The following is a 72,089-nucleotide window of genomic DNA, read 5'->3' on the forward strand; positions in this document are numbered from 1 at the left end:
CTCTTTGAAATCAGAATCAAACAACCTATATGCCTTAACATCCTCATAGTAGCCAACAAAAATGAGTGGTCAGCTCTTCTACCCCATGGCTTTCCTCCGAGCATCAGGAATAAAAGCCCATGCCTCACTACCAAACACTCAAAAAAAAGAAACATCAGGCTTGTCATAAGACCAAGCCTCCTCAAGAGTCATATGTCGAATAGCCTTATGAGGCCTCCAATTCTAAATATAGTTGGTACAATTCACTGCCTCAGCCCAAAAAAATGAATCCATGGACCTGGACTAAATCATACAATTCGCCATCTCCCATAAAGTTCTGTTCTTGTGCTCAACAAAACCATTATGTTGAGGGTTTAGGGAATAGTAAACTGATGTTGCAAACCATGCTTAGTGCAAAAATCTCTGAAAGCCTGATTCACATACTCCCCCCCATTATCTGTATGTATCTACTAAATAGAACAACCCCTAATTGCTTCTCAACAAATGTCTTGAAGATTTGAAATGAATCAAAGACATCAGACTTGTACTTAAGAAAGTACACCCATGTGCATCTAGAGAAGTCATCAATAAAGGTGAGCACATACTTGGCCCCAGAAAAAGAAGGAGTGGGAAATGATATGAGATCACTATGAATCAACTCCAAGGGTGCCAAAGCACGAGAGGCTCTTCCCTTCGGAAAGGGATCTCTGTGATGCTTGCCAAGGATACAACCATGACAAACACCATCAGTGCAGGAAATTTGTGGGAGCCCAAGAACAAGTGCCTATGTACTCATCTGCTAAAGATATCTGTAATTGACATGGCCTAAGCGCTCATGCCAAAGCTTACTCACTGAATCCGCATGTGCTATAAGAGATGAACCAACACCCATAGAGGGCTCAAATCCATCAAATTTGTACAGACGAGAAACGGTATCAACACTCCCAGTAGTAACAACTAAATCAAAATCATGGAGGTCCCAAATAACCACATCATGTGGTGAGAACTCAACTGTCTTACCAGAGCCAGAGTGGTAAATTTGATAAATGGACAAGAGGTTCGTTGAGATGGCAGAAACAACCAGAACATCTTGTAGAGTACCCCCATCCAATGAGACAAAACCTAAACCCAAGACTGAAAGCTGAACTAAGTCACCCACTGCAATCTATGAAGTACCACAAGAGGCAAGAGAAGTAACCAACTACTGAGTGTGAGTCATATGGTGAGAAGCACCAGAATCAAGTATCCATGTGGACCCATAGGTCGAAGCTCGAGCAGCGAGAGCATGACCTTTCCCTATGGAAGGAGAAGATGCTTGAGGTGAGGAGATGTGATGCTACTGCATGGCTTCCTCTAAAGCCTCTAAACGTTTCCAACACCTAGAAACTAGATGTCCTTCCTTGACACAAAAACTGCAAGTATCTCCTGATTTCTTCTTAGTCTTGGAGGAAGACTCACCAGACTATGAAGATTTCCCATGCTTGGGAGGAAATGGTGGTTTAGACTCAGACTTAGGAGCAGGCTTGGAGGAATGCTCACTACCTACAGAAGGCTTCTTCTACTTCAGTTTTTTCTTTTGTTTCTCTTTAGAGGACTGAGAAACCAAGTCTTTGTTCTTGGATCCCGAAAGTGTTAGGATTCCCAAAGATACTGAGAGGGGGGGTGAATCAGTATCTAACCGGTTAATAAATTTACTTGACTTAAAACATGAAAAGCATATTAAAACTCAGTACCAGTAAACTAGAAATAATGCAGTAAAAGAGAATAACGACAACCACATGAGGAGCACACTATAACATAGTATTTTAATGAGGAAACCTGGTGTGGGAGAAACCTTGGTGGAATTTGTGACCCACAATATTCACTTACTGGCCAATAAGGGAATATTACTCTTACAATAGGGGCCTACACATGCGGGAAGGCCAAGTGCCTAGAGCTCACTGCTCAATTACAAAAGAAGTCACACTGACTTACAAAAATGGATTATATTAATCCAATGTCTTGTACTACTTTAGATTAGCATCTGCTATGCTAGATCTAGTACTAGTTTGAGGTCTGCTACATACATAAACCCTTAACCTATAATTCACATATTAGGTCTTTATAATTTCACCTATATCCTTCTTTTTAAATGTTCTACAATGATCTCATACATATATGAGTCATTTTACAACCTTCCATGTCAGCTTAAAATGATTTTACAATTAATTATAAAATACATTATAAACAAAATTCTTGTCGGCCAGGGTGCCGGTATCCTTCCTTTCACTGTCGGTGTTATGTGTGTCGGTGTAGAATTTGTTGTTGCCGATGTCAGTATTCTATCTTGCCAGTATCATATGATTGCAAGGCTGCCATCAATGACAAAACCTTCAATCACCTACAATTTCTCATTGGAGTGTGCATTTGCCAACAATCTCCCCCTTTGGCATTGATGGAAACACTCATGAGAAAAATCAAAAGTGTCCAAAATGATATCCAAAAATAGTTTGCTAAAACTGTATGCTCAAAATTATATGCTCCCCCTGAGTAGATGATGTCCTTTTTCTGATCATTTTTCTCATCTCACTACTCCCCCTTTGACATCAATGACAAAGGTTTTCATTCGCTATCAGTGGAGTCTTGCCTTGATTCTTGTAACCGGTGGGCTACAATTTGAAAGATATCTATCAAAACTAAATTTATGCCATTGCTGAATGTTTTGCAATATTTTATTGTCTCTTGTGTTCTCTGTACTATACCAGTGAGCATGTGCATTTTCTCTTCCGGTGTCTTCAGTCTGAGAACTAGAGCCTCAAGTATTTCTTTTCTCAAAGAAATAAGATACTCTAGTCTTGGAATAAGTCTGTATTTTAAGTCCTTTACCTTATCGTTATTCCCTATTTGTCTTTCTCCAATTTCTTGATTTTCTCTTCCTGCTCTGCAATTTTCTTTTCTAATTCCAAAAATGAATTTGATGTTCCAATCAAATTGTCAGCAATATTATTTATCTTCTCTTGAGCTTTGTTGATCTCCTTGTCAAGATCCTCTGTTAAGACATTCATTTTACAAGTGTCCCTATACAGTTTCTTGAAGTCATAGATTATTTTTCCAAGTTCCGGTAAAAGGGTATCCATTTCTTCCTTGTTTTTCTTTACAATATCCTCAAAGAATTTCTCTTTTTCTTTTATTAGTCTTTCCTTTAGTGTATCCTCATTTATTTTATCAATAGTCAATAGGTTGCCAGTGATAAACTTAGACAATGTGTCTAGTTGACCTAAAGAATCTTTATTCTCAATATTGCACTTTGGTGCTATCAATTTAAGAATTGGTATAACATCATCAATAGCCTTATAGGCTTGTGCATTGCATTCCAAGATCTTCTTTATTGAATCTAATAAGACCTCAGTTACATTAGTAGGTCTGAATTCTATCATAGCTGTACCAGATGTTTGTCCAACAGTTTTTACAATAGCCATGCTATTTATTGGTGGTGGTTATTTCCTTGCTTGGTTCAACCTCTGGTAGGTTAGTCTGAGTTTGCATTTCCACAAACAAAGTTTTAGGCTTTTCAGTTTGGGTCGGTGGCACTGTGTCTGTCTGAACCCGTGCTTCAACCTGTACCAGTTTTGGTTTCTCCAATTGTGTCTCAGATGGTTTCTTTGAGTTTTCAGTTGCCGGTTCCTTAGTTTGTGCCTCTAAACTTTCCTTAGTCGGTTCTTCAGATGGTTTGTCTATTACATCTACTGGTTTCTCGGTGGTATCCTCTGTCAGTTGCTCTGCCTGTGAGGGTTTTTCTATGTTTAACTCAACTTCTGCAGCCAAGGACTCAGTAGTCACATCTTTCTTCTTATCCTCAATGGTCTCCCTATCAACCACGACATTAACTTCCTAAGTATCTATATTTACTATATACAAAATTTCTGAGTCAGGGTTTGTATCTTCTATCGGAGTTTCCATACTCTCAGTAGCCGATTGATTTGCAGTAGTGTCTACCGGTGGAGTATCTGAAGGAGGTGGGGGCATATTGTCAGTTATTTTAAAACTTGGTGGTCCACTTACCTTACCTTTACCCTTGTCTTTGTCCTTTTGATATACTTTGATAGTTTTAGGTCTGAGTAATTCTTCCTCTTTTTCTTTTTCCACAAAGAAAATATCCCATCCATTAGCAGTTTCCTTAGATACTTCAGTTACTCTGCCAGCCATTAATGCTACATGCCGGTGAGCAGTAGACAATACTATCTAGTTAGCCTCACTGATTAATTTGTCTATTTCACCAGGCGAGTTAACTAGATGCACTACCAATAATTTTTCAATCTTAATCTTTTTGTCCAGTTCAACAATAGATAAACTTCTAGCTTCTAATCTCCTATACAAGTCATTTGGAATTTCATCAACAATTTGCATAAAAAATTTCTTGTATATATCTAAGTGTAGAATTACATTGTTTCCTATGCTTTCCTTATCATCAGCTGGTAATTTATTGTACATTTTACTAATATTCTTCAGCTTACCATCCTCTATAATTTCTCTAAGAAGTTAGTCAATGGGGGCAATATGTTGTTTCGCCTTTTTCTTCTTAGGAGTCATCTTCTTTGCCAAAGGCCTTACTACCTGTTGCTTCTATCTTGTCCTTTTTGGTGTAGGAGAAGGTGACGGTGAAGGTTTTCTTTTCCTCTCAACTCTCTTGAATACAACATGTATGTCACTTTCTGAAGAAGTTCCAACTGATGAAAGGTGAGTTTCTGATTGAAGTGCTTCCAACTCACTTTCAGTTATACCAGTTTGTTTTAGCACATCTTCCTTGATTGCCTTTGCCTGTTGGGTTCCTTTTCTAACGGTTGCTTCTACCTTCTTAACTCGTTTCCTTGATTGTATAGTGCTCTCAATTGTTTCTGTACTACCAAATACTTTCTCTTCTGGTTCCTTAGGAGCTTCAAGGAGGGCTTTTGCATAAGTTTCTATGATGTTATCATCTGTCTCATAACCCATTTCAGTTACCCAGATGGTTCTAGGGATAACTGCCTCCATCCAAATTTCATCTTTCTTGATCACAAAATAGATTTCCTTTTGATACTTATCCACAATAGCTTGTGTTAGCCTTACTCTAGTTTTTATTCGAGCCTTTAGTGCTTGAAAATGCTCATTTATTTTTTTCTCCCTGATCTCTCCCATATTGTTCAATAGTTCTGATAGTTGTTTTCCTACTAGTATATCAAATCCAAAATCTCTAGCACCAATATCGGGTACTTGTTTGGTTACGTATAGCATCAGACAAACAAGTAAGTTTCCAAATCTAAATGTTCCTTTCTTGTCTCTTTAGATCTTACCCAAATTGTCTATCAACTCATCTTTGAGCCATTCACATATGTCTATTCTTGCATTATCATTTACCATATAATAGGCACTCTTAATACATAGGTTAGAAACTGAGTTTAACCTATTTGCATGTGTAGCCTTATATCCTAAGATCATACTAATAAATATGATATTTGTATCCTTCACATCATTTACCCTTAGAGATCTCTTATCAAATGTTGCACTAGTTAGGTTGTCACTAAGTCATTTGAAACCTTCTTAGTTTTTTTAGGTCTGTTGCCGGTGGAGGGTAACCCTGTTACAGCTTTTCCTACTTCTTTTGTGATTTTGTGAATAGAGTCTAACCAGAAGAATTCACCATGTACTCTGCTTAACACAATCCTTATGATATCCTTGGGGAAATCTGGGATACTAAGTATTTCAGTGAAACCTAAGGTTTCTACTATCTTATGTTCAGGTTTGACATTTTTGGATTCATCACAAATTACAGTCTCATACATATTTTTAATTTCATCATTGCCTAGTTCATCAAGATGACAATGTATATACATTCTAGGGTCTTCAACGTATACTACTCCTTTAGGGATTTAAGAGAATGCACCTATGCTATCATCTTTCTTAGTAATTTCGGGAACTAGCTGAAAAATGGGTCTAGGTCGCTTAACAACTTCAACAAAAGTAGGGTTTGCAATAAATTCAGGAGTGGATGAAGATGACATAGCTATATATACCTCAATCTACCTTAAGGATGAATGATTTGATAGATTGCTTCACTTCTTTGCTTGGAGTACCTTCGCTCGGGAATTTTTGCGCTCTCGCAGATTTGAATGCTCGGTGAATGAAAAAGGAGCCAAAACACTTGCTTTATAATGTTATTTTTGCCAACTACCACATTTAATGCTTTCCGGTTAAGTCACAACTTAAGTCATCTGCCAGTATAGAAGTAATTTCAACTTCTCACCATTAACCAAGGGAATAATAGCATGTTTTTAATTTTGTTGCTAAACCCCCAAAAGAATTTTCTTCAGTTAGATGAAGAGTCTCCTGTCGGTGGAGTGTTACTCTGTTCTGCCAGTGAAGGAATAATCATATCAACATTCTGATCTGACTTTCTGATCCATTGTTTTGAGAATTCTTGCTTTACCTCTTCAACTTTTTCTTTACCTTTCAAACTAGGACCTTTGTTATTTGTCAGTGATGCCTTACTTCTACAAAATTTTGCAATATGTCCAATCTTATTACAGGCATAACAAGTCACATTGTTCTTCTGAATAGCTTTCCCATATCCTATGCCAGTATGTGTTCTGCATTGATTAGATAAGTGCCCAAATCTTCCACAAACATAACATCTCGCATTCATTCTATAATTTTATGAATTATGACCAACTTTATTGCATTTAGAACATTGACCGATGGATGTATTAGTGTTCTGATAATTTCTAGACCTACACTGATTTTCTCTATGACCATACTTGTTACAGTTAAAGCATTTACCATTAAAGTTGTAAGCAATAGGTTGTCTTACCAGTTTGTTATGATCATGATTGTTCATAGTACTAGAGCTTTCACCAACTTCAAAGACAAGGCCATTTGTATCACCATTAGGTTTGTGATTCTTCAACATGTCACCAAGTTCTTCTGAACTTTTCTTGAATTTTTCTTTGTGATGATTTGCAGCAATTAGTTCACTCTCCAAGATTCCTTTCTATCTTATGAGTTCAGTCTCGTCATTTCATGTGTGCATTAGATCTGTCTTCAACATATCATTTTCATGACTGAGTCTTGTGTTTTCATTTCCAACATTATTTAGTCTTCTAACCAAGTCTTCTTCATTCTTCTTTCTATCTTCAATTTCTTTACAAAATCTCAGTCATATCCTGCATCTCATTCTGTGTTGTACTGATCTCTTGTCTTAGCTTGTTTACCAGATCATTAAGAGTTTCCTTTTCATCATTCTCATTCTACATCTTTTCAAAAAGTTCTCTTCTCTTATTTCTTGCAATGGTAATATTTTCTTGGAGTTCTTGAATGATATCCTGAGCAGCCTTTAGATCATCTTCAAGTTTGATATTCTTCACTTTTTCTACATCATAGTCTGAAAGAGTTGTTTCCAATTGTTTTCTCAAGTTTTCCATTTCTACCGGTGACAAGATCTTCCTCAAGCTATTAGGCTTCTGAAAATAGAGGATACGGCTCTGATACCAATTGTTAGGATTCCCAAAGATACTGAGAGGGGGGGGTGAATCAGTATTTAACCGGTTAAAAAATTTACATGACTTAAAACATGAAAAGCATATTAAAACTCTGTACCGGTAAACCAGAAATAATGTAGTAAACAAGAATAACAACAACCACATGAGGAGAACACCATAACACAGTATTTTAATGAGGAAACCCGGTGTGGAAAAAACCTCAATGGGATTTGTGACCCACAATATTCACTTACTGGCCAATAAGGGAATATTACTCTTACAATAGGGGCCTGCACATGTAGGAAGGCCAAGTGCCTAGAGCTCATTGCTCAATTACAAAAGAAGTCACACTGACTTACAAAAATGGATTATATTAATCCAATGTCTTGTACTACTTGAGATTAGCATATGCTATGTCAGATCCAGTATCGGTTTAAGCTCTGCTACATACATAAACCCTTAACCTATAATTCGCATATTAGGTCTGCATAATTTCACCTATATCCTTATTTTTAAATGTTCTATAATGATCTCATACATATATGAGTCATTTTACAACCTTCCATGTCGGGTTACAATGATATAATTAATTTCAAAATACATTTTAAATAAAATTCCTGTCGACCAGGGTGCCGGTATCCTTCTTTTCACTGCGGGTGTTCTGTGTGCCGGTGTAGAATTTGTCATTGCCAGTGCTGGTATTCTATCTTGCTGGTATCATATGATTGCAAGGTTGCCATCAATGAAAAAACCTTCAATCACCTATAATTTCTCATTGGAGTGTGCATTTGCCAACAAAAAGCATATCCAGCTGAGAAAGATGAGACTGCTCATGAGACAAACACTCACAAAAGACGTCAAAGGTAGGCATGTTTAAACGAGCACCCAAGCCATCCATGGTGGAGTAGAAAGCAGAGGCAAAAAACTAAAAAATGACCCCGTAGCTTTGAAAGAATCAAATGAATGCACTCTGTGTCTGTCTTGATCTTGCCACATCCCTGAAGAATAGATTGGGTAGCCTTGAACTTGTTCAAAAAATCCTCAATGGTGGGAAAGGAATCAGGTGACAAGGAAACCAACTCTGCCTCAATCTATAATGCATGAATCTCATTAACCCTCCCAAAGAGAGAATCAAACTTCAACCACATAGCTTGAGGAGTGAGCAACTCATCAAGGTGAAATAGAAGACTATCGAAGACATACAAGGAGAGAAAACCCATGGCCTCATCCATCTTGTTCATGTCCTGAAGAAGCTCATAAGGACACTACAATATAGGCTAAACCTCATCCAAACAAGACCACAAACCCCATGCCCTGAGAAGCCTCATGATGCAGGGCTTCCAAGTGTGATAGTTGTGGGAAGTCAACAACTCAACTAAAGGATCTGCCATGAGAACAAAACTTTGCACCTTCACCTGCTTGTTGGTTTTTTTTTATTATGTGATCTTTCAGAATAGATAGAAGATGTAGAAGGGTTTGTTTGTTTTGAGAGTTTTGGTGTTCTAGATTTCTGATATAAATGACAGAAAGCGAGAAAAAAACACCCCCCACAAGAGATAAACCCAAACCCTAGTACATACTGATGAGAAGGAAGTAGTGCATAAGCAAAAAAACTTCAAACTAATATCTCATGTACCTGATGAAAATTATGATAAAAAACATCACAAAACTGAATAGAGAATGTTGAGAGCTTTCCAACGCCTATTCATTTTTGAAAAACGGAGTCCGTTTGCCCATTCTACGGCCCCAGAAGTGCAGAAAAGAGGCCCGACTTTGACTCGAAAAAAGTATAGTCAAACAAAAGATTTGGAAAAAAATCCAACACCACAACATCCAACTCAGAACTAGCTTTCCAATGCCTATTCATTTTCCAAAAAATGACTCCAGATTCCCAAGATATGACCAAAAAACAAACCCCCCCTCAAAAAGGCTAGAGGGTGGTGGTTCGGTGGAGGAGCCAGGAGGAGGTGGCACTTCAACGATGCTCTGAGGAGGAGCGGTGGGTAGCAGAGGAGGAGGTCGGGCAGAGTGGAGCACTGGTGGCGGTGGTGATTTTTGGGCTGGGTGGAGGTGGTGAACTATGCCGACGGTAGTGACCAGAGAGCTGGCGAGGGGGGGTGGCAGGGCGGAGGCCGGCGGGGGTTGGAAGGCGGTGCCGGCGAAGGGTCAGAGGCCGGTGCCAGTAGGGGCTAAAGGGGATGCCACCGAGGGCTGGGGCCCATAGGGGCTAAGCCAACGGGAGCCTGCAGGCGGGCTGGATTGTTGGTCCTGGTACCCTGCGCAATCCCACAATCCAAAAAACATTTTTTGAAAAAAACTTGCTTTGTTCACCGTTTTTTGATTTTTTGATTTTTTTTTTGGCTTGCATGCCATAAAAAGGCAAAAAAAATTTGAAATTTTTTTCTCCATTTGCGTGCCAGAGTCGTACGACCTGGTTTTGGAGAAAAAATACCCCCAGATGCTCAAGAGTAAAAAATAGACAAATTTTATATGACTATAGGGGTTTTGGGGCCTTGTGTGCATGATGGTGAGGTCCGTTTAGGCCCAAAGTTCTCAGAAAAAGAGGCCTATCCCTAAGCACACAAAAAAACTACCTGAAACCCTAGATCTGCATCCAATGCAAAATTTCTCAACAAACAAGAATAGATAGCTGCAAATCTAAGCTCTAATACCATGTTGGAGTTGAGAAAATACAACACCACAGGAGCCTGGAGATCTTTTGCAAGCTGACTAGTCTGTTACAAGGAGAAACAAGGAAGCAAATAATCTGAAAGACAAAAACACAGAAAAATATGCTCAAAAGATGAGAGCTCAATATTCACCAAAATGTGTAATGTCATAATGATACAAAGAAAATAAAAATAACCTCTAATAGGTCAAGAAACCCTAAAAGGAAAAACCTAGGCTTGCACATAATAATTAATAAAAGAATTAATTATTATGCACCTAATGTTAGCTTAAGTGTAAAAAGATAATAGGGAACTTAAAGAATTAAACAAATATTGTTTAATTAATCAAGTAAATACCCAATTACTCTAATAAAATGTACATTAAGAACAATCTCTAGCAAGTACAGTATGGAAAGGAACTATCTAGTATGGACTGTCACAAGAAAAGAGTGCAAAAACCATTAAAAAGCCATAATTCTTGATATTTCCAATTGAGAATGTCTTCAAATACAAATGCCAACCCTATACAAAGAAGAGAGAGGCATATTTATAGCACCATGGAGTAGTTATGAGGTCCTGTATAGACACATAGCTATAGGAGGTATGCTTTTACAATCTTGTCTTAAAATGACAACTTTTCCAAACAAGAAAACAACTTTTGTAGCTCCAAATGACATTTTTGAGCAACCTAACTTATCTATCCCTCCTAGACACTTAGGCATGATTAAAATTACTCACAAAAAATGTTCCAAAACTTTCCCAACCATTTCTAGGCCTATAAGGCAATTTCTCACTTTCTAGCCCTTTTTGGCCTAGAAGCACAAAATTGACAATTCAAGCTCTAAGAAGCAAAATTTGATCTCTCAAGCACAAAATGAGATCAAACACCTATGAAATGACTAAACTCAACTTATGACAACATATCAAAACTAACAAGACACTTAAGCATGAAAACTATAAAAAATGGAGAGTATAAGCAAAACTAGGTGCTCCTGCACCAATTTCCTTGTCTATATCCTCTGTCATAATGTGTGGTTTGCATGTTTCTTTGTACAACTCTTTGTATTTCAAAATTTTAGTGTTCAATGTCGCTAATAATTTATTCATGTGTTCTATGCACTTCTTTATGGTGTCATCAAAGAATTTGTTCATCTCCTTTTTAACTCTGTCCTTTATTGTATCCTGATTCTCTTTATCAACTATTATTACATTGTCAGCAATAAATTTGGACAATGTGTCCAATTTACCTAAAGAATCCTTAACATGATCTATGTTACATTTTGGTGCAATCAATTTAAGAATTGGTATGGTTTCATCAATTGCTTTGTAAGCCAAAGCATTGCAATCCGTTATTTTCTTGATTGAATCCAAGAGTACCTCTGTTACATTAGTAGGTTTGAATTCACTTGATGATGTGTCAGATGTGTGACCAATTTCTTTTATTAACTCTGTGTTTCCATCATTAGTAAACATTTTTCTTGTGTTTACCTCTGGTGGATCAGTCTGAGTTTGCATTTCAACCAGTAAAGGTTTTTCTTTGATTGTTTAGGTTTCTCAGTGATTGTTGGTTACTCTGCCTCTGTAGGTTTCTCTGTATGCTCAACTGTCAGTATCTCAGTCTTTGGTGGCCATATGCTAGCATCTATACCTTTATTATTCTTCCTAGTATCCAATGGTTGCTCTATTTGTAATGATTGCTTTGTTTGGGTTGGGATCTCAACCTCAACAGTCTCTATCGGTTTGTCAGCAATGTTGCCATTGTCAACATTATCATCCTTAACCTCTATAGTGTCCTTATCCACAACAATATTCACTTCCTGAGTATCCACATTCATGGTAAAAATTATTTTGGATTCAAGATTATTGTCTTCATGTGTGACACCTTCAATGTCAGTAATCGGTGTATCATCAATCTGTACCAGTGTTGTATCCAAAGGTGGCAATAAATTGTTAGTTATATTGATGTTCGGTATTCCACCAACTTTACCTTTTCCTTTATCCTTATCTTTCTGACACACTTTGAATGTTTTCTTTGGCCTGTTCATTTCCTCTTGTTTTTCCTTTTCCACAAAAAAGAGATCTCATTTATCAACAGTCTCCTCTGCAATCTCATTTACTCTACCTGCCATTAAACTTACTTGTCGGTGACCCCTGGCAAAAACAGATCGGTTAGCCTCTGAGATTAGTTCATCAATTTCCTCTTTTGAGTTAACTGGATGTACAACTAGAAGTTTTTCAACTTTTAGTTTCTTATCCAATTCCATTACTGTAATCCTTTTTGCATCCAATCTTCTATATAGTTCATTAGGCAAGTCATCCACAACTTCAATTAAAACTTTCTTATATATGTCCAAGTATAAGATAATACTGTTCTCAATCCTTCCCTTGTCTGAATAATTGAATGTGTTATATAGTTTACTCACATTGGAAAGATTGCCATCATTAGTTATTTCATTCAACAAATCATCCAATGAAGGGGTGACCAGTTTCTATTTCTTCTTGGGAGTTAGTTTCTTAGACAGTTGCCTTATTGCCTGTTGTTTCTTCCTTAAAGTCCTTGGTCTTTTGGGTGAAGGAGAGGGTGCTGGTGAAGGTTTTCTCTTCCTCTCAACTCTCTTGAACTCTGCTTGTTTCTCACCATCAGAAGATGTGCCAACCGGTGAAATGTGTACCTCCAGTTGCAGTCCTTCCAACTCACTAGCCGATATCCCACTGATGTTCATTACATTTTCTTTGATTTCCTGTACCTTCTTCGAAGCATCTCTAATATATTTTTCTCTTCTCTTCCTTTGCTTCATTGTTTTCACATCACTTTCAATAGTTTCTGCACTACCAAAAATTTGTTCAGTTGGTTCTCTTGGTGTATCTAACAAAGCTTTTGCATAAGTCTCAATAATGTTGAGATCTACATCATAGCCCATTTCAGTTACCCATACAATCCTAGGGAGTACAACTTCCATCCATGTCTCATCCTTCTTGATGACAAAACAGATTTCTTTGTCATATTTGTCCACTACACTCTGCGATAGTCTTTCTCTAGTTTTCATTTTAGCTTGAAAAGCTTTAAAGTATTCAGTTATGTTGTTTTCCTTTGCAGTTCCTATTGGCATTTGGCATTATAATAGACAATAAGAGATTGTTGGCATTTCAATAAAGATATTGAGAAGGTTGTTGATGATTATGGATATAACTGATCAAGGATGTTTACTGTCTTAATATTATTATTTTGTCATTGATGTCAAGAAATTGATTTACTAATTCAGTATGATGTTGCCATATCTTGAGAAGTACGATTTGATGAGTATAAAGATGTCGGTAAAAGACACAGAAAGAATATGATGAATAAGGGGAGGAATAAGTTATTCAATGGGCAACTTTTACCGAGTTAGAGAATGATGAGATCATGATGTTTAGATTGTTTTGATATCCTACATATGTTATTGATTGAAAGGTTAATACTATACTATGTTATCGAGCAAAGAACCTAGTCGGTAAACCCTAAGGAACCTAGTCAATAAACCCTAAGGTTATCACTATCGGTTAATAAAGGTAGAATGTCTACCGAGTGAAGTTTAGTATTTACCAAGTTGTAACCGAGTTGTAACCGAGCTGTAACAGAATACATTAAATGATTACAAGCATTATTTAATGAAGGAAGCTGATGAGCTGGCTATGATTAAATGATTGGTATGCCGTGAATGAAGTTTGTTAAAGAATCTATGGCAAAGGAAAATCAGAAGGAAGATCTACAACTTTGATCGAACCACAATACCCTAGCACAAGTTCCAAGAAATGTATACAAGTTCCAAGGCAGGGCAAAATGTTTTCAGATCAAAGGATACATTGAACCTGGTCTAAGTTTGAAGATCTGATGGCTATGATTGATCATGGGAAATGTGATCAAGGAGATTAAGCGGATGGCAAATTGTTTATAAATAGGGAGCTGTTGATAAACAATGTATGCAGGCAAGTGGATGCACAGGGATGCTACATAGTGATTACCGAGCACAGAAGCTTAAAGACCTGTTTTGAATAAAAGAGTATAGAGCCCAGCAGATGGACAAGATTAGTTCTATGTCTATATTGTATTGAGCAAATAAGAATTTGCTTTAGCATTTTAGATGTGAAGTTGCAAATAGATTTTTATTACTGTTATTTTGTGAAGTGACAGAAAATCTCTTAACCGAGTGGACTTAATAGTCTTATTTGTAAAACCCTCTAGCAAGGTGACATTCTGATTGAGTGTTTGAAATCCTTTAACAAGGTCACTTCTAACAAGGTGAAGATCCTAACAAATCTGAGGGAAATCCCTTAACCAGGTCACATCTAGCTATGTGTTTGTAATCTTTAACAAGATTTTCTTTTAACCGAGCATACTCTAGAAGAGTATATTTCTTAGTGGGTCCGAAATCCCATAGTGGTTTTTCCCTATTTGGGTTTCCACATTAAATCTGGTGTTATGAGTGTTATGACGTTCATATGCTTTTGAGTTTGCATGTTTAGCAGTTTTGGTTATATTACTGAAATATATGTTACCGAGGTTGAATCTAATGTTTTCATGGAAGATTAAGTTTATATGATTCACCCCCCCTCTCATCTTATTAGCTTGGCATCTGTACTTATCTTTAAGTATCAAAACTATCAATTGGTATAAGAGATTTGGACTCTGGAAGAAAAGTTTAAAGGTACTTGAGGAGAAGATCCAAAGATGTACAAGAGGGATGCACCGAAGCTGAACAAGTCAAGTTTCTCTACATGGCAGAAAAGGATGAAGCTGCACCTATCAGGAGTTGGAGAATATGTTGTATATTATTTGGAGAATGATTTCATCACACCAAGCACCTATCCATTGACAATGGAAGAAATAAAGGCAAAGCAAGAACATATCCAAGCAATGATTGAAATAACATTTGCATTGATCGATTCAAAGTTTAATGATCTAGAAGGCTACAATGATGCAAAGGCAATGTGGGACAATCTCATATCTGTGTATGGAGGAGATGAACATGTTCAAAGAGAAAAAGTGGATAGTCTAATAGGACAACTTGAATCTATGAGGATGAATGAAGGTGAGAACATAACCCAGTACAGTAAAAGACTAAAGGAGATTGTCAATAAAATCAAAGGAGCAGGTGGAACTATTGAAGAAAAGGATATAACAAGTAAGTTGTTAAGAACCCTTCTACCAGCTTATGCAATCTGAGTCTTTGCAATCAATGAATTGAGGTCTATACCTAATATGCCAGTTTCTTTAGATGCTACTATTGGTAAGCTACATGCATTTGAGTTAAGTAACTTTGATAACAGTGGGTCATCGGTAAATAAAGTTGAATCTGCATTTAGTTCCTTTCATCTTGATGAATCTAATGATTACAATGATAGAATGAGTAAGTACACTAAAGGAGATCATAGTGGAGCAAGTGAAAGATTTCGCAAGAACATGGAGGAAGTACACAAACTGTATGAAGAAATCAGAAAGAAAGAAGAATTTGAAGCACTATTAGCCAGAAGGTTACCGAGAGGAAAAGGTAAGTATAAAGGAAAACTACCTTTGAAATGTTTCAATTGTGATAAGATAGGACATATGGCTTCTAACTGTCCTGACAAAGATTCTACTGAAAAGAGAGATTACCGAGATGATAGACAGAAAGATAATCATTACAGAGGACACCGAGACTTCAGAAGAAAAGATAGAAAGACATGCTTAATAGCCAATGAGGAATCCAATAATGATAAATCAGATGAAACTGATATAGAGGAAGTAGTTTATGTGGCTATCAAAGATGGATCAGATGAAGAAAGGTATGAAGAAAAAGCCCTAATATCTCACATAAATACTAATGATTCTTGGATCATAGATAGTGGATGCTTACATCACATGACAAGTGATAAACACAAGTTTGTTATGTTAGAAGACTATGATGGAGGCTATGTAAGATTTGGTAATGATGTACCATGTCTAGTAAGAGGTAAAGGATCCATAACACTTCTTGAAAATGCAAGATGCAATGATGTTTATTGGGTTGAAGGTTTGAAATACAATTTGTTGAGTGTAGCACAGCTAAACAATACAGGATACCGAATAGAATTTTAGAAAGGAATTGCCAAAGTTCATGACAAGCATGGAAAGTTAGCTTCTACCAGGACACAAACAAAAGGTAACACATTTCACCTTGACTCAACTCGGAATAAGTGTTTGTATGCAAAGATAGATGATACCTAGTTATGGCATAAAAGGTTTTGTCATGTAAATTTTGATAATCTGATCAAAATAAGCAAGAAGCACCGAGTAAAATACCGAGTCTTGAAAAACATAAGAATGCTATGTGCCGAGGATGCCAGATGGGTAAAATGACAAGATCAAGCTCTACAAGTAAGTCTTATACTTCTAAGAGAATTTTAGATCTTGTGTACACTGATCTTTGTGGTCCTATGAAAGTTCAAAGTTATTATGGTGACAAATATTTCATATTATTTGTGGATGATTACTCAAGGATGATGTCAGTAATGTTTTTAAAAGAAAAATTAGAAGCTTTTCAAATGTTTAAATGGTACAAGGCAAGAGTTGAAAATGAAACAAGAAGACAACTGAAATGTCTTAGATCAGATAGAGGAGGAGAGCTCACATCTAATGAGTTCAACTTATTCTGCAATGATCATGGTATTAAAAGACAAGTCTCTGCACCGAGAACTCCACAACAAAATGGAATTGCTGAAAGAAGAAACAGATCTATTGTGGATTGTGCCAGAACCCTAATGATTGAAAAGAAAGTGCCACAAACATTTTTGAGAGAAGCAATAAGCACAACAATTTACACCTTGAACCAAGTACAACTGAAGAAAGGTACTTTGAAGACACCTTATGAAATCTAGTATGACAAGAAACCTAATGTAAGTTATTTCAAAATCTTTGGAAGTAGATGTTATGTACACAAGGGTAATAGAAATGGCAAGTTTGATCAGAAAAGTGAAGAAGGAACATTTATTGGTTATTCTTATAGAAGTAAAGCATTTAAATGTCTGATCAAATCATCTAACAAAATAGTAGAAAGTGCAAATGTGAAAATTGATGAATTTGTAGAAGAAATGATGAAGTAAATTCCAAGGAACTAGAAGATTATGATGAATTTGTCTATGTTCAACCGACAAGTCTTACCGAGAGAACTATTGAAGGAAATGAAGAGAATATCTAGTTACCAAGTGATGAAGAAGATCATACAGAGCCTACCGAGCTTGTATTAGCCAAGTATGTCAGAAGACATCATGCACCAAGTCAGATTATAGGATAAGGGTGATCCAGTGATGACAAGGAACAAACTGAGACAAAACACATGTCTGATATCTAAATTTGAACTGAGAATAGTGAAAGAGGCATTTAACAGTGAAGATTGGATAAATGCTATAACATAAGAGATTGACCAAATCAAGAAGAATGACACATGGACACTAATCCCAAGACCGAAGGACAAAAATGTAATCGGTACAAAGTGGATTTTTAGAAACAAGCTGAATGAAAAAGGAGAGGTCATTCAAAATAAAGCAAGACTAGTTTGCAAAGGTTATGCCCAAGAAGAAGGAATTGATTATGGTGAGACTTTTGCACCTGTGGCTAGACTTGAAGGAGTAAGAATATTGTTGGCATATGCTGCTTACAAGAATTTCAAGGTATATCAAATGGATGTCAAATCTGCATTTCTGAATGGAGTATTAGAAGAAGAAGTTTTTATTGAACAACCTGAATGAGAATAAAGATCAGGTATGTAAATTGAACAAAGCTTTATATGGTCTGAAACAAGCACCTAGAGCATGGTATGAAAGATTGCACTCTTATTTAATCAAGATTGGTTTTATAAGAGCAAGTGAAAACAACAATATTTACATGAAGAAGGATGAAAATGGAATACTGATCTCAGCCATATTTGTTGATGATATTATATTTTGTGGAAATGACTCTTTATGTAAGAACTTTGGAAATGAAATGAGCAGAATTTGAGATGTCATTAATCGGTGAGATAAAGTATTTTATAGGTTTACAGATACTGCAAATGAAAAATGAGATTTTCATTACTCAATCCAAATACATAAAGGAAATCTTGAAGAAATTTGGAATGGAGGATTCAAAACCAGTAAGTACTCCTATGACTACCAACTATAAACTATCAAAGAATGATGAATCTGCATCTGTTGATGAGACACTTTACCGATCCATGATTGGAAAGCTACAATATGTTGTTCACAGTAGGCCAGACATAGCACATGCAGTAGGTATAGTTGCAAGATTCTTTGTAGATCCGAAAGAAACACACATGACAGCAATCAAGAGAATTTTCAGATACTTGAAAGGCACTGAGGATTATGGCTTAGTATATCAGAAAAGAAATGATTTTGATTTAAAAGTTTAAACTGATGCTGATTGGGTAGCTAACATTGATGACAGGAAAAGCACAAGTGGAGGATCTTTCTTTTTAGGAGAAATACTAGTGAGTTGGCTTAGCAAGAAACAAGGATGTGTTTCACAATCAACAACAGAAGCTGAATACGTTGCTGCAGCACTGAATTGTACCAACATAGCATGGATCAAACAAATGTTGGAAGGTATAAATGAGAAAGTTACCGAGCCAGTAACTATATTCTGTGACAATACTAGTGCCATTAACATTTCAAAGAATCCTATTATGCACTCTAAGACAAAGCACATCTCTATCAAATATCATTATCTTAGAGGAGAATCTCAAGAGAAGAAAGTGGTGTTGGAGTATGTTAGCACAAAGGAACAAATAGCTGATATCTTCACCAAGCCATTGCCAAGGGACACGTTTGAGTATCTCAGAAGTAAGTTAGGGGTCCTACCCCTATCTTCTACTCATTGACCGAGTTCGGTGAAAGCATCAATTAGATGACTCTATAGAATATCTTTTAGGAAACTATGTAGGAAACTATGCAAGAAACTATGCAGGAAATTATGCAGGAAACAGAATAGGAATTGAAGACATAAATGCTCTGACTGAGACTAAGTTGACACATAACAATAGGAAATCACTTCATAGACGAAGAAATTATGTTTTATTTCTTTACTTTTTGGCGTTGTTGTCAAAGGGGGAGAAGACTGAAGAAAAGAGGAGAAGACTGAAGAAGAGGAGAAGACTAATGTATGGGGGAGAATTCTGATGACAGAAGGAAAGCATTTCACCATTTCAGAATCTCACAACAATCTGAATCAAATAGCTCAAATCAATTGGTTTTTCCATCAATGCCAAAGGGGGAGATTGTTGGCATTTGGCATTATAACAGACAATAAGAGATTGTCGACATTTCAATAAGGATATTGAGAAGGTTGTTGATGATTATGGATATAGCTGATCAAGGATGTTTACTATCTTAATATTATTATTTTTTCATTGATGTCAAGAAATTGATTTTCTAATTCAGTATGATGTGGCCATATCATGAGAAGTATGATTTGATGAGTATAAAGATGTCGGTAAAAGACACAGAAAGAATATGATGAATAAAGGGAGGAATAAGTTATTCAATGGGCAACTTTTACTGAGTTAGACAATGATGAGAACATGATGTTTAGATTGTTTTGATATCCTACATATGTTATTGATTGAAAGGTTAATACTATACTATGTTACTGAGAAAAGAACCTAGTCGATAAACCCTAAGGTTATCACTATCGGTTAATAAAGGAAGAATGTCTACCGAGTGAAGTTTATTATTTACCGAGTTGTAACTGAGTTGTAACCGAGCTGTAACAGAATGCATTAAATGATTACAAGCGTTATTTAATGAAGGAAGCTGATGAGCTAGCTATGATTAAATAATTGGTATGCCATGAATGAAGTTTGTTAAAGAATCTATGGCAAAGGAAAATCAGCAGGAAGATCTACAGCTTTGATTGAACTGTAATACCTTAGCACAAGTTCCAAGGTGGGGTAAAACATTTTCAGATCAAAGGATACATTGAACTTGGTCTAAGTTTGAAGATCTGATGGCTATGATTGATCATGGGAAATGTGATCAAGGAGATTAAGCGGTTGGCGAATTGTTTATAAATAGGGAACTATTGATAAACAATGTATGTGGGCAAGTGTATGCACAGGGATGCTACATAGTGATTACCAAGCACAGAAGCTTGAAGACCTGTTTTGAATAATAGAGTATAGAGCCGAACAGATGAACAAGATTAGTTCTATGTCTATATTGTATTGAGCAAATAAGAATCTGCTTTAGCATTTTAGATGTGAAGTTGGAGATAGATTTTTATTACTGTTATTTTGTGAAGTGACAGAAAATCTCTTAACTGAGTGGACTTAACAGTCTTATTTGTAGAACCCTCTAGCAAGGTGACATTTTGATTGAGTGTTTGAAATCCTTTAACAAGGTCACTTCTAACAAGGTGAAGATCCTAATAGATCTGAGGGAAATCCCTTCACTGGGTCACATCTAGCAATGTGTTTGTAATCTTTAACAGGATTTGCTTTTAACCAAGCATACTCTAGAAGAGTATATTTCTTAGTGGGTCCGAAATCCCACAGTGGTATTTCCCTATTTGGGTTTCCATGTTAAATCTTGTGTTATGAGTGTTATGATGTTCATATGCTTTTGAGTTTGCATGTTTAGCAGTTTTGGTTATATTACTGAAATATATGTTAGCGAGGTTGAATCTAATGTTTTCATGGAAGATTAAGTTTGTATGATTCACCCCCCCCTCTCAGCTTATTAGCTTGGCATCTGTACTTATCTTTAAGTATCAGAACTATCAGTTCCCATGATGGTAAAATCTTCTTGTAATTATTTTCCTACCAGTTTGTCATATCCAAAGTCTTTTGGTCCTATACCAGGGATTTCCTTAGTGAAATACATCATTAAGCATACTAGAAGATTACAAAAGCAAAATGTCCCTTTCTTTTGTCCTTTAATCTTTTTCAAATTATCTATGAGTTCATCTTTCAGTCATTCACACACATCTATCATTGCATTGTTGTTAACCATCTCATAAGCACTATTAATGCAAAGACTAGAAACTGAATTAAGCCTGTTTGCATGTGTAGTCTTGTAACCATGTATGATACTTATGAATGTCACATTGGTGTATTTGATGTCATTCACTCTTAGTGATCTACTATCTGATTTTGCTCTGGTTAGGTTCATTTCTTTGTTGTTAGGAACTTTCTTTGTTTTCTCTGGTTTGCTGTTGGTTAAGGGTAAACTAGTTACTGCCCTAATTGCTTGCCAGGTAAATTTGCAGACATAATCCAACCATAGAAATTCTCTATGTGCTCTACTTAGCACAATTCTCACTACTTCTTCCAGAAATTTAGGGATATTCAATATCTCAACAAAACCTAAAGTCTCCACAATCTTGTGTTCAAGTTTAACAGTGCCATTTTCATAAAAAATTACCATTCTAAACAGTTTCAACAATTCCTCAGAACCTAATTCTTCAATGTTGCAATGAATATAAATCCTAGGGTCTTCAGCATAAACTACACCTTTAGGAATTTTTGAAAATGCCCCTATGGAATCATCTTGCTTAGCTACTTTAGGACTTATTTTAAACATGGGCCTAGGGCATTTTACATTTTCCACAATAGTAGGGTTCACAATAAATTCGGGAGCAGAAGAAGAAGCCATTGAAAAATACCTTTTGTTGCCTGACAATATCTGAATGCTTGAAAGAAATCGCTTCTCACCTTTGCCTTGAATGCCTTTGCTTATTTTTCGTGCTCTCTGCTAATTTGAATGCTCGGTGAATAAAAAATGAGGGAAATCCAATGATTTATAATGACTTTTCTCTCAACAACCACATTAAATACTCACCGGTTAAGTGAAAACTTAACACATCTGCTAGTAAAGAAGAAATCTATCTTCTCACCATCATTCGAGGGTAATCTGCATGATATTCAATTTTCTGCAATACCCCCAAAGGGTTACTTCTTAGTTGGATGAAGAATCTCCTACCGATGGAGTAATACTCTATTCTATCGGTGCAGTTTCATCAACATTTTGATCTCTCTTCCTAATCCATTGTTTTGAAAATTCTTGCTTTACCTCATCTACCTTTTCTTTGCCTTTCAAACCGGATCCTTTATTATTTGTCGGTGAAGTCTCGCTTCTAGAAATTTTTCCAATATGTCCAATTTTGTTACAAGCATAACAAGTCACATTATTCCTTTGAATAGCTTTTCCATATCCTATGTCAGTTTGTGTTTTGCATTGATTAGATAATTGTTCATATCTTCCACAAACATAACATTTCACATTCATTATGCAGTTTTTTGAATTACGATAAACTTTGTTGCATTTGGAACATTGACCGATGGGTGCATTAATGTTCTAATTGTTTCTAAATCTACATTGATTTTCTTTATGACCAAATTTGTTGCAATTGAAACATTTGCCATTAAACTTGTAAGCATTAGGTTGTCTTACTAGTTTGTTCTGATCTAGATTATTTGTAGTACCGAAACTTTCTCCAACTTAAAATCCAAGTCCATTTGTATCTCCATTAGGTTTATGACTTTTCAGCATGTTATCAAATTCCTCTGAACTTTTCTTGAATTTCTCTTTGTGTTGATTTGTAGTAGCCAACTCATTTTCTAGAATTCCCTTTTGTCTCATAAGCTCATTTTTATCATGTTGCATGTGAATTAGATCTACCTTCAACATATCATTTTCATGACTAAGTCTTAGATTTTCATTTCTAGCATCATTGAGTCTCCTAGTCAAGTCATCTTCATTCTTCTTTCTATCTTCAATGTCTTTACAAAACCTCATAGTCATATCTTCCATTTCATTCTTCATAGTACTATTTTCTTGTCTCAACTTGTTCACAAGTTCATTAAGAGTTTCCTTTTCATTATTATCATTCTGCAACTTCTCATGAAGTTCTTTTCTTTTATTTCAAGCTATAGTAAGATTCTCCTAAAGTCCTTGAATGAATTCCTATGCAGTCCTCAGATCATCTTCAAGTTTGATATTCTTCAACTTCTCTTCATCATAATCTACAAGAGCTCCTTCCAATTGTTTTCTTAAGTTCTCCATCTATACCATTGTCATAATCTTCCTCAAGCTATTAGGCTTTTAAAAATAGAGGACCAGACTCTGATACCAATTGTTAGAATCAATGACAGTCTCAAAGACACTGAGAGGGGGGGTGAATCAGTGTCGAACCGGTTAACAAAAGATTTAAACTTATTAAGTACTTTGCATCCCAAAACATTGTACCGGTAAATAAGAACTAATGCAGTAAATAAGAACAATAGAGACAGCATAGTAAGCATGCCATAACACAATATTTTTAATGAGGAAACCCAGTGTGGGAAAAACCTCAGTGGGATTTGTCACCCACAATATTCACTCACTGGCCAATGAATAAATATTACTTACAATGAGGGGCCTGCACATGCAGGAAGGCCAAATGCCTAGATCTCACTGCTCAATAAGAGTCACACTGACTACAAAAGTGGATTATGAAATCCAATACAATGTACTGCTTCAAATCAGCATCACCTATGCCAGGTTCAGTACCGGTTTAAGCTCAGTTTATTACCAAAACCTTCGCTATCAACTATATCACCTTATACAAAAATATTATCCATATATTCTCTCCATACTCTACTACTCAAAATGACCTATAAGATCTCATACATATATATGAGCCTTTTACAATATGCTATGTCAGCTTTACAAAAGATAATTACAATAAAATGCAATAAACAAAAGTTTATTCCCTATCGGCTGGGGTGCCAGTATGCATTGTTGCCACTACCGATGAAGTGCCTTCCGGTGTATGTAGAATTATGTTGCCGATGGCATACCAAATGAATACCAGTTGGTTGCCAGTTGGTTGCCATCAATGACAACATCAACTATTCTCATAAGAGTGTAGAATGCCAACAATAAGCTCCTAATTGGGCTAGGCTCCTAATAGGGCATATTCAAAAATAGTGCAATAATCTTGTGGGTACTAATTCCCATCATGGTTTTTCCCATTTGGGTTTCCACGTGAAAATCCTATTGTTCATGTGTTGATTGATTTCTTATGTGTTGAGTTGATATCTTTCTATTGCATGCATGTTGATGAACACTTAGAATGAGCAGTTTGATAAATCTGATTAGCAGTATGAATTCAGTTATTACTATTACTATTTATGAGTTTTTTTGAAATAAGTTTTTTGTGGTTGTTAAAGTTTTAAAGTTTATTGTTATTACTAATTCACCCCCCTCTCAGTAATAACCGGTTCCTCACAAATAAAAAATTCTTCTTAGGATTGCAGATTACATAGATTGATAAAGGCATTTTCATTTTTGAATCTAAGTATGTGAAGGAATTATTTAAGAAGTTTAGGTTAGATGATTCTAAACCTATTGGAACCCCTATGGTGACTGGATGCATGTTGTCTAAGCATGATGAATCTCATAAAATTAATCAGACTTTGTATAGATCTATGGTTTGTGGATTGTTGTACTTGACTCAGACTAGGCTAGATATTATGTATGTTGTTTGTATTTGTGCTCTATTTCAAGTTGATCCTAAAGAGAGTCATGTTACTGCTTTGAAGAGGATTTTTTAGATACTTGAAGGGGACAATTGACTATGGTTTATGGTATCTAAAGAATGATGATTTCATGCTATGTTCTTATATTGATGCTAATTGGGTAGGTGATGTTGATGACCAGAAGAGCACTACCAGTGGAGATTTCTTTCTAGGAAAGAAGTTGGTTTCATGGTCCAGTAAGAAACAAGATGCTATATCTATATCTACTATAGAAGCTTAATACATTGTTGTTGCTAGCAACTCTACTCAGGTAGTTTGGATGAAGCAGATGTTGAAGGATATTAGAGTTGTTTATGATGAGCCTACTGTTATATACTATGATAATTCAAGTACCATTAATATTTCCAAGAATCCAATACAGCATTCTAAAATAAAGAATATATCATTTAAGTAGCATTTCTTGAGGGATAAAGTCAATGATGAAGAAGTCAGATTGGAGTATGTATCTACAAAGGATCATATTGTAGATATTTTACTAAACCTTTGCCTACAGATACATTTTTATTTTTGAGAGACAAATTAGGGGTCTCAACCCCTCCTAATGAGAACTAGATGCATTGTGATGCATCAACCCGTTGAACTGCATGGTCTTATCTTCTTATTTGGATTGATGAGTGGCTACTTCTACTCAGCTGGAGTAGTCAGTGAGTGATTCAGGTGTTCATATTTGTGAGTTTATCCTAAGGGGGAAAGATTTTCCTTCTTAGAGGGAGAGCATTATGATTTGTATTATGTCCTTGGCATTTCTATCAAAGGGGGGGAGAAGCATGTGAAAACTACCTTATCTTTGAAGCTTTATGTGCATGATCTTAGGGGGACTTTGTTGGTAATTGTTGGCATTGATTTATTCCTTCGTATTGATATTTTTTCACATTCATATGTTTCCATCAATGCCAAAGGGGGAGATTGTTGGATATTGTTGCTACTAGGATATTTTGTTGTCATTGATGTCAACATATTCATGTGTTTGGTGTTGTAGACAACTATTTGGTATTTCGGTGATTACAGAGAGTTGGTCTGATTGGTTTATCTATTTGGGATTCTTAATCAACTAGAGATACTTCACTCTTTATTGGTTTCAATGATGTGTAAGTTTACTTGTTCATATCATTTGATTCGAATTGAGGTTTGGTTTTGTTATTCAGTGGTTGGTAGAGTCTAGTATTTGATCTGTTGTGCTTTAGTATGATCATATCTTAAGTCATGGAATTGGGAGTGTTTGGGATGTTCATGTGTATCTTCATTTCATATGGTTCGTGATTTGGTGCTCCGCAAGTTATCTTTCTAGTCTGAATTGCTTCTATTAAGTGTTCTTGAGTGTTAGCGTGTTTATCGATGAAGATTTGATTAAGTGGTGTTGATGCAGCTATTGCAGATGGTCCTAACATGCTTGTTGGTGTTTCTTGATCATATCCTATGTGGTATTTTCAGTGGTGTAGCATGTTGCAATTGATCTTGGCAAGATTCCTAGTGGTGTTGTGTGTCTGTGGATTTGATTTGAGTCCATTCTATGTTATCTATGGAATTCTATTAGTCTAATGGTTTATTTATGTATCGTCTGATGTAATTTTGTTACCAGGTGTTGAGGGTTTGAGCCGACCACGTAGTCATGGTTGATGAATTGTATAAATAGGTGTTATATTTATGTAATTCAAGGATGGAAGTTGTGTCTACATTAACAAAGAGTGGTGTATGTGTGAATAAGAGAATTATCTTTCGGTATGATGTATTGATCAGAGATTGTTGTAAGACAAACAAATGACCTTAACTAGAATTGTCATTAAGCATTAGGAGATGATATTCTTTTAGTTCATCTAAACTGGATTGTAGTCCGAATGTTATTGTAAGGTAGTGAACCTTCCCTAAGGGTTGGAGCCTTTTGGGTCATTATAATTTGAGCAATGAGCTCTAGGAAATATGCTTGAATGCATGTGCATTCCCCATTGTAATATTTACACATACTACTGCATAGTATCACCTTATTGTGTGTAGGTTCCCACCATGGTTTTTCCCTTCATCGGGTTTTCCACGTCAAAATCTTGGTGTTATGCATGTTACTACTATTGTGTTTATCTTTATTCTTGTTGCAATTAATTAAATCTAAGATTATTCTTAAATTTTTTAATCTTGTGTAAACTGATTAACCCCCCCTCTCAGTTTTCCTTCATTGTTGTTGCCAACAAAAGTCATAATTCCATGCGGAGGCAAGCAAAACTTCACAAGGAGGTATAAGCATTTCATTTTTAGTCAATTCAACATCCCCTCAAAGAGGAGGATTTCCACTTTAAGTCATTGCAATTACATTATTTCAAGCACTTGGTTAATTCCAAAATTGAGGTTTGACCTAAAGGCAAACCCCTATTCCTAACACATTTCCCTCTCCTTTTGTGTGCACGAAGCAAGTGTGTAGTTTTACTGATGGAATTAAGCTTTATTGTAGAGACAAAAAAACCCTTTTCGATGCACATAATGTTCAGATGATCAAGAGGGTGGGCATCCTGGTCTAGACACATGGTCCCTACTACTTTTTATAGATTTTATAGAGCATCTCTGAATCATCTCAAAATTCTCAAATCTATGTGCACGATGAAATCCCAAATCTGTAGTTCACCGTTTTCTCATATTTGTCTTCATTTCTAGCACTTAGTTTTAATTCAACTAGTCAACTTTCAAAAGAGGGTCAAACATATTCCATTTCAATCAATCTACTTAGTATTCAATCCTAATCCAAATAGTGACTGAATCTAGTGGATTTGCCCCCTCTTTTGAATGTAAAGGCATCATCTCCCCCAAGTGAAAATAGGTGATTTGTTGATTTCTCCTTCATTTTTGCAAATTGCTAAGTCACCGAATTTTCCCCTTTACAAGAAGGAAGTTAGATTGAAATATGTACCTACAAAGGATCAAATTGTAGATATTTTCACCAAGGCACTACCAAATGAAACTCTTGAGTATCTCTAGCAGAAGTTAAGTGTTATTTCCCCTCCTTCAAAGTAGATGCATAGAAGTGGTGCAACTTTCTATGGGGAGATTAAAAATCAATATTTTGTCTCATGGATTGATGTGGTGGCTACTCTCAGGGGTAGCAATAAAGGTTGTGGTTTCCCAATTCAAGGAAATTGTTGCAAAAGAGAGATATCCCTAATAGGGGAGTGTTGTAAATATCAAAGATATACTCGAAAGGTCGATAATTGTAGTTTGAAGTGTTGTGCCCTATGTTCATGATGTCAAAGGGGGAGAGAGTTACATTTGGAGATTTAATTACTTATTGGTGGTACAAGTGTTGCCATCAATGATAAAAGGGGAGATTATTGGTGGTTTGCATTGTGTTGTCATTGAATTCACAATTGTGTGTGTTGATGATAAAGTAGAACAATAAGAGGAAGTTGTGAGTTGTGTTTGTCATTGGTGTTACCATCAGTTACAAAGTGGGAGGTTATTGATAATGCAAGTTTAGTGTTGTCATTAATGTCAACCTGATATGTATGGATTGCTTCCTAATATGTAAATGTCTGAAAAATGAGTGTTCAAATATTGTTATTATGTCTGGTGGTGATATTGAGTGAGTATGTCATGTTTCTGGAAGGTGACAATATTGGAAGCTGAAATATGCAAGAAAGGGTTTTTTAAGTCTTTATGGGAGAATGCTTTGCATTCCTCCACTTTTGAAGATAATGTCTTTCAGTTCTAGATTTAATATCTATGTTCTATAAATGTTTCATTATTACGTTTTTAGGTCCTCAATAGTTTAGTTGTTGAAGTTCGCTAACAATGAGGTTGTTTATCAAGGATAGTTTGGAGAATTCTCTATAATGTTGGTTCAAGTGTTGCAACTTGGAGGACATGTTCATATTATTGATGCAGTGTTTGATTTTAGAATTCAAGTGTTGGTTTAGTCTACAAGTAAAGTTTTGTTGTTCTATTGTTTGGTGTTATCATTTGTGTTAGTCTCTAGCTGACTCGGTTTGTTCATCTTATTTGGATCATACTCTTTTGGTCTATTTATGCATTGCAAAATGTGTTAAGGTGTTGTTATGGGTCTTATTGTGGTGTGTGAAGATCCACATTAATTCATTTGCATGAATAATGTTTTTAGGCAAACTATTTAACATGTTTTACTATTTATCTACATGTTATGTTTGATGTCAACTTTGAAGGATGTGTTGTTGTGTGTGGTTCATTGGAATAAACTTAGGAAGACATATTGTGATGTATTTTGGTCCTCTTTATCTCTTGGAGTGGACTGCATTTAGAGTGGTTTCTCAAGGTGGCCGACTTTGTGTAAATTATGTTTATTCTATTTGTAGCCAACCCAGTTGAGAGCTTCTAAATAGACATGTGGATGTGTGAATTGATTAAAAGTAATTTGTGGAAGTATATGTAGGAAGTAGAAGTTCAAATATTAGTTTGTGATAAGCTTTGATCTGATCATATCTTATGTTTGCCATGATATTGATCCCTTGAATCAAAGGTTCAAGGATAGTTTAATTATTAGGATATCTTATTCATTTCATAAATCATCATATGTGCCTATCAAAAGATAGTGAGTCATTTTGGTGGCTTGTGCATATTTGTATCTTTCCCTGGGATTGTGTGTCTCAACCTATAAGTCTATTGTATTTTTCTCTAAGGCTATGTTCGTTAGCCTACCATTCCAAATTAGGAGTAGTGAGATTCCTTGGACTTGTGGCTAAAACATTACATTTTGTTATTCATATAATGAGTGTGATTCTCACCATGGTTTTTCCCATATTGGGTTTTCCATGTAAATATTCGGTGTTCACGTGTTTGGTATTTATTTCTTCATCTTTCATTAGTGCTTGGATGGCTAAAGATAATTGATAAGTCTTTGTAATTGAATTTTTTTAAGGATTTTCTCAAGATTGATTCACTCCCCACCCTCTCCATCTTGTGGTGTGTTAAACACCTTTGTTCGGTGAGTGTCCCTCCATGAATACATTGAATCCTAGATATTCTTACCCCATGTGTGTGTGCATTGGTTGCATACCATTTTTCAGTTGTAGATATTTTTTTGTGCACGTTCAAATGTTTATTCTCCTTCATGCAATTCACGGTGAGGCACAGTTTCAATGAAATCATCATATCTCTCCCTTGTTAGCATTATGGTGGGTTTCTAATGTTCATGTTGATGCTTCCTTGGTTTGGATTTGGAGTGGATTACATATTCAGTATTTGTTCCTTTGTGTTGAATGGATGTAGTGGTTGTATTTCGGTGAGATGGACTTTTACATAGAGACACTCTTGGAGGAAACTTATCCTCAATTGGTCAATTCTTTAGACTATTGGCAATTGTATTTTTTACTAGTTGTTGGCAGTACATATTAAAAAAAAATTATATTCTATATGTCACCTTATTGAGTCACGTCCCTATCTGGTCCTTTGGTCACGTTGTGTGCTTTGAATTCCCCATGTAATCCAATATTCGTTGTTTTCTTTAAGTTTCACTATGTTGAACTTGAACCTTGAACTTGAACCTTTTTGGTTCAAGGTTCAAAGTTCAATGGTCGTCGTATTAAAATTTTGCCTCCCGCGTGACCTTAAGTCTTCTTTAGTTTTTGTCGGTGTTTAGTATTGGTTGAACCTTGAACTTGAACGTTTAGGTTCAAGGTTCAAAGTTCAATATTTGTCATGTTTTTGTTTTTTTGTTACGAATGTTCCTCAAGGTTCAAAGTTCTATGTTTTGATTTCTTGGAAATCATGTGACTTTTCACGAGGTGGCAGTGCAGATTTTAAGATATGATTGACGGTGGCAGAGAAAGGGAATATTCTTTCTTTAATAATTTGAAAGTTGTCATTTATAGAAAGTATGGCGTGGAAATCCATATTTTCAGATGTGAAGTGACTTTCTATTAAATACATGCTTGATCGCGTTCATTTCAGAGTGATGTCGCATGAGTGAAGAGTAATGATGACAATTTGTGGTAATCATGGTAAGATTTTCTCGGCTTTTTAAATTGAGCAATTGTCTTGTCGAGATTGTCATTTGTGAATAAGTTTTAAGAAGAGTTTTTGGGGCGGGAAGAAAATAGACTATGACAGGGGTTTTGTAGATGACAAAGGAAGGTATGTTCAACGACTTTCCTAATTGTTGTAGTTTTTAGAAAAAGCTCTAGGTATTTTGTTTAGCTATTTGTTTCCATTTTACCTATTTTCTTCTTTGTCTGGGTTGATTGGGGAAAGATAACGAGTTAAGCATGAGGCCTACTTTGCCTAAATTAATGAACTCTTCTTCCCTTGTAAGTTCCTTACCAAAGTTGGGTGATACAGCTTTAGTTCAATTAGATTTAGATGTTTTCTTAGAAAGAGTAAGGAACCCAGCTGCTGATTCTATGATGAAAGACATTGCACAAAGTGGTATATTGGAAGCATCCACATTTCCCACAGCTGCCCCTTGTCCTAAGTTGGTTTTAGAGTGTATGAATCACTATGATAAAGCTAACAGATGCATTAGGAAAAATAATGGTGAGGTTTTGTTGTCCATTGATAGATAGATAGTAATGGCTGCCATGGGTATCCCACATCAGGAACCCTATGAGGATTGGACTATTGGAAAGTCTTATGGAGTTTTTTATGAGAAAAAGTAGTATTACAGAACCATTATTGCATGAAATTGGCTTTTGAAGTTTCAAAAGAGTGGTTCAAGGTTGCCAAGACCGTTAACCCGAGAGCATTTGATTCCTGGAATAAGGGATTTGGTAATAATGTTGAGCAAGGCTAGGGGAAATTCACACTCCTATTGGGAAGACTGGATGTATTTATTCATCCAGATCACTCTCAACAAAAACTGGTTCATTGACTAGGGAACCGTTATTGTAGAAAGGTTGCATGAGGGTTTGAGCAATTACCTTGGAATGTCGAATTTCTCTATGTCTTCATATCTGTTATATATGCTAGCTTGTGTGAGGGAGTGGCTTGGATTGTTCCATGAAAAATGGGTTCAGGGTATTAAAATTTATGAGTATCACCCCCATTTGACCCAAAAAGGACATGTTGATAATTACCTTCGCTAGAATGACATTTTTCCTGGGAGGTTGAATTTTGAGTTACAAGATAACTTGCATACGAGAATGTCTACAAAAATAGTTGAACTAATTAGCATCTATGGTAGTTTCTTTACTCAATTTAATCACTTCACTTACATAAGGGTTGGAAGTTTTAAAGGTGAACCCTCTAGGCTACCTAGATATGTTTCAGACTCCTATGTTTTGATTGAAGTTTCTAGGCAGTTAGCCTATGTTACAAAGGATTATGGTGAAGATTCTAGCACAAGTGAAATTTTTCCTATTGATTTAGGCCATTATAGTTGTAGGTTTATTTTTGATGCACTAAATCTTGAGTTAGAATTTAAGAGATTTAATTTGAAAACCTTTGTGAAAAGAGATAATTTTGATTGTAACATGTGCCCAGTATGTGAAAAAGATAATGCCTGATCAACATGTGCCCCAGTTGGAGGATTATTGGGAAGACTATCCAGATGAGTTTATTGCCTAGTATGTGAAAAAGATGAGTTTTATTGCCCAGTATGTGAAAAAGATAATGCCTGATCAACATGTACCCCAGTTAAAGGATTATTGGGAAGACTATCCAGATGAGTTTGAAGATAGAAAAAGGAGTTGGTCCAGGTTAACTCTAAAATAGATTCTTGACATGAAATTGCAAATGGATGCCTCTGGTGTCACTATTGATCATGAAGATGTACTGGATCTAGAATTCATGAGATAGGTACATAATGAACCCCTTCCAGAAGTTGACTGGAGTAGGAAGATGGAAGATAGCATACAGGAACGCACTTTCAGTATAATTTGCAGAACAAAGAATTGGCTTAGGAGTTGCAGATTTCATCCGACGAAGGCAACCAGTTCAAGAGACAAAAATGGAAAAGGAAGATTGTAAGCAAAACCACTATTTTAACTAACATCCCTATTTCTGTTGCAGGAAAGAAGTAGGCTAAGATTAAAGAAGAAAAACTTGACTCTAAAGCTGCACGTTCCATTGGTGGCTGAGTGACCAGGTCAAGACATAAGAAGAATTTTCAGCCACCTGCCACTCATCTCATTCTTGATTTGGACATCGAGGAAGTACTAGGAAATATGGCAACCCCTGTTTCTAATGCTAACAAGGTCTTAACCGATTCAAATGCTACTATCCAGGATTCACACGTGCTTGATATCCGGTCTAACGCAGACAATGCCACACTATCGCCTTCAGGAGGGCCTTCCCCCATGCAATCTAAGGAACTGATTGTGGCTCCTAAATGGTTAAGTGATTTAATTACTAGGAAAAGAAATGTGGTGCCTATTTTGATGTCGATGGAAGATGCTATGAGCAAATCTTTGGGAAGATCCATGAAGCCTAAGCGGATAAAAATGGAGACCATGATTGGTTTTGATGAAGGCACAAAACATTGGATCGCCGACATTGCCAAACCTACATTTGATAAGGATGTTGCCACACCTTAGAGGCTAATTATACTATTGAGCGAGTTGATTTGGGGGTGGGAACCAGAGCAGTTGATGTGAAACATTTGGAGACTTCAACCAAAAGGATTATCTCCTGCACTTGGAAGGATGAAAAGGATAAAGCAGAGTTGAAGCAGAATTTAATGCAAATGGCTCAATATATTCATGCTCTGCAGAACAGTCCGCTGCCATTGTCCCAAAGCTCTGTTCCCTTTAATTCAAAATCCCCTGGTAATCAGAAGTTATTTGATGAGGTTCAATGAAACAAGATGATTGCAGAGATTTTCTCTGAGTGGCGCACATCAATTGTGCATCAAGGAACTAATTATATATCTAATTTAGTTCAAATTTTTAAAGATGCTAGTGAAGTAACCAAGGAATTAGATGCTGACTTAATCTCATGGCATAAAGAAAAGACTAAATGGGTGGTGATTTCAAAGCAAATGATTGACATTTAGCGCTATGGCTTGATGAATTTTCTTGCCGAAAGACAAGTGCCAGGGTTAAATGAAGATATAATGTTTATATGTAAAGAAAGCATAGAGTGGCATAACCAAATCATCGAACAAGGTCATAGCGAATCTGCCAATCTACGAGGCGAACTAACTACCCTGAGAACAACCATGCAAAAGGATTTGCGCTGCGTAGATGTCCAGTTGCTTAAGGAGTATAGCCTAACTTTGGAAGATACAACAAAAATGATCAATCAATTCAGCAGCCACATTAAACAAATTAAAGTGGAGAAATCCCTAGCTGTGGAAGATTTTACAAAGATTTCCAAAGTGGAGTCAATGCTCACAGTTTGCCTAGATCACTTGGACTCGCATAGGGACAAAGTACAGATGGTGAAGAGGAAGAAAGAACTCTAGAAGCAAAGGGTAATACACATCAGCCTACTGCATGTAATAGTAATTCAAGAGTTCTCGAATGTTCATCAAGAGTGGAATGCGGCACAAGTGGTTATGGTGTCTGTCCAAAATAACAACCTGGATAATCCAACTGAGATGGAATCGATGACATGACTAGCACTGCTGGCAGTTGTTTGCCAGTGAGTCTAGTTGTTTCTTATTTTCAGTTATATAGTTAGGGTAGTCTCTTATTAACTCTTTCGAGTTAATTTTACCTTTGGTTAAAACTATTGGTCTGGTGACCTATTTATAAGTTTTGTAATGACTTTGATGGGGTTCACTAAGTTTTTGAAAAACTATCTCTTTAATTTCAGCTGAAAGACTTTGTGTATGTGGAAGGTTGATGATAATCTATGAATGAAAATCAAATGACAGTTATCTTTGACTTCGAATCTATTTGTTTGATATCTAAAATTTGATTTCTATGAGAATCTATTTCAAGTAAGGACCTATTATAACTTTCTATGTGCGCAAAAAATTATCAGTGGAATTCATCTTTTAAGCTTTTCATTTTGTTTTAGTGTACATGTAAAGTCTATTAGCTTTATACAAAGAGTTATATATGAATCAATGCTTGTGTTCATTTGATGTTGACTCGTGAATGCAATTACCTTTCTATGCTTTCTGGTGAAAAGTATAATATTGGTTGTGTGTAATTTGGAGCTGATTGAATATCTATTAGAGGGAGTTGTACCTTAATTCAGAGGTTAATCAATATAATGATTTTCCAAATATTTGGTGAAATTTTTCTTTCATTTCTTAGGCTAAAGAGTATCACAATTAGATAAATTGTGATAGACAAATCTGTTTACTAACACTAGCAATTCACTATTGCATGGTTGAGTAGTATCTTTGGGGTCATTCATGCAGATTCATGTCTGATTGCTAGATGTTTTTCCTTTGCTTTCCATTTGTTTTATTGAGTAGTTTCATTGGGGGAACTCATGCAAATTCTTGACTTCTTGATCTTGTAATATTTTATTTTGAGTAATATGGCATATTTATCTTGCTACTCTCATTTATGGAAGGTGTTCTAGTTTATCGTTTGATCTTGCAAGCCTATGTTACAAAATTCAACATGGTATTAGAGCTATCAAAATTCAACAACTTTAGCACTCCTTAGTCCTATTATGTTGCTCCTCACCATGTGACACTAATATCTTACCATTTTAGAGGCTCGTTATAATTCATGGTGGTACAATTTTATGTGTAATCATACTTGGTTAGCAACATAATAGCTCAATTATTCTTGTCTTTATATTGGGGGGAAAAAATAGTTTTCAAAACATTTCTCCTTTCTAAGGATCCACTTTCCCTTTGTTGAGTAGTATCTTTTATAATGATATCCTTTCTTGCATAGAATTATTTGATCTTTATAAGGATCTTATCCTTTCTTGGAGATGTATATCCTTGATTAGGACCTCTTCATTACTTGAAAGCATATATCTTTAAATGATCTCTCCTTTGTGTTGAAATTGTGCAATTATTGATCAAGAATATGCTCTCCTAGAGATAGGGAAGGTCTATATTCTTGATATCCTTCCCTTTTTATTAGCATTTGAGATGTCATCTTTATTAAATATCTCCTCTCTTTTATGAAGGTAGATATCTTTAGGAAAATATCTATTCCTCACCCTATGATAGTCATATATCCTATCTCTTTACACTTGTTGCAAGATATATCTATTCCTCACTTGAAAATTGTATTCTTTAGAAGGATCATTTCTTATCTTGGAACTCATATTTTTCTTGAGGATATCTCCTTGGTATTGAAGGTGTTGTTTTTTAAACTATAGGAATCAGGTACAATACCCCATATAAACTGTATTTCACCTAGTAAAATTTTTAACATGACCAGTGATGTTGGCATACCATGTCTTCTAGTACCACATGGATTGGGGAGACTAGACCTTGTGACCTCATGCTTTACCATATGAAGCTCTTGCCAATCAAGCCAGGACACAACCCTAACAAAATGGTGTTGAAGGTGTCTTATCCCTAATATCAATCTCTATTTTCCTTAATATATAAACATGATAATACATTAACATCTTAAGGGGTAGCATATAAAGACCTCTCATTTCTTGTACTTGGTGCCACTACAACGCCCATTTTGCAATTGTGTTTTCAAATTAACTTTCAAAAAAAGGTTTTGTTTTGTAATATTTGTGTTTGGTGTATGCCAGAACAACCATTTTGTTGATATTATCTAGAAAATAGATGTTTTGTTTTGTAATCTTTGTGCTTGGTGCACACTACAACACCCATTTTGTACTCATATTTTCAAATTATTTAGCAAACAAGTATTTTTCTTTCTAATCTTTCTTAGTGTGAATCAAATAGCATAACACACCTTTCTAGACCTATTTGACTCTCATTTCTCTAACAAAAATCACACAACATAACATACCTTGTTGACTAGTATAATTCATATCTTTATCTCTCTTTTCCATGGACCCATGGCATAATGTACCTTGCTAGGTGTTGGATCATGGGTTCTTGTCTTATCAATTGGTGTATGATCTTTCTCTTTCTATAAGTTCACTTGCACTCTTGCAGTAACATTATAAGAATGATATTAGTGGTTAATACATTTTGTTTATTGAGGTTTCTTCAACTAGTTGACTTGGACCCTTTCTTTTTAGTACTAACCACTTTGTGTGTCTTTTTGTTTTCCTTCATTTTCCTTTAACCCTTTTTTTTTTCTTTGTTTTGTCTTGTGTTTTGTTTGTCCTTCCTTGGATTTTTTTGTGTGAGCTAAGATCCTAATCTTGGGGGTTTGTTCTCTCGAAGTTAGCGACATCTCTCTCTCTCTCTCTCTCTCTCTCTCTCTCTCTCTCTCTCTCTCTCTCTCTCTCTCTCTCTCTCTCTCTCTCTCACCGCGAGTATGAGTATAAGTTTATTCTCCCATTAAAGTGCGGGCTAAATGTGGTGTCATAAATTATAACTTTACAATTTCACACTACATTTTGTGTCCTTACTTTAGTGTGCCCTCTCATAGCTCATTTAAGCCTATTTTTGGCCTTGTCACAACCAAATTATAGTCATATGCTCATAAGTTGATGAAATCCTATGTTTTGGGACCTTCTACTCTGCAACCATCCTTCTCTACTCCACTTTTGGGTGGACTAGGGTTCCTAATAGAATAGTCTTATTGGACTAGGACACCTAGTGCCACAATCCCCCCCAAAAAGGACCCAAAATCAAACATGTCAAAGTGTTGATTCCTACCATTTGCTCTTTGGTCTTGATATTTTAATATGGCCATTATAAGTTTGCCTAAAATAGTAATTAAATTATGAACCCTCTATAAAGGCATAATTTCTAATTCATTTTGATCCCATCACAATCCTAGCAACTCATTGAGAAAGAATTATTAAATATCTTCAAATCTGAGTATTATGTAGCAACAAGATACAACAACCTAGATGCAATTATGTTTTCATGATTGATCCTTTTATCTCTTGTCATGTCATTCTCTTCTCACTAGTAGTCCTAATGACCACACGGGAAGACAGGCCCTCTAAAGATTAAACAAAAAGAGCCTATTGCTCAAGACACAAAAGACAATGATTCAATTTTAGTGCACCAATTGAAGTGTTTGATAGTCTATGAAAACAAAGAACACAATAAAAATCCAAAAACCCTTGCCAAGGACCTGCAACAAAGATTTATTAGTAATTTGGATTGTTTCAAATGATCACCCCTTCCTGCAAGCACACAAGTTAGGTAAATTTTAGATCCAAAAGACTTTGTGAAATAGGGGCCTTCAACAATGCGTTTTGTTGACCAATTCAAAGATCTGATTCATCATAAAAAAAGAGACCACCTGTAAAATTTCAAGAGATTTCCAGAAATGTAAGAAAATCCAAAAAATTTGCTAATTTGCTCCAAAAATTAATTTGTTATGAAAAATCATAAAAAAATTCATATAAAATGCAAAATCGATCCAAAAAATCTGAAATTTTTACTGGAGAGTTTTGATGGTCTTCCAAACTTGCATAAAAAAATTTCTGCAACAAATCCAAGCAGTTTGTGAGATATGAGTAAACTAATGCAAAACCCTAATTTTCAAAGATCTGATTTTTGAGGAATGATTTTGCATCAAATTTAAAATAAAAAAGAGAAGATCCTATGTATAATTATGATATATTTCCAAAAATGTAAGAAAATCCAAAAAATTCGCTAATTTGCTCTCAAAATTAATTTTTTATGAAAAATCATAAAAAATTCATATAAAATGCAAAATCGATCCAAAAAATCTGAAATTTTTACTGAATCTTTCTGATACTTTTCCTGACCTGCACAAAACATTTGATGTCAAAATTTGAAGCTGTTTGTGAGATCTGATGAAAATAAGGAAAAACCCTAATTTTTAAAGATCCAATTTTTAGGGAAATATTTTGCATCAAAATTAAAATCACAAAGAACAGATCCTATGTATAATTATGAGGGATTTCCAAAAAAGTAAGAAAATCTAAAAAATTCTCTCATTTACTCTCAAAATAAATTTTTTATGAAAAATCATAAACAATTCATAGAAAATGAAAATGTACTCAAAAAATTTTGAATTTTGGATTGAGAGCTCCTGATACTTTCTTCAACTTGCAAAAAAAAATTGGTGCAAAATTTCTTAGCCATTTGTGAGATATGATCGACTCTCTCCAAGATCTTGATTTTGTGTCCAAAACCCTAGTTGCACAAGATTATTCTCCAAATTGTTTTACAAAATAGCAATATAGGGTTAGAAAAATCTGCAAAAAACATAGATCTAACAAAAATCCATGTCCCACTGGGTGTGCCAAAATGTATATGGTGAAAATGGATAACAATAATAACGATATTGAAAGGCTAAATGAATTCAACCACAAAACCCTAGCCTAACAACAACAAAGATCCACCATAACATATGAAGATTACCTAAGACAATGCAAATCAAATGAAATCACAAAGATTATACCATCACATGTCCAATAGGGTTTGGATCTCCATTCTTCCTATCTCCATTGATCTTGCTTGATATATTTGCTCTCAGATTTTATGTGTGCACAAGAGCTCAACAAAGAATGGAAATGTGGTTGCAAGTAGGATCGCATAGGCCAAGTAGTCAATTGATCAAGTAGTTAGAATGATTGATTAGGGTTTGATAATGAAGGAAGCATCTCCTTATATAGAAGACACTATATGAAATGGAGGGATAAGATTGAGAGGTGTAAAAGGAGGTCGGCTATGATTAGAGGGTAGGTAGAGGAAATAATAAAATAATGAAAGGGGTAGGTAGTGTATGAATTAAGAGATGAATGACATGTGTCATAGGTAGAAAAGGTTAATGAATTAATTAAATAAATAAAGATTTATTTAATTAATAGAAGAAGTGGGTGGGATCAATTAAATAAATAAAATATTTATTTAATTTAGGAAAATGATAATTTAAATAAATAAATGTATTTATTTAAATGATAAATAAGACTAGAAGAGGATAAATGAATTAATTAAATAAATAAAGATTTATTTAATTAATAGAAGAATTAAGCTAAGATAATTAAATAAATAAAATATTTATTTAATTAGACTGGACAATTTTGGGTGTCTACAATTATAATTTAAGATTCTGCTTGGAACAACCTGTTAAGTTGTCACATCTAATTAAGCATAGGTTGCATTTAATTAAGTGTTTCAAAAAAAATTGTTGTTTGGGTTCTTACCCAAAAGTTTGGGCATGACACAGACCATTGAGAGGTATAAACAGTTGGATTTCAGTGGGATAGTTGGATATCCAAATCACATTGCAAATGATTTAAGGTCAGTTATTCCTAAATTCATAGGAAATGGAATTGATTCTACAGAACAACATGTAATAAATGTAAAAAATACCATTGAAGAGTTTGAAATCCCTCATGAATATGTTTTTATGAAATTATTTGTTCAATCTCTAATAGAGGATGCAAGAGAATGGTATAGGAATCTTCCTGACAGGTGCATTGGTAGTTGGCAGGAATCTGTAACAATATTCTTGGAGGAATTTGGAGAACATAATGATACTTCATTCACATCTCATGTGTTGACTAGCATAAAGAAAAAATAGAATGAACCAGTCTATGAATTTAATAAGAGGTTTAATAAATTACTTAATAGGATACCAAGAGATATTAGACCTGTTGATTCATTTTTTATTGATTTTTACTTGAGTGCATTTGACAGCAAGACTCATTATGAGATCTTATCTCATAAACCTACTACCTTGTAGCAAGCTTTTAAAATAGCTACTACCATTGAAAATAATAGTAAGGCTGCTGGGAGAATTTGCAAGAGAGATGATCCAAAATTACATAATCCTAGAGAAACAAAAAAGGATGAGTTTGGTCAAATCATGGACATGCTAAAGGACATGAAGGGTAAGAAAAATCACAATGAGAAACCACCCCCATATAGAAATAACAAGCCTATAAGTTACAATAGACCAAGATTGCATGACATACCATATAATGCAAACTGGAAGGATGGTAAATCAGTGAGTGCAAATATAAGTAAATAAAATCCTGATCCATTGAAGAAGGTAAACAATTTTGTGGAAGAATATCTATGGTGTGAAGTCTACAATTTACCCCATGTTGCAAAATAATGTATGATTGCTCAGGGTTTGGTAGAAGAAAAGGACCATGAAAATGAATATGAGCCCATAGTATATGTACTTTTATCAGATCCATTTTGGGGTAGGGATGAGGATTCATCTAAGGGTGAGCAAGCATCAGATGTACAATGGAGAAGAGAGAACCAACAACATAGTGTACAAGAAGTTTTTACTGATGATGAAGCAGACAACCCATCCTTAAGGAGATTGTTCCATAATGAAGAGCCAGTGCATTCCTTGAGGAACTTAATAGATGAAGAAAAGAAAGCCTATACAATGGCAACAATAGCTTAGGCGAAAAGCAATTATCAGTTAAGAAACAAAATAGTGAACCCAGAACAAGGTAAGCCATTCGGGATATTTACAAAGGTTCCTAAAGCTAGTGGAAACAAAGACACCATCACTAACAAGGAAAAGGAAGTTGCAGTAGAAAAGGACAAACAAACAGAACCTCTTAAATTAACAAAGCCAATTGAAAAGAAATAGATTAGTAAGCCACTCTCATTTTGTGGATCATTTATGTCTCAGGCTTTATCATAGATGAAAATATTTGTGCCCTTGCTTGAGGTAATGAAATTTCCTAATTACAAACATGAAACAATCAAGATTTTGGCTAACATTGGTGAAGTAAATAAAGAGGATCATAAGCCAAAAGATGAAGATCCACCTATTGTCTATTTGGGAACTTCTATCACTAAGAATCTTACCTAGGTTGATCCTTTTTATCTGACTTTGATGATTAACAATAAAATGGTTAAGAATTATATGATAGATTCAGGTGCAGCCATGAACATAATGCCAAAAGATGTCATGAATAACTTGGGATGCATGTGGACACTCCCTATGGGAAATGCTATGCTATGGATAACAAATCAATCCTAGTTGTTGTAATTATGAAGGATGTTGAGTTTCGATTCCCAGCATGCCCTGATATGTCATATAAAATAGACATCACTGTTGTGCAAGTTTCGCCAAATTATGGGATGTTATTATCAAGGTAATGGTCAAATTTGGTGGGTGGACATGTCTAGCTAGATCTTTCATATGCAACCATCCTAGTGAAAGGGGTGAATGTAAGGATCGATAGGGAGCCAAGATCATTCTATCTGATAGAGGAAGTTGATCCAAATGAGACAATATGTTTTCTCCAAATAGATATAGATAAATTTCAAGTAAGTATTTCTAAACCCATTCAATGCAAAACTAATAAGTTTGAAAATACTATTGAATCACATGAAGATAATATTTGGAAAATGTACTTGATGGTGCTTGCAATAAGGAAGGAAATGGAGCTGCTGTGGTTTTATTTCTCCTAATGGAAAATCATTCAAATGTTCTTTTTTCTTAGACTTTGAATGTACAAACAATGTTGCTGAATATGAAGCACTCTTGTTAGGTCTTAGAATGGCAAGTAAATATGGCATTAAATTACTAACATTTTATGGTGATTTAGAGTTAGTCATATCTCAAGTGAGGGAAAGATTTGCCACTAAAAATGTAAGGCTTCGAAATTACAGAAATGAGGTGTGGGATTCAATTGAGTTTTTTGATGCATTTTCTATAACATGGATTGAAAGGTCTAACAATGTTTTAGCTAATTTTATGGCTAATTTAGCAATTAAACATAATGATATTCCTTTTGATGACATCACCCAAGTTGAAATAAAAACTAGACCTGCAGTACCAGATAACATAAAAAATTGGCAGGTATTTGATGATAACAGGGATCTTTTGAAGTTTTTGTTTTGTGAAGATTAGTATGAAGGCCAACATATGGATTGGAATGAAAATGTGGAAGAGGAGAGTGGTAAGGAATCTCTATTTGGAAAAAATATCCTACAGCTTAAAACAAACAAGATTCCCAAAGGGTTGGTGGAACTAGAGAGGGTGTTTGACAATAAGGATATGACAAATTTCAAGCCCAACACTGGAAGTTGTGAGGAAGTAGAAAAAATAAACCTGGGAAGTGAGAACAATCCTAGAGAGGTTTAAATTGAGAGGAAGATTACACCAAAAATTAGGACTGCATTGATAAATCTGTTGAGAAAATACAGACATGTTTTTGCTTGGTCATATGATGATCTCAAGGCATATAGAGAGGATTTATTCCAACATGAAATCCCACTAAAACTAGATGCAAAACCATTTAGGAAAAAGAAAAGGCCTATAAATCCCACATTGGCTCCCAAGATGAAGGAAGAATTGATGAAGATGAGGAATGCAGGGATTATAGAGCCTATAAGGCATTCCACATGAGTGTCAAACTTGGTGCCTGTTAGAAATAAAAATGGTGATATCAGATTGTGTGTGGATTTTAGAAATTTAAATATATCATCCCTGAAAGATAATTATGCCCTGCCAAATATGGAAGCATTGCTGAAGAAAGTAATAGGGAATGAATTACTTTCTATGATGGATGGGTTCTTTGGTTACAACCAGGTGAATGTTAAGGAATTAGAAAAATATAAAACAACTTTCACCACACCATGGGGCACATATGTGTAGGCCAAGATGCCATTCGGGCCTACTAATGTTGGAGCTACTTTTCAAAGGGCCACAAATGTGGCTTTTGAAGGCCTCATTGATTACATTTTGGTTGTATACCAGGATGATTTGACTGCATACTCCAAGAAAGAAGAAAACCATTGTATTGACTTAGAGAAAAATTTCATCAAAGCACTAGAATATGGTATTCTCTAAATCCAAAAAAGTGTCACTTTGGAGTCACTGAAGGTAAATTGCTAGGTCATATTGTATCTAAAGACAGAGTAAGGATTGAACCTAAGAGAATTGCAACTATTGACAAAATTTAGATCCCTAAAATAGTTAAAGCTATTCAATCATTTTTTGGACAAATTAATTTTGTTAGAAGATTTGTATCAAATTTTTCTGAACTTGTCAAACCTATTACAAAGATGTTAAAAAAGGGTGCAGAGATAAAATAGACCAATGAAGCAATTGAGGCCTACATGAACATTAAAAGTGCCATCAAGGAGGCACCTGTACTTAAGTCTCCTGACTTCTCTAAACCTTTTCAAGTATTTTCTTTTGCTTCATTTCATACCATTGTTGCAGTTATGTTACAAAAGAATGATGAAGGTCATGAACAACCAGTGGCATTTTTTAGCAAGACACTACAAGCCTCTGAGTTAAATTATGATATAAATGAGAAACAAGCATATGCTCTAGTAAAAGCTATAAAATATTTTAGACCATATTTAGCATGAGCTAATGTCATTGCATATGTCCCTAATGCAGCAGTCAAAGATATTTTCAGATAGACTGAAACTATTGGGAGAAGATGTAGATGGATCAATCAAATTCAGGAATTCAACATTGATATCCAAATTACTAAATTGGTAAGATGTCAAGGATTGGCTAAAAAAATGACATAATCAAATTTGGAAGCAACACAGATACATCAGATAGTGTTAGAGGAGGCTCAAATAAGCATTGAGATGTGTCCTTGGTATAAGAATGTTGTCTATTAATTAAAACACATGGAATGTCCGGAGGAGTTGAATGAAAGTCAAAAAAGAACACTTAAGATTTAGGCATCTAGGTATGTATTGCTTAAAGGTGATTTGTATTGAAAAAATAGGGATGGTATCCTCTTATTTTGTTTGGATGTTTATCAAGCTCAATCTGTTTTAAAAGAATTGCATGAAGGTGTATATGGGGGGCATTTTTCAGCAAAAACTACTACCCATAAAATACTCAATGTTGGTTATTATTGGCCACAAGTTTTTAAGGACTGTCATACTTATATTAGAAGATGTGAGGCTTGCCAGAAATTTATTAGGAAACTTAAATATGATGGATCTCTTCCACTCAGACCCATGCAAACTAAAGAACCTTTTCAGATGTGGGGTGCTGACTTCATAGGAGAAATTGCAAACAAATCTTGTGGAGGACACAAATGGATTTTGGTAGCCACTAATTACTTTACCAAGTGGGTAGAGGCAATTCCTACAAGGCAAGCAACAAGTAAGGTGGTAACAAAGTTTCTTTTGGAAAATATTTTGACAAGATTTGGGGTACCCCATAAAATTGTTGTAGATAATGGGATGTGTTTCAGATCCAAAGAATTTACTGACTTTTGTGAAAATTATGGAATTACATTGTTATATTCATCACCTTATCAACCCCAGGGGAATGTACAAGCAGAATCTAGCAACAAAAACTTATTAAAAATTATTAAAAGGATGTTAGGTGACAACAAAAGGGCATGGGATTCAAAGTTAAATTTGGTAGTTTGGGAAGATAGAGTAACAATCAACAAATCCATACGGTTTTCTCCTTATTATCTTGTTTATGGTAAAGAGACATGATTACCCTTGAACAACTTGCTCCCAGTGTATAAATTTGTTTTAGAGGAATATTTAGAGGATGTTGATTTCATGGAAGATAGGCTGATCCAGTTGGCTAAATTGGGTGAATACAGAAGAGAGGCTCAGGAACAAAATATACAGAGGCAGAAAATGGTAAAGGCATTGCATGACAAGAAATCCTGTGACAGAACTTTTAAAGAAGGAGAGTGGGTGCTCAATTGGAATGCAAAATACCAAGACAAGGGAAAGCATAGAAATTTTGAGGCACTTTGGCTAGGACCATACATCATCATGGATAAAGGAGGAGAAAATTCATACTTTTTGCAAAACACTGATGGTGAAATTCAGGAATTTTCAGTCCATGCACAGTATCTCAAGCATTTCTTCTCTTAAGGAGCTGGGAGTATCTTTGTACTTTAGTAGTGTAGCCTTCATTTTCTATTTTTTCATTTGTGTTCATTAGTCTGCTTTCAAGAGATAGCTAAGATCTTGCTATGTCCCTAAAAGGAACATATATCCCCAGAAAGAGCCATTGTTAGCACATATTTTTGCAAAATATTTTGTGCTATTTATTGATGTTTTATATGTATATTTTCATCATAAGAGCATTTACTATTGGATTGCATGTGTAGGAGATATGTTGTTGTGTCACAGAAAATTCAATTGTAGATTGAATCTATATGAACAAGTATCACCTGGGCATATTAAGGGATGGCATTAAGTATGGTGACATTTTGATAACCTTCATCATGACAGTCTTTGCATTGCAAGAGTACATTTTAGGGGTTCATCACAGAAGCAGGGTCATGAGTGCATTCAGAGATTTTTTAGTGCCCTAGAAGTCCATTATCATGGTTATGGAAAGTTACATTTATGAAAGAAAGCCTTCTCTTCATAAAATATAAAATTGTGTTTATCGGCGTAAGTCACCCTGATAATATTGCCTAGGGAGAAAAAGGTGCGTGTCCATTGGCAAAACTCACACCGATGAGTCCGATGGTGTTTTCTCAAGGTGCAATCAGTAGGAAGAATTTTGGTGAGTTAGTAATCCATCGTGAAGAGCTACACTGATAGCATAACAAGGAGGTACAGTCATCGAAATAGCATTCACTATCGGAAGCACGGAGAAAAGGTTACCCCGATACCCGATGAGGTTATCGGTATAAATTATGCTGATGTCGAATGGAGTGGAACACTTGTTGGCAATGTCATTAGGACATTAGAAAGTGTCATCTTACGCTACCCCAATACCCAATGGACTAGGTAGCGAAGGCGGTGTTATCGGCCTAACCTACTCTAATGAGGCGATACCAAAAAGGAGGAGAATACTGAGTCATCGGGGTAACTTAAACCATCAGGGAGAGGCATCATAGTTTATTCTAATACCTGATAAGGAAGAAAAACCAGGCACAGAGAAGGAGACTTGATTCGAATAAGTTACACCAATCAAAGTCGAAGTCATCGGGATATCATCGTCTCATCGAGAGGAGACATATTTTGTTACACCGATACCCGATGAGAAAGCAGAGATGGGTGTGAGCAAGGAGATCTCATCAGAGAAACATATGTCAATAGAATGGAGAAGTAAAAAGATACACAAGTATAAGGTTGATGTCATCGGATCATCGAAGAAACATAAAATGAGTTGTTCTGATACCGGATAAGGTGACCCGATGTAACAAATGAGATGTAGACTTGAAGGTTGAATATGATGATTTTCAAGAAATTGTACAACACGGTATTCCAAAATTGATAGATGAAACAGGGAATATTAAGGACAAGAATGTGTGGATTACAGAATGGCAATCATTACTTAATGTTTCCCTAGGTATTGCACGGGCTAACACCTTGGACATGGCAGAGATAGTGGACCAGTTGGAAAAATTTGTGACTATAGAGATGGCAGTGTAGGGTATCATCTTCAACTCCAACACTTACAAGGATGATGGCTACCTTTAGCATATTCAGCAATGTGGCTTGGTCCTGGATGGCCAAAGTTAATTTGTGTCAATTGTAATATGTTTGGTAATATTATTAGTTGTTCTAGCAGTTAGGGAGTTATTAGTTAGGTTTTTGTCAGTTTTTAATCTATACTAATGAAAGGGTGTGTCCTTTCATTTGTGTCTTTTGAGTTGCATATGTATAGGGAGGCATTTTTGTATACAAGGGGTACAATGGAAAAAACTCCTATCTTTCAAATTATTTGTTGGGACTAGTAGTGTTATGTAAAGCAAGTCTGTATAAATGAAAATTCATTTTGTGCAAGCAAGAATATCATGAAGTACCTGTGAGTCTATAGCTTTTGTATATCTTTTTATTTGAAAATTAATAAATAAGATTTGTTGTCTTTATCTTCGGATCATTTTATGTTACATGGTGTTGATGAATCAAGTTCTTTGGATAAATCTAATTAAGATTTTCTGCAGTGTGCCATCACATGTTGTTGTGTAGGAAACAAAATTGTTTTTGTTATTCTTGCAACACATAATGAAACCATTGCACTTATAGTCTTGCATATTTGTAATTTTTTCAAACTGTCTCCAAAGTTGATTGCAAATATTCATCCACTAAGTAACATATAAATTTCCAGATAAGGCACTAGTCTATTATTAGTTTTTTGTGAGTAAATTTGGTGTGCATAAGGTCCTCATCAGGGAAACACACTTCTTATTTCCATCAGTATTGTTTTTTCATAATTACTAAAGGTTCCAACAACATTCTTTTATAAGCATTCATTCACTAATAAATACATTCAAGTTTTTAGATTAAAGCAAGTTAAAAGCACATAATAAAGCATAGTTGCAGGAAACATTTTGCCATTCTTGCAAATAGCTAAATTTATAAGTTTAAATTCACTATAAAGAATTCTCTTTGTGCTTTAGAGATTAAGGTATACCCACCTATGTCTAGTGGAGCCTAATGTGCAGAGGAATTTGGTCTTTGACCATTCATATTCGTTGGGCAAGGCTGATTGAGAAATCAGTAGAAGATTTGGCAAAGCTGTAGGATTTCCAATCTGTGATTTTGGGAACTAACAATAGCATTCTGCTTCTTACTTGCCTAAGAGACCGATTTATTTCCTAAAAAGAATGCACCACCTGTAGTACTCTTTCAGTCACCAACATCACCTACCCAATCAACATCTATAAAAGCACTCAAGGTAAAGTCATCATACTTAAAATACCACAAACCAAAATCAACTGGCCCTTTCAAATATCTGAATATCCTCTTTATAGAAGTAACATGAGATTCCTTAGGATCAGCTTAAAGTCTGGCAAAATGACACACAACATTCATTATATCAGGTCTAGTCTGAGTCATATATAACAAACCACCAATCATGGATATATATATCTAGTCTAATTAGCTTTTAGAGAATCATCATCTTTTGTCAGCTTGCATCTAATCACCATAGGTGTACCATTAGGTTTAGAGTCCTCAAAACCAAAATTCTTCAATAATTCCTTCACATATTCAGAATGAGATATAACATACCTTTATCCAACTAAGTAATTTTCAATCCTAGAAGGAATTTCATTTCACCAATCATAGACATCTCAAATTCATTATGCATCTCTTTGAAAAATTTCTTACATAGGCAATCATTTCCTCCAAAGATAATGTCATCTACAAAAACTTGAACAATCAAGATGTTATTCTGATCAATCTTGAAGTAAAGATTATTGTTAGCAGTACCTTTATTGAATCCAATCTAAATACTTATCTAATTTTCCATACCAGGCTCTAGGGGCTTGCTTCAATCCACACAATGCTCTCTTCAAGTGGCAAATCATGTCCTTTTCATCTGTCAGCTGAAATCCATCTGGTTTCTCAATGTAGACTTCTTCTTCCAATTCTCCATTAAGAAAGGTTTATTTGACATCCATCTAATAAACCTTGAAATCTTTATGAGTAGCATAGGCAAGAAATAATCTAACATCTTCAATTCTAGCCACTGGAGCAAAAGTCTCCTAATAGTCAATTCCTTCCATCAATGAATAACCTTTACAAAAATGTCTAGCTTTATTTCAAACAACTTCACTCTGTTCATTCAACTTATTCTAAAACAACCATTTAGTTCCAATTATATTTCTATCCTTAGGTCTAGGAACAAGAATCCATGTATTATTTTTCTCAATCTGATTCAATTCTTCTTCCATATCTTTAATCCAATTTTCATCTTTGCAAGCTTCATCAACATTCTTAGGCTCAATCTTATATATCAAAAAAAATTCTTCAGCAAGTCTTCATCTATTCATCACACCTTTATTCTTACCACCAATAATCTGATTTTATAAAATATTCAATCTTACATGCCTGGGAGTTTTAGGATTTTCTTGAATTTAGAGTTCTTTAACTCTTTCTTCTACACTAGAATTTGCACCTTCATTCTTAGACTTTTCTAAAGCAATCTGAACTTAACTTTGGATCTGCACATGTTTTCCTTTACCTAAACTAGCATCCTGATCATTAGAATCATATCCGCAAGATATAAAGTGTCTCACATTACTTTCATCAACTTTCACATTAGCAATTTCAACCATTTTTCTCAATATCTTATTATAACATCAGCAGGCCTTACTTGTAGTAGAATAACCAAGAAAGATTCCTTCATCACATCTAGAATCAAACTTTCCAAGATCTTCATCTCTTTTAATATAACATTTACTACCAAAAATTCTGAAATATCTAGCAGTAGGAGCATGAACAAACCATAACTCATAAGGATTCTTACCAGTATCACCTTTGACATTTACAGAGACAAACAAAGACAAAAAGGCAAAAGACACACACAACACACAAAAGCTAATAACCAAAAGTAAGACCTCAATTCAACTAGCTGAAGAGACCTTCATATCAAAATATCTCAACAACTAATATCACTCTTAAAAATACCATCTCAAGAACACAAGTGATCACACAAAAAAGAGAAAAAACATGCATCATCCATGAAGTACAAATAGCAAAGCTATAAGCTCATGAGAAGAAAAGAGGATATATGGATACACATTCTAGATGTGTTTTTCTAGGTGATCCATGTTGGTGAGGGGAGTAGGAATAGTCTAGCTATGTTTTGCTAGTTCCACTGACCCTATTGTGTGTGCAAGTGATGTCTAGTTTCAGGTGTTAAGTATCCAATATAAGAGTTTGTTTTCTCTAGTTTCGAGCATGCAACAACCTATGTAAAATGAAAATGCAAATGTGTGTTTGGTATTGGGAATATCTTGTGTAAGAGTTTGTTTGCTCTGGTTTCAAGAATGTGTAATCCCGTGTAAGACAAATATATGAGTAGTTTTGAGGACATCTTGTGTAAGAGTTTTTTTCTCTAGTTTCAAGAATGTGCACCCTATCTAAGACATATATAAATGATGTGTCTGGTTTCAGGCATGAAGCATCTTGTGTAAGAGTTTGTCTACTTTGGTTTCAAGAATGAACACCTCATTTAAGACATTGCAAAAATATAGTAAAATATAGTACTAAGAGGGTGATATGTAAGCCCCCCTTAAGATGTCAAAATAGCCTATGTTGATGTCTTAATGAAGCTAGAAAAAGGATACCAACCTTTCACACCAAGGAGATATCCTTTAAGGAAACAATATTCATAAATCCAAGCCAAAGAGGCAATACTCTTACAAGAAAGGATAAGATAGTTGAAAAAAAGATATCTTGAAACAAGTGTAAAGAGCATCCTTGGAGGAGAAGAGATATTTTTTCAAAAGACATATACCTACAGGAGGAGTTTCTTGAACAAACATAACATCTTATACCAAAAGAAGGGAAGGAGAAGAAGAATCCCTACCTTCTTCCTATTGCTAGGTGAAAGATATTCTTGATGAAGGATGAAACCATTTTGACCCAATGTGAGGGGTAAGTTTATAATAGATATACATTTCAAAGTGAAAAGGAGGTTGTAGTAAAGGATACACACCTCTTTCATAAGAGAGAATTCGTGAGAACACAATAACTTCACACACATAATGATATTGAATCATAATAAGACACCACTCAACAAAGGAAAAGTTGATCCTTAGAAAAGATAAGAAAGATCAATGCCCCCAAAGGACAATGAGAAGGACTAAAAAAATAAGAATATATTATACATGAGAAAATTCCCAATGTACTCACATGAAGAAATATTCAATGCAAGAAAAGATATTAGTATATGTAAAATGCAACTCTAAAGAAGAGGTAATCTTAAAAGAGAGGAAGAGAGAATGAGAATTAAGGACCAAAAACTCCCCTAAGGAGATATTAATCATACTAATCCATGCAAGAAAGGACATAAAAGTATAAAAAATACAGCCCCTAAAGGGAATAGTGAAACCTTAAATAGAGAAAAGACATAGGATAATATCATCTTCCCCTAATCATAGAGGCAAGAATGAATTATGTTGTTGCCCCAAGATGATTGTATTTGAAAAAGAATCACCTTTTATGACAAAGAACCCCTAATTAAGCTAACTTAGTATCACCTCTTATGACAAAGAGCCCCCAATTAAGTTAACTTAAGTTAACCAAGAAAGAGTGGAAGATCAGTTGTAAGAGCTATGTGAGCTCTATCATATTGGTCTTGAACAAATGTTTTAAATGCTTTACATTTTCCAAGAGAATGAGAATAACTAAGATGAAAAAGACAATGTGCATCACCTTCCTTATGCTTATAATTGTATTAAGTCTAATGAAAGGAAAGACAACATTCTTATCATTTTTCAATCTCCAAAAGATTCTAATTGCTAGTTTCTCTTGGTCATCAATAGGAGTAGGTCTTGTCTATTGTGATGTAGGAAAAGTTTTGTTAGAAGAAGATGGATTGTTATCCATGATTTTAATAGTTCCATTGTCAACTAGTTCTTTCAGGCTTTTTTGAAAATCTAGACAATCATTAGCATGATGGTCATGATTTTGATAATATGAACAAAAAGGATTGTTTGACAATGAAGAACCTTTAGATGGATGATGGGTTCTATGTCTTCCAAGATACTCCTTAATTTTTTTAATTATAAGGAAATCATACATAGGTGAATGATGAGGATGTCCTAGTCCTTTGGTACTAGTTTGTGTAGGAGGGTTTATAGGGACTTTGATTCCTTGTTCAAATTTTCCAAGTCTTTGTCCTCTAAAACCTTGTTTTCCACTCCTATAAGAATTTTTTAATTGAGAAGATGGAGTATTATAATAGATCTATTTAAAAAAATGTGTAAGTGTATCTATAAGGAACAAAGGGAGAAGTAGATGAAGAATGAATATCTTTTCTAAGGAGATTCTCCTTTCTATCATCATGCATATACTCTTTGATAGGTTGGGAAGGAAGATCCTTATCATACAAGGGCTTATCTTTACTTAATGGTATTTGGGGAGATAGATCATGAATTAAATGAATAATCATCTTCTCTACAAATTTTTTGATAGTTTAGATGGGCTCTAGGAGAATAAAGGGGATCTAGAGAGATTGAAACACCAATATTTTGACCTTGCCCCCCTTGCACTAGGGTATGTGTATGAGAAGAAGATGGTTCCATAGTTCTCTTCAATACTTTCTCTTAATTAGAGAGATAATTTATAGGAGTATTAGCTCTTTCTTCATACACATTAGATACCCTAGGAGAGGTATAAGTATTAGGTTTTTCATTAGCATCTCTAGGATTATGGTCTACAAAACCTTTTATTGTTAGGTCCCAGAGACAACTAAGAGGGGGGGGGGGGGGGTGAATCAGTTGTCAAATAAATTCAAACAAAAAACAGCTTAACCAACCAATGATTAATACCAGTAAACTAGTTTAACATGTCAGTAGACAGTTTTAACAGCTAATTGTTATACCGGTAAGGATTAGTGCATGAAAAAAAAAAAAAAAGTCATCCACAACACATAACACCAATATTTGTACATGGAAACCCTGCAAGGGGAAAAACCATAGTGGGAAACCTTACCCACAATCAAATGATACTACTGCAGATAGTAAGTGTACATAAATGGGGTTTGCACATGCAGAAAGGCCAAGCACCTAGAGCTCACTGCTCAATCACAAAATGGGAGTCACACTAACTACAATTGGATGGTTAAATCCAATAAGAATGTATTGCACAAAATAGCACCTTCATATGTTGGATTCAGTACCAGTGTACTTCCGATTGTCTTCACAAAAACCCTCCTTCAATCTTCAAATGATGTCTACATGTATAGCTCTACTTATTCTCGCATATACCTTCACACAATCCTTTTTCGCATTCCACATTTGATCTTACAAATAAGATCTTACATTTATACCATAACCTAAGACCAATTTTAGTAGGTCGGCTCTACAAGATATTACAATAAAAACATTTTACAAACAATACAATATTCGATGCAATAACTGATTGAACATGTTGGCTTAATGCATTTATAACAATAATTAATCATCTCCATAGCGTGCCATGCTAATTTGGAAAAGATAAACCTACCAGTGTAGCCCTGGACCTATTTGTCGGTAACAACAAACATGCAAGTTTGAATATACAAATAAACAATTCATCAAGACAATATGTCCAAACGATGTCTTCAACATTACCAAGTGTTTTCCATATCATTCCAGGTGTCGGTGATCATTATATCTTGCCGGTGTACCAGATACTGGTGACTGTGCATGAGTCACTTGCTTACCGGTGAATGTTGTTGATTCTCCAAAGTGCTAGAGTTTTAGTAGGTGTTGACATCAATGACAAAACCATACCAAAATACCAACAATCTCCCCCTTTGGCATTGATGGCAATACAAGATGGAAAAACCATCAAAGTGCCAAAACAAAAATGCCAAATACCAAAAACCAACAATCTCCAAAAAAAGGTCATAATCGGAAATCAAAATATAGATACAAAGAGTAATAATCTCTCCCAAACAATAATCTCTCCCCCTGGGAGCAACATGTGTTTTTCTTGTGTTTTTCCATACCAATCTCTCCCCCTGGGAGCAACATGTGTTTTCCTTGTGTTTTTCCATACCAATCTCTCCCCCTTTGACATCAAATGCCAAAGTTACAACAAAACCAAGTTCATATACAAAAATACCAATTAATTTAGTAAACCAACTACTCCCTCTGAGAAGTAGCTTCCCATCAAAGCTGGAATAAAAGATTTCTCTGTTAATTCTGCCAGTTGATGACAATCATCAACTTCCTAAGTCTCTACCAGTGGGGGTGTGACCCCAAGTTGATCTCTGAGATATTCAAAAGTCTCCTTAAGCAGAAGTTTAGTAAAGATATTTGCAATCTCCTCTTTAGTATTCACATAAACCAGTTTTATTTCCTTTGCTTCAACATTTTCCTTAGAAAATCAGTTTGATAGAAACATGTTTGGTTTTAGAATGTAATACCGGATTCTTAGATATATCAATTGCTGCAGTGTTATCACAATAGATAGTAATAGGTTCCTTGCATTTTACCTTTATGTCTTTCAACATTTGCTTGAGCCATAGTACTTGTGTACAGTTAGTTGCTGCTGCAACATATTTTGATTCTGCTGTTGATAAGATGTACAACTTTGTTTCTTACTCAACCAAGAAACTAATCTATTTCCAAGAAAGAATGCTATGCTAGTGGTGCTTTTTCTATCATCCACATCTCCTGCCCAATTTGCATTTGTGTATGCACATAATTCAAAGTTTTCATCTCTAGGATACCATAATCCAAGATTTATAGTGCCTTGTAAGTACCGGAAAATCCTTTTTACTACTGATTCGTGATTTTCTCTAGGATTACTTTGAAATCTTGAAACAATACATACTACATTCATAATATCAGGTCTGGTTTGTGTCAAATATAGTAAACCTCCTATCATAGATTTGTATCTAGTTGGATTAACAGGTGTAGATTCATCCCTTGGTGATAATTTGTCATTTGTTGTCATAGGTGTGCTTACCAGTTTAGAGTTCTCCATCCCAAATTTCTTTAGTAACTCTTTTAAGTACTTGGATTGACTCAAGAATATACCTTTATCAGTCTGTGAAATCTGCAATCCTAAAGTGAATTTTATTTCTCCAATCATAGACATTTCAAATTCTTGTTGCATTTTAATAGAAAATTCTTTACATAATCCATCTTCTCCTCCAAAGATTATATCATCAACGAATACTTCTATAATCAAGATGTCATCATTAGTCACTTTATAGTATAAATTATTGTCTGCATTACCTTTAGAAAAACCAATCTTCAAAAGATACTTATCCAATCTTGCATACCAAGCTCTTGGAGCTTGTTTCAATCCATACAAAGCTTTTCTTAACCTACAAACCATATCTTTGTCATCTGTAAAAGAAAATCCATCAGGTTGTTTAATGTACACTTCCTCTTCAAGATCTCCATTTAAAAATGCAGATTTAATATCCATTTGATAAACTTTGTAGTTCTTGTGTGCTGCAAAAGCCAAAAATAATCTGATTGCCTCAATTCTAGCTACCGGTGCAAAGATTTGATTGTAATCAACTCCTTCCTTATGAGAATATCCCTTACACACTAGTCTTGCTTTATTTCTGACAACCTTACCATCTTCATTAAAATTGTTTCTAAGAACCCATTTGGTTCCAATTACATTTTTATCTTTAGGCCAGGAAACTAATGTCCAAGTGTTATTTTTCTTAATTTGTTCTAATTCTTCTTCCATAGCTTTAATCCAAAATTTATCTTCACATGCCTCATTAACAGATGATGGTTCAATTTTGAGAAATAAGACATACCTCTTCATTTTCCAATCTTCCTCTTGTCATAACTCCTTTAAACTTGTTTCCAATTATCTGATCTTCAAAATGATTCAGTCTTACATACCGGGGTGTCTTTGTTTGTTGTTGTTCCTCAGTTACTGTGGAATCCTCAGATGATACCGGGGTAACTAGATCTTCATTCTGTATTGGTGGATTCAATGTAGGTTCATTTATCAAAAATTTTGTTGTCAGTTCAAAGTCTATATACCTTGAAGTTCCTCTGAATTGTTCATCAATCTTTACATTTGTACTATCAACAATTTTCTGCAATCTTTTGTTAAAACATCTATATGCCTTTCTCTTAGATGAATAACCAAGAAATATTCCTTCATTACTTCTAGGATCAAATTTGCCAATATACTCATCTCTTCTAATATAACAATTACTCCCAAAAATTCTGAAATATTTAAGAGTAGGAGTAATACCAAACCATAGTTCATGAGGGGTCTTACCGGTTTCACCTTTGATGTGAACTTTTTTGAATGCATAGACCATTGTACTGACTACTTCTCTCCAATATACATGTGGTAGGTTTGCTTCTGATAACATACTTCTTGTTGCATCCAAGATAGTTCTATTTTTCCTTTCAACAACTCCATTCTACTGTGGTGTCTGAGGTGCTGATAGCTGTCTTTTGATTCCATTTACTTCACAGAATGTATTAAACTCCTTAGATGTAAATTCACCTCCTTGATCTGATCTTAAACATTTGATTTTCTTACCAGTTTCATTTTCAACCATTGCTTTGAACAATTTAAACTTTCCAAGTGCTTCTGATTTTTCTCTGAGAAAAGTAACCCAACACATTCTAGAATAGTCATCAATGATTAGCATGAAATATCTATCACCTTGTAAGCTTTTAGTTCTAGCTGGACCACATAAATCAATGTGAATTAAATCAAGAGCATTATTGGATTTTTTTGGAATACTTTTGAAACTAGCTTTAACTTGTTTTCCAAATTAACATTCCTTACATACTGTATTCTAGGGTTTGACAATTTTAGGTAAATCTCTAACTGCCTTAGTAGTACTGATCTTCACCATGCAATCAAAGCTTACATGACAAAGTCTCTTATGCCATAGCCAACTTTCATCAATATGTGCAATTAAGCATGTCTTTTCGTTGTTATTCAAATGAAAGATATTACCTCTAGTTTGATTACCGGTTGCAATTTCCAAACCAGTTCTATTCAGGATTTTGCATTTTCCATTTTTGAATTATAACTGAAATCCTTTCTCAACTAATTGACCAACACTCAAAATATTATGCTTTAATCCTTCAACATAGTAAACATTGTTAGTGTTATGCTTACCATCAAGAGATATTGTAACCTTACCTTTGATTAAACAAGCTTTGTCATCTCCAAATCTCACTAAGCCTCCATTGTATTCTTGATAGTTCAAGAATTTACCTTTGTCTCCTGTCATATGATGTGAGCATCCTAAATCAATGATCCATTCATCCTTTACTTCAACTTTAGCTGCCAAGGCCTGTTCTACCAATTGAGCAGTAGGTATCGGTTGATCTTCTATTATAGCGACAAAAACCCATCCATTGTCTAGTGGATCCTCATCAGAATCATCAGTCACACCTTCATCAGCAATGTAACAAGATTTGTCTTTATTCTTCTTAAATCTATATCTCTGATATTCAGGATTAGGCTTGTATGTTATTCTAGCATCTTCTCTTATTCTAGCATGTCTATCAGGGCATCTTGAAGCCATATGACCAATCTTATTGCAGTTAAAACATTTAAAGGGTGCTTTACCTTCATACTTACTTCCAACTGGACCTTTAGGCATTTTCCTTGCAAATAGTACTTCAAGTTCTTCAAGTTCTTCATTTTCTTTCCTGCTTTCTTCAAGTTCTCTTGCATAAAAGGCTTTCCAATCAGATTTGTCAATTGATGGAGTAGATGATGTTGATGCTTTAAAGGCCAAATCTGTCTTTATAGTAGCAACAGGATCAAATTCTTCAATTTGAAAAGTTGAAAGTTTCCCAATTAATGTATCCCTAGTTACTGATGTATTAGGCATTGCTCTTAACTCATTTATAGTAGTGACTTTCATTTTATATGCCGGTGGCAATCCTCTTAAACTTTTGAAACAATTTCATCCTCACTTAAGGTTCCTCCACAACATTTAATACCCAAAACAATCTCATTTACTCTTTCCATAAAAGCAAAAATCTTTTCATCTTCTTCCATTTTCAGATGTTCATACCTGACTCCGAAGCTTTCAAGTTTTGCAATTTTGACTGTGGAATCTCCTTCATTCAATCTGTCCAAATGATCCCAAATAGCTTTAGCAGTAGACCTATCTGATACTCCCATGATTTGTTAATCTGATAATGCACTCAAAAGTGTTTCTCTTGCTTTGCAATCATTTTCCTCATCTTTTGTCAAGTTGGGTGCATTGGGCTGACTCTGAGTAGGAGCAGTATAACCACTTTTTGTAACATCCTAGATGTCCTTTCCAATGCAATTTAGATGAGTGTCCATTCTAATCTTCCATATGCCATAATTGGTTCCATCAAGTTTAGGACCGTCCTTCCTAAAATAGTTAGTAGACATTGGATCTCCTCAAGCTGTTAAACTTCTGCAAAAGAGGACTAGGCTCTGATACCAATTGTTAGGTCCCGAAGACAACTTAGAGGGGGGGTGAATCAGTTGTCAAATAAATTCAAACTGAAAACAACTTAACCAACCAATTCTTAATACCGGTAAACCAGTTTAACATGCCGGTAGACAGTTTTAATAGTTAATTGTTATACCGGTAAGGATTAGTGCATGAAACATAAAGATAAAGTCATCCACAACACATAACACCAATATTTGTACATGGAAACCCTGTAAGGGGAAAAACCGTGGTGGGAAATCTTACCCATAATCAGATGATACTACTGCAGATAGTAAGTGTACATAAATGGGGTTTGCGCATGCAGAAAGGCCAAGCACCTAGAGCTCACTTCTCACTCACAAAATGGGAGTCACACTGACTACAATTGGATGGTTAAATCCAATAAGAATGTACTACACAAAATAGCATCTTCATATGCTGGATTCAATACCGGTGTAGTTCTGATTGTCTTCACAAAAACCCTCCTTCAATCTTCAAATGATGTCTGCATGTATAGCTCTACTTATTCTCACATATACCTTCACACAATCCTTTTTTGCATTCCACATTTGATCTTACAAATAAGATCTTACATTTATACCATAACCTAAGACCGATTTTAGTAGGTCGGCTCTACAAGATATTACAATAAAAACATTTTACAAACAATACAATATCTGATGCAATAGTCGATTGAACATGTCAGGTTAATGCATTTACAACAATAATTAATCATCTCCATAGCGTGCCATGCTAAAATAGAAAAGATAAACTTGCTGGTGTAACCCTGGACCTATTTACCGGTAACAGCAAATATGCAAGTATGAATATACCAATAAATAATTCTTCAAGACAAGATGTCCAAATGATGTCTTCGACATTACCAAGTGTTTTCCATATTATTCCAAGTGCCGGTGATCATTATATCTTGTCGGTGTACTAGATACCGGTGACTGTGCATGAGTCACTTACTTGTCGGTGAATGTTGTTGATTCTCCAAAGTGCTAGAGTTTTAGTAGGTGTTGACATCAATGACAAAACCATACCAAAATACCAACATTTATATGGTCTACATATGTAATGCGTTTTCCTAAAATATCAACATAAAACAAAATTCTTCATGAATAAAAGCTTTGAGATTTAACTAATTAATAGGAATTACTTTGGAAATTCTAAAAATGCAATATGCAAAAGTGCTATCAATGAAAAGAAGCAATGCGAAGTGAAAGAAACCATTATCTAACACATGATTATGCTAAATGAAAAGCAATGTAATCATATGTCAAATCAGATCTATTAAGTGCCATTATGAATTTCTAAGATCAAATCTGAAAAATAAAAGTTACAAATTATGCAACCCACAAATCAAATTAACCAAAATAAATTAGTGTTTTTATAAATTTAACCTCTAAATTTATATAATTTGATTACATATAAGATATTTGAATGCAAATCTGAAAATTAAAATCCTCACAAATTAGATCTGAGAACACAAATTAGAAACAGTGATGTAAGATGTTGGGTTCACCAAATTGTAATGGTGAAAATTAGGGTTTCACCAATTAAGGTAGAAAAACCCTTAATTTTGCTTAATTAACCATCACATTGAAAGAGGGATGCACCTAATAGGTATAGGATCAATCCCTCTAGGGAAAGAGTTTTGAAATATTGATTAGGTTCCACTTGTGGATAGGGTTTTATTCCCTCTTTCTAAGTTGAACTGTGAAAATGTTAAAATTAGGGTAAATGGGTGAATATTGAAATTGGACATAAATAGTGAGCTACTATCGTCCTACAGAGCCACAAACCTAGAACTAAGCAAAAAATGATGGTTTGGATCTATTCCCAAAAATTTGGCCTAAATTGTCGGGACCACGATGGTGGTTGGCATGGTCCTTCAAATTTTTCGTCATCAAAAGGTGAACTTGTTCATCTCTGTGAATCCTATCGATCCTCTGAAATGCATCTATACACCTATTTATGCACACAATAAAAAAAGGGGAAATTGTTCAGAATGAGGATTTTCCTAAGTCAAGCCTCGATTTAGGAATTAATCTTGAATGAAATAATGCAAATACTGAAATAAATACTAGAAAGATATATCTTAGATCTACAATTGTTGATGATGATGCTTTGCTTCTTTAAAAGTAATCACATATGTTGTATGAAATGGCATGAACATGAAAAAACCCTAATCACACACACATTCTTGCATATGAATGATGTAATTGTTCTCCTCAATGGTTGAATGATGAATATGTAGCCTTGAAGATCTCTGAAAATGATTGATAATGAATACTTCACGGATGCAAGAATGCTAGGAATTGATTTCTTAGATTGGATAGAATGGATAGATGGAATTATGTTCATGAAATGTATTTATATAGGGGTATTGAGGTAAATTACCAATTAGGCCAACCCCCAATGGTCATGCAAAGCCACAAGGATCAATTACTGCTGGGAAAAAACCACTCCTACCCAATTCAAATTTGGGCCCCATTAAGAGGGACAATGGTATTGGGCACCATGGTACTTCTGTATAAGGGACCAAAATAAGGCTCCAGGGGGAGGGGTACCCCACCAAGGGACCCACCAATGGGTTCTCATGGCATCAAAACTAGAAAATAAGCACAAAATGGACCTAGATAGGTGACGAGGATAGGACACACTAATGTAGGGGCACAAACATGAGGTGTAAATTGGCATGACAATTTACAATGCCATAATGTATATATATGTATGTATACACATATATGTACATATACATACATATATAGATACATATACATATACGTACATATAGATAAACATATGTATATGTATATGTATAAAAATGCGTAAATAGTGAGCTACAATCATCTAAGAGAGCCACAAATTTGGATCTGAGGATTGTAAGAGGATTCAGACATGTTCCCAGAAGGAGATCCTGATTTATCGGGACCAATGTGTCAGTCGCTCTGGTCCTCCCAACTTTTTGCACTTTGGTGTGATAGTCAAACCCAAGTTTAGGAATTAACCTTGAACAAAATGTTGCAAATACTGAAATAAATAATGGAGGGATATACCTCAGATCTGCAATGACTGATAATGATGCTTTGCTTCTTAAATGTAATAACATATGTTGTGTAGACACCTAAAAATGTCTCATTGATCTTGTACTAATTATTCATCTAATTAGTTAAATAATTATTTAATTATTTAATTAAGCTAATTAATCTTATTCTTCTAATTCATCATCTTACTAATTAATTCATTTTCGATTCTATCATCATTTAATCATTTAACAATTTTTTAATGTTAATTAAATATTTATTATTTAATTAATTCTGATTAATTCCCTAATTTAAATAATCTTTATTATTTAAATAAATCCATTCTCAATTTATGTCTCTAATCAGTTAATCATTAACCCTCTTTTAAATATTAATTAAATATTATTATTTAATTAATTGTGATTTTAATCCTTTAATTTAAATAATCTTTATTATTTAATTAATTAAAGTCCATTTCTAAATAATTAAATAGTTTCTTTAAATTATTTAATTAACTAATTAATTCTAATTCTTTTAATTTCATTTAATTTAATTAATTGATTCTTCTAATTTCATTCTAATTCTAATTCTCCTAATTTCTTCTATTTCCAAATGCATGTGCATGATTTCAAAAATCAAATTGAAAATCAAAGTAAAGTTTTAAATATATTCAAATACTAAATTGAATTTAAAATAAATTCAATATTTGAATCAATCTCATGGAAAGATTAAATTGAAAATCAAAGTTAAAGTTCAAGCGCATGCTAAATTAATTAATTCAATTATCTCTTCAATTCCTATTTCTATCTTTTAGTTAGCTTTTCTAAATAAAGCTCTCAATCAACTTTCAATCAGTTAACTATCTCCTCCTCTTTATTTCTTCCAGACATTCTTTTTCATCTTTCAATTAGCTTTTTCTCAATCAGTTGACTCAATTAATCTATTCAATCTATTATGTTCCACCTCCAAATCAGTAGTTCAACTATCAATCAGCATGTGAGCTCACTTGAGTTCCACCTCTTGATCAATTTGTTCCATCTTTTAATCAATTCTCTCTAAAAAATCTATAAATTGAGCATTCAATCTCCATTTTCAACAATCATGAACTTTGAATCTTCTGTCATTTGCAGGTTGTCAACGCAATATCTGAGAGCCACCATACCACAAAGAGGAAAAGAGAAATGGAAGCTATACATAGTCTTGGAATAGGGGGGATTGATTGATTTTAATTATATTCCTGTTTCTTGCTTCTAGGTTATTTCATTGTCTGTTTGTTTGAATTCTAATTAGGATAGGAATTTGTGATTTCCCTTTCATTCCTAGTTTACTTTACATTAGATGATTTTTTACATGTGACATTTTAGTGAACCCGACGTGAACAACAACTAATTAACCTTCTCTATTTTTTGTGTGATTTTTGCAAGTCGTACAGATTTTTTCATTTTTTGTAGGTTTTGTACGGATTCCAAAGTGGATTTCATTGTCACGCAATCGTGTGTGCATTATCATGCATCACATAGATAGGATTATGCAATCAAACAGACAGGGTCATGCATTCATGCGGAACCCATCATGCAAAAGCCCTTACAGGATCACACAATCACTTTGTTAGGATCACGCATTCGTTAGGAATATTATTGTTCTGTTTATTTTGTGCTTTTGTATTTTTTTCTCTCTGTTCTGTCAAATTTTGTATGAAATTAGGTAAATCTGAATACAATTTATTTTTATTGCATGCTTAATTATGACATTTTATGGCACGTAAGGTACAATTCAGAATTTCAGGTGCCAGGAGGATGAAGGAGCAAAGAAGACAAACCAGACGCTATCAAGAAATCCTCAAAGTAGAAAAGAAGATACAAGATCTAGAGAACCAACTAGCCATCGATAGATACAATAGCCCAGTCCTCTCATATAGAGTGAAATATGATTTGCTTAATATAGAATGGATGATGAGAGATCTTGCTAGAGAATCACAATCTGTTTTGCAGGTTCCAGATCAGAATTAGCTTTATTTTTCATTTTTTGTTTGGTTTGTCTGTGGATCACGCAATCACTCTGTTAGGATCACACAATCACTCTATTAGGATCATGCAATCATTCTGGCAGGGTCACGTAGTTGATCTGACAGAATTATGCAATCGGCCATACAAGATCACGCAATCGATCAAGTATCATCACGCATTCATTTTTTGTCATAATTTAGTTTTTTGTTTTCTGTGGATTTTATTGGGTTACTGATTATCTATTTGTAGCATGTGGCAAATTTACAGAGAGGATCAAATTATTATTGAATCATAAAGACTCATGCTCTCACACTTCAGTTTTTGGGTTTAAAATTAACAATAGTTAAAATGGACATGCATGTATCACACTTCAATTTTGGGCTTAAAATTAACAATGGTTAAAATGGATATGTATGTATCACACTTCAGTTTTGGGTTTAAAATTAACAATGGTTAAAATTGACATGCATGCATTCACATTTCAATTTTGTGTTTTGAAATTGACATGCACATGCATATCTAACACCTAAATTTGGGTTTTTAACATGAACGGGAATCAAGTTGCTCAATAGATTAACTCGCATTTATTTTTTTTAACGGAAAGAATCTTTTATTATGTTTGGGGTGGACCTACTGTTGCATTAACTACCTTTCCACCTGCCTTCAAGGTCTTGGGAGAAAGGGAGAAGGTGACAACAACACCCAATTTTATCTTATTTCAAGTAGTGAGGGGTATCTTTGACTAGGGATTTCATCACCCCATAGAGGTACTTTGAATTAGGATGCGTTGGGGATATCATCTCTCTCAGTGTACTCTCGAGTGGGTTTTTTGAGACACTATATAAATATACTAGTCAGGTGGCTAGAGTGTTGACTAAATTCGATGTATGTGGGGGCCTTCCCTGCATCGATAAGTTCAACTAAAGTCTTAAGTGGCTTGCTCTAAGAATCCATTGTTGGATCGGGAACCCTCAAAATTATATAATAAGAACCAACTTAGTAGACCAAATCCTACATTCAATGATTCCGAGAGTGTGGATCGTACCCCATAGATTCCCTTCATGTACCTTGCATTATGAGACAGAATTCCCTCGATGATAAGATCTTTGGATCTTCGGGGTAAAAGAGACTGGCATGCCCGAGAAGTGTGTGTCGTGGAGTGGAGCTAGTTCTACCAGACTCTCTAGTTGTTTGTCTTGTTTCAGTATTTTGTAAGGGTCTCATTTGAATAGTTTCCAATTTCCAGCCTAAGATTATCTTCTGTGCTTTTATATGTATCGGTGTGTCAAAATAGTATTGAGTCAGTATTGGGCTATTTCAGGCCCTACCCTACGTATCTCTGAATTCTTAGAGTTTGTTTGAAAACAAGTTCAGTCAGCTATACCTACCTCCAAACAACTATTCTCAGACTTGAAAAACAACAAATTTTTCCTACACACAAAATTATTGGAAACAAAGTACATTTTGAAATGTCAGACAGTCCTGCAAACTCAAATTTATACATACTTGTGACCATAGGTAGTCCTTGCATAGTCCTTGCATAGTCTTCCTTTATGTCCTTATTATCATTCTTAATACTTGCATAGTCTTCATTTACATCCTTATTATCATCGATAGTCCTTGCATAGTCTTCATTTATGACCTTATTATCATCCATAGTCCTTTCATAGTCTTCCTTTATGTCCTTATTATCATCCATAGTCCTTGCATAGTCTTCATTTATGTCCTTATTATTGTCCTTAATCCTTGCATAGTCTTCATTTGCATCCTTATTATCATCCATAGTCCTTGCATATTCTTCATTTGTGTCCTTATTATCATCCTTAGTCCTTGTATAGTCCTCATTTACATCCTTATTATCATCCTTAGAAGTTGCATAATCTCTATTTACGTCCTCATTATCGTTCTCATATACGTCCTTGTCTAGATCTCATATACATCTGGCTTAGTCCATCATCAATTGCATAATCATCCTATAAAGTCATATCATGCATCTTAATGGGTTTCCTAGGTGATGTTTTTCTCCCCTTCGAGCAACCTAATTTAGTGCCAAATGACGGTCAACAAGAAATCATTGACGGTTTAGGTAACTTGGCCTAGAAATTGAAGAGAAACGCACCCCATTATATAGGAGTTGAGTACGAACTAAATATAGAGTATAAAATTTCCCATAGAATTGATAGAGAAATTGAGGTAGAATGTCTAAGAGAAGAGCTTGAAAAACTTATGTTACAAAAATCTTGAAATACTCAACGTCTCACATCAAAATCCTCAATAGAGAGTCTGGTCTAGTGTTGCATATTCCATATTTAGGTCTAGGGTCCTACATTATTTTCTTCTCGCATTAAGTTCCAAACCATCCTCATATAAAAGTCTTAAATGCCCATCACAAGGTCACAAAAGGAAAAAAGTAAATGGACCCAAACATCAACTTGTCAGTAAATCCAACTTGGAACATGGACATATCAACTAGTCAATAGTCAAATTCTTAGGCAATGCCCACAATACATGAACTACAACAAAGTTTAACACATGAAGAGATTGAATCAGCTCAATAAGACCTGCATGTCCTTATGATCTTAGACGCTCTTATACGTAATGATAGAGACAAGTATTTCTCGTTGTTATTACAAAATGGGGCCAAATTACCTGAAGATTTTGATATCACAACAATCTTACCTCTAGGAAATACTCTAGGTCAAAATAGTAGTCAAATACCACATATGACACAAATGCAAGCAACGACCTCAAGTTTTCCTCAGAATACATCAACATCATATATACAAACAAATGACATTTTAAACACAAATTCTCAATCAAGTGCGTCATCCTCAACAATAAACATCAACACACCAACACAGGCTATACCAATGATATCAAGTGTCTCAGCACCTATTCAAACACAAGTGCCTCATACAACAAGTGCAACCCAACCTCCAATTTCCTATTCTATAGGATCTACATATAGTTATCAGAATGCAAATCTAGGTTATGCTAATACAATGAGTACAAGTCAGTCAAACATGGGTTCATATATCGCTTATTTCAAAGTACCTAGTGGAACTCATAAAATGCGGAATTATAATCATGGTAACTTTCAACAACCTCCTAGTTATACTACCATGAATCCTTTTGTGGGAAATATACATGTGCAAAGTGTACCTCTGACTCAAATGGATATTCTATCACAACAAGTATAGAATCTACAATAACAGATGACAACTATACAAATCGGTAACAATAAAAAGAGCTACACAATGTAGGACTTACGTCCTTATCCTTTTGATCACACATTATACATGCCACCTTTCCCACCACATTTTGAAATACCAAAATTTGACAGATATCAAGGGAAAGGTGATCCTAGAGATCACATCAAAGGTCTAATGAGATTGTTTCCTAAAAGTTTGGGAGGCTTAGCCTTGGAGTGGTTTTCGCATTTACCACCAACTATCACATCATAGGGTGAATTAGCTGAACACTTCATTGCTAACTTTTTGCATAACATTGAAACCCCAGTCACTTTCATGGACTTATGTGCCGCAAAACAATATGAGAATGAAACATCCGCATCCTTCATACAATGATGGAGAGCTCTCTATAGGAGATGCAAGACTATTATTCTAGAAATAGAGCAAGTTGACATGCTCATAGAAAACGTAATACCTAAGATCAAGTACCCGATACAAATGCAATGTTTGACCACATTTAAACAAATCACCAAAAAATATCTAAAGTGTGAGAAAGGACTAGTAGAACAAGCTCTCATAAAATATGGCAATAACAACAACACCGATAAATCCAAATTTTGGTCGAAAAAAAAAATTGTAACCAACGATGGTGTTGTAGACGCCCATACAGTGAATAGAACTCAACCGATTTTGTCTTTACAAGGTCCAAATCAATCATTTAGTCTGCATACAAAGAATAAAACTATCTCAACAAATGTAAACATTGTGAAAACTATGAACACAAAATTTCCAAGGGTAAATGCTCCAAGAAAGAATTGTACACCTCTAGGGGAACCTATTGAATCAGTGTTAAAAAAGTTGATACAAACAAACATGATCACTTTGCCAGAAGTAAGAGTATATGAACCAGGTCCTTTCAAACCTACATGGTGGAATGATAGTGATTTTTGTGATTATCACCATACTAAAGATCACAAAACTACAAGTTTCTATAAATTGAAAAACTTAGTCCAAGACATGATCGATCAAGGTGACATCACAATTGACACCAACAAAATGTTAGCAAACATGAATCACACCATCTTTAAGGACCCATTTGTCAAACATGATAAAGGGAAGGCATCTATGTTAGGAACACAAGATAATATAGCTAACTACACAAAAATCTCATATGAATACACTATTCATGCCATTAGCTCAGGAGATGTAGTAAACAATGATTCACAAGAAGCACTTGATAATAATAAGAAATATCAAGAGACTCACAACAATGATAACAAAAATTGAATGCTTTCAAAAGAACCAAAATATGATGAAGACAAGAATCTTTGTCTTATGGATTACGGGCATGAAGAACCATTGCATTCAGTTTAGTTTGAAGATGAACTTATAGAACATATCATGGATGTTAGACTCATACATAATGACTATAGGGAGGGATATGATATAAACCTTGATAACACAGCGTATGTTACAGACAGTTCCCTCACAAGAGATGATACAATGGCTACGATCATGATAACTCCTAGAGAGAGAGACTATGCAGTAATTACTCACAAATCTAAATAGTAGGGTCATATAATGTTGTTGAGCAACTCAAGAAAACCCCCTCACAGATATCACTCTTTGAACTATTGTGTATATCACCAACTCATAAAGCTATTCTGGACAAAGCACTCCAAGATTCAGTAGTGGACATAAATTTATTGATGAAAATACTTTCCAATCCATGGTGGGGAATTTGACATAGGGTACCCACATTGCATTCATAGAACATGATATTCCTAGTGATAGACTTATTCATAATGACCCGCTACATCTAGAAACTTACATACATAAGAGAAGAATCAGAAGAGTACTTATAGATGGAGGAGTCGGTCTCAAAATTTGTATATTAAAGTTGGTTAAGGAATTGGTATATTCTAATCTTCATATTGATTCTTCAAAGAGAATAAACATCAAAGCATATGATGATGAAGAGCATCCCTCAAAAGGTATAGTTACGCTATCAATGCAAATAGGACCTATAATAATAGAGGTTACTTTCCAAGTGTTCGACAGAGAACTAGGGTAAAACATGTTATTAGTTCGCCCATGGATTCATACCATGAAAGTTGTACCATCAACATTTCATCAATGTGTCAAATTTCCATAAAATGGCATTGAAATGAGCATAAAAGGTGATCCAAATCCATTCCAACACTGTAATCACTTAAAGGCAAGTGTGGATAACCAGGTACCAATTAATCAAGCAGCACCCCTCACTAGACAAATGGAGTCATTAACAATCATAGAAATACAAAAGAATATACCTTCAACATCTTCTTTGCAGATAAAAGATATTAGTTGTGGAGAATACTCTATTTCGAGTACTTCAAATGGAAAATAGTTATCTTTATCTCCTAGGTCTTTTGGGAAACCTCAAAATGCAGTAATGAAACAAGACAAAGGAAAAGAAATGGTCAAATAATCAAATTCATGCTCTTTCATTAGGTGGGGAGATTTACAAGAAGAATCTCTGAATGAAGATGTCAATCACTGGATATACAAAGAAGAAGATGACATGACAATACCCAGGTTACCTTTAAATCAGTATGGAAATGGATTCAAGATGCTACAAAAACATGGGTATGATGGTACCATAGGCTTGGGATTACAAAAGCAAGGAATATTAGAACCCGTTGTGCCAAGCGACAATCCAAAGAATCAAGGGTTAGGGTATAAACATGTACCAAATATAATAGAAGTAAGACAACGTACATTAGATATACTGAACAGACCAAGGCTACCATCAGAGCACATATCTCAAAGTCAATTGTCAACACAAGTGTTTCCCTCTTCATCTTAGACAAGATAGAAAGTAACAACATTTCCTAGTGTGGAATCAAATGGTGAAGATATAAGACAACTTCTATAAGAACCTAACACTGAGTCACCCAACAATACAGTACCTCACACATCTACCTAAGAAAATATGGTAATAGACACAGGCTTAGCACTAGTAAATGAGCCTAATCCTTGGTTGTTGTTGTGTGTGTGAAAAAGCGAAATAAGTCTGATAGCTGCAGGCACAACACTTCAATTAAGTCATTACATGTATGGTTAGACAAATATAAGCATGAATATGAAAACCATAACAAATCAACTAATTGCCTTCTAAAAGATGTGAGTATAAGATTTCTCTCAGATTAGTATAAGCAATACCAATGACTAGACTACACCAAGATGAAGGATTTAATCTATATGAGCATGAGATTAAGCTAGATGGATGCAAGATGAATGAAAGATTCAAGCAATATCAAATTCAAGCAATCATGGATTTAAGCAATTATGAAATATGCAAAAAGAAATTAAACTGAGATGCAATAATCTCCAAAAGAAAGCATAATATATTTAATGACTCCAGAGAAAAAAGTGTATAATAATAAATCTCGAGGGTGATTTGAATGAGAGATGAAGGTTGAATATATAGAGAATTACAAGCAAGATCAAGAAAAAGCACAATTTAGGATTAATTGAAATAATTGAGAAATCAAATTCAGTTAACCTTGAGATAGATTCCAATTATAGTTTAATTAAAATGCATCCAGGAAAGAAGTTCAAGTTTGCAGTGGAAATAAGATTTAATTAATTCCATGCATTTGTGATAAAAATAGATAATTCTTTGATTTATTCAAGAAAAGAGTCTTTTCAATGCAACTGAACTTCTTGTTGGCATTTTTGATGTTTATGTTGTGATTGTCATTGATGGACACACACTTGCATTGAGATCTCCTTTATATGTATGAGTTAGAGCACAACCGGTATTTATTCCAACCGGTATGTTGTATTATAGTCTTTAGACTATTGGTGTTTTGCAGAATGTGTTTCCCAGTATGAAGTGACATGATGACCCCAAGCAGTTCATGGATCCCAAGCAATATGAGGGATTAAAGCGGCATAACACATTTTTACCAGTCTTCATTTTTGTCAAACCGGCAACCGGCATTTTGTATGAACCGGTAATACTTTGTGATGAGTTACCAACTGGCATTTTGTGATGAGTTACCATCCACTGATTATTCGATGGTGCCGACACTTTAACGGTGCTTTTTGTGTCATGTTACCAAGTATGTCTAGGTTCATTGAACCTAGGAAATTGTAATGTAATCCTATTGGACTGACATGAAATCAGATTCCTTTATAAGGACATCATGTCTAAGGTTTTAGGTTGTTGATGTGGTTGTAGCAAAAGTTTATGTTGTTGCTAGGGTTTAAGGTGGTTGAGGAGTTGGAGAGAATATGAATGTGTAGAAGACTGAAGTAATGCTGGAGTGCATTAGGAATGAGCTATCAACGATCTAACCGAGCAGTCTATGCTACTAGCTAGATCAAACACTTGTTGATTACTCACATCTTTGACAGGCCTATAGCCCTTAACCGGGTAGGCCCAAAAGCCTTTTGTAAATCCTCTAACAAGGTGGTTCACATCTGTGGATCTAAAATCCTCTAGCAAGGTAGTCTTTAATCAGACTTATCTCCTAACAGAGATTGAGATTCCTAACAGGATCTGTTCTGGTAAAGAACATTGTAAGACCTTAACCGGTCTGGTTCCGATTCTGCAGATAGTTATTTGTGAGTTCTATCTCACCGTGGTTTTTCCCATTTGGGTTTCCACGTCAAAATCTCATGTGTTATGGTGTTTGTGCTTTTGTGGGTGAATGCATTATTTGCTATTTGGTTTGCATGTGTGCTAATCGATTTGTCTGCTAAACTATTTTACCGGTTTACTATCAGTCTTGGAAAGTGTTTAAGTGCAAAGATTTACTAATTCACCCCCCCTCTTAGTATTCATCAATTGGTATCAGAGCATACCTTTCTATAAGTTTAACCACTTGGAAAGAGATATGGGGGAATACTCTATAAGAAAACTTACTCATCGACTCACTCAGTCTGAGCAAGCCTATGATGATCTTATGGTCAAATACAAGGCATCTCAAGAAAAAAGGAGAGAATATGTAGAAAAGCTGATGGAGCTATCTAAAAATAGTTCTTCAGATGAAGCAGACATGGAAGCCCTAATTGCAGAAGTAAATAAGTTGAATGAATCAAACTCCAACCTAAGAAAGGAGTTGGAAGGACTGACTATCCGGATGTGTCAAGAGCTTGAGAACTAGAGGAAAGCTGAAGATCTGGTGAAAGAAAGAGATCATGAGATCTCCAAGCTGAAACAAGAGATCAATGCCCTAACTACTCAACTCCATGCAAGCAAAGTGGAAAAGGAAGACATGCAAGGAGAATTGAACATTGCCATCTCTGAGAATGAAAACTTGTTGGAAACAAATGTTGCTATTTCCAAAGAACTCTCTAAGTCAAAGGAAATACTTGCTAAGTTCAACAAGAGTACTGTCAAGCTAGAGCAAAAGCTTGAATTGGCCAAACCAGTCAAGAATACCAATGGACTTGGTTATTCTA

This window comes from Cryptomeria japonica, chromosome 7, assembly GCF_030272615.1.
Source record: "Cryptomeria japonica chromosome 7, Sugi_1.0, whole genome shotgun sequence".
Lineage (NCBI taxonomy): Eukaryota > Viridiplantae > Streptophyta > Pinopsida > Cupressales > Cupressaceae > Cryptomeria > Cryptomeria japonica.